Below are 51,215 nucleotides of genomic sequence, written 5' to 3'. Positions count from 1 at the left end.
CACACTCGAGCTAGTTGTTATAAGGGTTTTGAATTCCCTTTGCAGCGTTACTGCTGCCGCTGGCTCCGGAACAGCTGATCCGCAGGGGACCGGGAGAATGGAGACTTGGTCAATGTATTCACCTGAGAAGCATGCGCAGTGGAGGTGGCAGGTTGGAGCGTCAGCGGAGAAACGCGTGCCAGCGGACCGAAGTGTGAGCATGCGCAGCCTGGGGGGTTTAGACGTGGAGAGTGATGTGAGCATGCGCAGCTGTGTAGGCGCAGGGGAGGGTGGAGGGCTGTGAGAATACGCACGCGTAACTGTGGGGAAAAAAAAGCCGTGATAACGCATGCGTAGCGAGGTGGGCTTATTCTGTACATGCGTGGCCCTGTGGTGAGCATGCGCATTTAGGATCGGGTGGCTCTGGGTTTCTGAAAGCGCCGGGTGGTGAAAGCGGAGAGCGCGGCTCTGAGCACAAGATACCCGGTAAGTCAGGGCAGGTTTGTCCGTCTAAATACGCCGAGGCAGAATCGAATATAATCGTCGTGAGGGTGGAAGCTGAATCATATTCAAAAATAAAACACCCAGTGCTGTTTAATTGAATGGTGTGAGGTGTTAAAATTCCGGCAAAGGCCTAAAGAGGGTGGAAGCCCCGGGATTGCCATTAGTGTAAACTGATTAAATATCCCGTCAGGGCGGCTCCTATCTTAGATTTTCCAGATTATTTTGTTGAAGAGGCTTGGGAGTGTCAGAATTTAGGTCTTTATCCTGGAAGAGGTATTTTCTTTTAGTAATTTTGACTTAGCCCATTTGTACCCGATAAATGTGATTTAAATATATTTCTATTCGGTTTTCTCGCTAAACTTCATTTATAACATTTGTTATGGCATTGGTTATGTTTAATATGCAATGTGATTACAGCTAAAAGTAGTTTTATAATACTTCCCTCTAATTGATGTGGGATACTACCTTCAATATGTGTGTGATTCTGTGAAGATAGTGGGCCATCCAGATGGGTTTCACTACGCACTGTTGTAGCATGGTTATAGCATACAACGTTATTTGATGCTATTACAGGAAGTAGAATAGTATAAAATAGTTTCCATGCCAGTCGACACAACAATATTTACCTAGCAATGAGTTGATTTGCTGATGGCTACTGGAAGCCGAATGGATTCCAATTTCTTTGTTTTGTTAGCTGAGATGAGGTGACTGACTGCCTGATTGTGATAAAAGCTTCAGAGTCAAAAGGTCAAATCTTCTATTGTAGCAGTATAAATATTTTTCTAATCAGAATTCTTTTTAAAAGAATTTGAAAAAGGTGAGAATATGTATATTTTCTATTACTCAATGTTCTAATTTTAAAGTTGAAAGTATGAACTTTGTCTAGTAAGAATGTGCCAGTGTATTTGTTGCATTTAAAAATTCAGATACCTGTTTTTAGGATCAGTAAGAAGAGCCTCAATGCCAGGCTAAAGTCCAGCAGGTTTATTTTGCAATCAAGAGCTTTCAGAGCAGCTGACTTGCCTGATGAAGGAGCAGCGCTCTGAAAGCTTGTGATTCCAAATAAACCCGTTGGACTTTAGCCTGGTATCGAGAGACTACTTACTGTGTCCACCTCAGTCTATCGCTGGCATCTCCATCATGCTTTTAGGATGATTGTGGGCGTACTGCTAAAGATACTGTGGCACCATGGGTTTCCTAAGTAGAAAGCATGAAACTCATTTATCAAAAATACTGACAACTTGGTCCCATGATTCACACTAAGCCTGGCCTCAAAGTAAGACTTTCATTCACATAGCACCTTTTCATGACTTCACGTGATGCTTTACAGGCAGCAAAAGACTTTGGTCACTTCTGTAAAGCAGGAAATGCAGCAGCCAATTTGCATGTAGTAATGATTCAAATAGCAATGTGGTGATGAGCACAATTTGTTTTAATGTTGGTTGAAAGACATTTGTTCAGGCACCCAGAAGAACTTAATTGCTCTATTTTGCAAAGATGCCATATAATCTTTCACATTAACATGAGTTGGACCTGGCGCTGCAAAATGTGATTAGACTAGATCAGCGCTTGGTCGCTGGCACAGACATGATGGGCCAAAGGGCCTCTTTCTATCCAGCAAAACTGACTATAATGGGTGTGGCTGTAGTTTAACATCTCATCCGTTTATTGACAAATGATTCAGGTTAGAAGAAAATGTAACCTTTAAATCTTTCTAATAAGAATTAGATTGACTTACAATAGAGGAAAATCAACTAAAGTCAAAATTTTAAAGTTGAGCTTCTTGAACCATTGTTTCCAACTGAAGTTTGAAAGTTTCTGTTCATTTGGAGCATAAGCTTAATATGTCGAAGTGCAAACTTAAAGTCTATTAATGTCACAAGTAGGATTACATTGCAATGAAGTTGCTATGAAAATCCTTTAGTCGCCACACTGGCGCTTTTTCGGATACTCTGAAGGAGAATTTAGCATGGCCATTGTACCTAACCAGCATGTCTCGGCCTGTGGGAGGAAACCAGAGCACCTGGAGAAAACTCATGCAAATGTGCAGACTCTGATTTCCAAGGTTGGAATTAAATCTGGGTCACTGACACAGGCAGTATTTCTAGCCACTGCCACCCTTAATGAGCCCTACTTGCTGAAAAGTGTCCCCTGCTCCTATTGGAAATGCTCTTGCTCTCATTTTCTCAGCACTACCCCACCCCCATCATATTCTCCCCTTTTCCCTCTTCCCCTGGACTCAAACCCAGATCCCTACTCTCCTCGCTGTGATTTGCCAGTAGACTTAGCTGGATTCTCGTCCTCATCTCCCCCTCCCCCCAGTGGGTGGCTAAGGTCTCGCTTGAGTAAATTACCACTCCATCAGTGTAGGGCAGCCAGCCTTTTAATGGGTGGACTGCTGATCAGCATTGCTGGGGGAGGGGGTATACACTCACAACCAGCCCATGACTGACTGGGTCAGCATTGGGTGACTAATATTAACCTCATCATTCCTGATCATATTGATTTGCATTTTGATAAATGAATCTTGATCAGATTTTTTGCCTCCTGTTTGCATGTGATCAGTTTCATAAACGCGCAAACATTTTCTGGGCTGCCTATCAATGTTGTGATTGACATTTAAGATGAGTGTCTAATTTCATGGTGATATCATCTTGATGTAGAGATTCTGACATTAGACTGATATATGCCCTGTTTGTGAGCAGAATTCCCACTCACCTGATGAAGGAGCAGTGCTCTGAAAGCTTGTGGCTTGTGCTACCAAATAAACCTGTTGGTCTTTAACTTTGTGTTGTGAGACTTCTTACTGTGCATATCAACTTGTACAGAGGGGAATATGGTGCTTCTCAATGAGCAAAATTTTTAAGGGTGCCTTTGTCTTCTGTCCTCAGAAATGCTGTGCATTTTGCCTGTGGTGGCTCGAGATTAGTGAACAGAGCTTCTATATTTGTGTAATTGGCCAGCCAAGGCAGGTGATATCATTTTTTTTTTGCTCACCTGAAAAACCAGAAAAGGTGGCATTTTGAGCTCTTATCCAAAAAGATGTAATCCCAGTATTTTTGAGGAGTAACAAGCCTCAATCTAACCATACTCCTGGGAGGAACAGGGATTTGGCTGGACCTATGCTCTGATCTTTGCAGCAGCACTAGGCTGTTTTGAAGTGAGTAAAGGGACAGTATTGGCACACTTGTTATAAAGGCTATGGGAGAATAATTATGTAGAAAGGAATAGAATCTGAGGCCTTTCATTTTATATAGCATGTTTTTGAAACATCTTAATGTGCTTCACAGCTAGTGACTTTTTTTTTTGGAGTGTTTGGCCCTGCTGTAGAGCAGTATATATTTGCAGTCAGTGACAATGCCAGTTAATCTATTGCCTGTGCTTCATGGAACCATGTTGTTTTATAGGCACAGTAGCCAGATAGGCCACTCTGTGCACAATCAAGCAGCAAATGAGTAATTAATTGCAAATTTCTGTGGTGGTGTTTGAGGGTTGAACATTGACCAGGACATTGGGGAACTCCTTCTCTTCAAATAGTGACTTGTGATCTTTTGCATCATTTATTTAATGAGAAAAGCAATGTGATAACTAACCTATTTGTGGCAGGAAGGTTCAATCCTTGGCCTGAGTAATATGAACTTGCCATTATTTCCATTATGAGTATAGTATTGACCCCATTCCTCCAGAACTATCTAAGGCAACAAAAACTTTCAATCCTTCATTCTTGCTTAGTGACTATGCTATAAGTGTTTGACTATAGTTTTTGAGAACAATTTTTAGTTCAGTTGTGATGTTCTCCAGAATGGGAAAAATGTCTTGCTGCACGTTTATTACAGCTTGTGTTCACGCATGACAAATGGGCGCTTGAATATAGGATTCAGAGATATGTCATTGATCATAGAATTATATTTTGACACAAGTTTTTGTAAAAAGACAAATGTAATGAAGCCTGATAATGCCACATTTTTACCTATTTTGTCTTTGTACAGGCAGTTAAACCATTGGTTGTTTAATTGTGAACGTTGACTTGTGATCTATCCTAGCTTTTAACACACTTTGGTTCTAGTGGCACTATTAACACCCCATTTGTCCCATGTCCATGACATCTTTGTCAATCTCTCCTTAGCTCTAACCTATCCCTGGCCACCCATTCTGCGTCATCTGCTTAACCCACCTCCAACTATATATTACTTTTCTATTCAGTTCTGTAGAAGGGTCATATGGATTCAAAACATTTAACTGTTTTTCTCTCTCTACAGATTCAGTCAGACCTGCTGATTAATCCAGCATTTTCTGTTTTTATTTCAGATCTGTCTGTTTTTTTTTTCCCCCTCTTCAATTTTCAGTCTTTTAAAGCAACTTGTGCCTAACCTAGCTAGTTTTGACAAAGGATGTTATCTGAAATGTTAAACTTGTCTTCACTTGAAGATGTTAAACGTCCTCTTCATTTCTGATGCCTTTTTATTTCAGATTGTTCAAAGAAATAGAAGGAATTCTGCAATGCTTTTAAAAAATATACATCTTTGACCTTGGGATATTGGCACATTTATTGCATGGTGAAGTTGTATTTCTTTTGCAATCTGTTTTAGTGATGGCTCTTCCACAGTAGTATACAGATAGCAAATTCTAGTTTACTGACCCTATAACAATGAAAACAGTGATTATATCTGTTCAGGTCCTAATATTGTGTGATTTGGAGGTGAACTCCCATGTCACTGTTTCTGTTCTCAACAGTAGTCACATGGAAGTTGATATGAAGAAATAAATGCTGTAATAAACCATTTAAGCTCATTCGTCCATTAAGAACCCAAAATCCCCAATGCTTGGCACAGCTTGTAGAGGCATGCTATATTATAGGAGTTGGTATTATGGACTTTCTGTAAACATCTTCCAGGGTTTTTTTCCTTTGTAGCTCAGTGACCATATTAGAAGCAGTACTCAATGTGGCCTGCGGTTTTGTGCAGGATAGATATCACTTTGTGACTAATACTCTAATGTTTTGGCTATATGTTAGAGCATGCTATTGATTGCTCCTCCACTGTTTGAATATGTTTTGTATTCATCTCTGCCTGTACTGCTGTAATAATTCCATTTTATAACATTCATTCAAAACCATTTGTCCAATGGATGCATACCTGTATAACATAGATGGAAAAGTAATGTCATATTATCTTTTATATTATCTTTTTAGGGGTAGCACAGTGGTTAGCACTGCTGCTTCACAGCTCCAGGGACCTCAGTTCGATTCCTGGCTTGGGTCACTCTGTGGAGTTTGCACATTCTCTCTCCTTGTGTCTGCGTGGGTTTCCTCCCATTGTCCAAAGATGTGCGGGTTAAGTTGATTGGTCATGCTAAAATTGCCCTTAGTGTGCTGAGATGTGAGGTTAGAGGGATTAGTTGGTAAATATGTAGGGATCTGGGGATAGGGCCTGGGTGGGATTGTGGTCGGTGCATTTTTGGATGGCTGAATGGCCTCTTCACTGTAGGATTTCTATGATTATGATTCTATGATCCATAAGTCACTAATGAATATGCAATCTTGAGTGTTTTGAATCCTATTTAGAATGTATGACCTGCAGAAAGTTGTACAATGTATATCATAGGCAACAGCATGTTATAGTTGACTGATGTTATACTTGAAATGTATTTAAAAATGCTATTTCCTTAATTTTTGTGGCTTAATAGAAAAAACATAATTTGAATCTACCTTTTGACATTCCATTTAGCACCGTGGTTTATCAGTATTGATGGGCCTTTTATTTCACAAGTTAGCAAAAAAGAATGTTTCACTGTCCATCAGCATTCCTTATCCTGGATTTCTTTTCCAAAACCGTTCAATTCTAACCTTGAATTGAGCACACACAACTTTGCTTTTAATAACAAAGCACAAATTCTGTTGGAAAGCAGGTATTGTTGAGTGAGTTTGCCATTTGAATCTAGCCAGAATTTTCATTGTTTATATTCAGACAGATCTTCTGTTCTGCCAACCTTGCTAAATTTCCAGGTTACAGCTGGCTGCACAACATCCTATTTATCGGGAGCTGGGACTGCAAGCAAAATATAACAGCAATTATAGTTTTCTTAATCATATGCAGTATCACTTATCAATGGGAAATATTCAGACTTTTACTTTGGTTTGCTGCACATGTCCCAATTTCACAACTAAAGGAATGGCATAAAGGACTAGGCAGCTGTTTGTGGTAGCATTGACCAATATGTCACTGCCACCTTCAGGGAAGTGGAATGATGGATTGGAAAACAACTAATGTATAATCTTGGCCATTGGACACAAATTTTATTTTATTAGGACGATTTAATTCAGGCACCTGTATACTCTCCTAGTCAAAGAATAGCATTCTCCCTTTTTCAGGTGGGTAAGGAGAATTTTTTTTTGCTGGTCTGTCAATCTTCCTCGCAAGTAGTGGAGGCTTTGTCATTGAATTTATTAAAATTAGGCAGGTTGTTGATAGGGGACTAAAGGATTGAGGGTAGAGAGGCAGAGAGGAAAGAGACAACAGTTAGATCAGCCATGATCTTATTGAATGGTGGAGAAAATTTGAAGGGCCAAAAGGCCTACACCTGTCCCATGTTCTCCAAGTAGCATGGATGAGAACATGTGCAAACTGAATGGAAGGCTGGGGCTGATGAAGGGAAAGATTAAGCTAAAGTCATCACGTTATGGAAATAAGAGTTTTGAGTTTCCATTGGCCTTTCAGGTGGAATGGCAATTGAGTCAGATTGCTACTCCCTTTGCAGTTACTTGCCTTGGTATCTAGTTGCCCCAAACTCGCCCAATCCGACTGGGCAAGGTCAGGGAGGTCGTGCATGAGTTGCTCAGAAGCTGAAAATGGTTTAAATTCTAACTTTTTCTGGGTAATTATGGCTGTATGGCAGTTGGAACCATCTAAAGTTTGTGATTTTTAAACTGCATTTTTGGATGGTTCCCAGTATAAGGCAAGACAAGGCCACTTGGTCTCAGCCTGACGCAGCCATTCAGTAAGATCATAGCTGATTGTAATCTCAACTCCACATTCCTGCATATTCCCAATAACCTTTCATCCCCTTGCTTATCAAGAATCTATCTACCTGTGCTTTAAAAATATTCAGATATTCTGGTTCCACTGCCTTTTAGTTCCAAAGACATTCAACCTTCATCTCAGTTTTAAATGGGTAAACCTTTATTTTTAAATATTGACCGCTAGTTCCAGATCCTTGAAATATCCTCTTCGTATTCGCCATGTTAAGACCATTCAACGTATTTTGTTTGTCATGTTGCTTCTTGCTCTTCAAGCCTACCCTGTCCAGCCTTTCCTCTATAGGACAACCCACACGTACAGATATTACATAGGTGTTCTTCAGCACCCCCACCACTACCATGCCATGGAGCTCAGAATTTATGGCCTATTATTTCTTGAATATTTCGTATTCTCCAGGAATGTCCCATATCACTAAAGGCAGCTATTTCTGTCACTGCAATCCCATATGGATTATAATTCAACAAAATTGTGTTTGTGGTGTCTTTACTGGAGTAGTGATTTCAGTGTCCTGTGATGTGTTCTTGTGCATTTATAGTAGGGATTAGAAAAAATAATGAAGTATAGCAACAGCAAAAAACTCATCCTGTCTAACAATCTACAGAGGGATCTTTAATCTGAAGCATTGACTTTTTTCTATTCAGTTCATACGGAGATGAACACAGTCCATTTAATTACATGTAACACTTCACAGGCAAATAACTAATCATTTCTGAAAGGCAAGTTATCTAGTAGTTGGTCTTCACAAGCTACAGTATTTAACTGTATTGTACAACTAACCTGCCCAAGTCCTAACATTAAAGGTCTAAAATTATTCATTTTTCATTAAATTCAAAATCATTACAATGGCATAATGTTGGTTTATTTAATGATCTCTCTTTATCAAGTTTTGTCACTTTAAATCTTCCTCCTCTGCAAGTATTTATTATTGCACATTAAGAAAATGGAGTGTATTAAAAGGTGTTTGAGTAATTACACTTTCCGGGATACAAATAAAGTTGGGTTTTTTAGTGATTGAATACCGTGTCACTTGGATTTGGAAACCAGGGAGTGTGAAAACTCTTTATAGGGATTTCATTCTCCACATTTGCACACACACTGTCTAATCATGTTGGAGTTTTGTAAGTTCTTATGAAATTCCCCGTCACTTTTCTAAACTCTAGTTAATATAATCCTAACCAACTTAGTCTCTCCTCATATGACAGACCTGCCATCCTAGGAATCAAGTTGGCAAACCTTTGCTGCACTCCCTCTATAGCAAGGACATCCTCAAGGATCAGATAAGGACACTAAAACGGCGCACAATACTCCAGCAATAGCCTCACCAGCACCCTGTACAATTTCAGTAAAACATCCCTTTTCCTATATTCAAACCTGCTTCTATGTTGACGAACACACCATTTGCCTGAAATAATAGTAATTCTTTGATATGGGGAAAGGCAGGATCAGAATATTGAATTTGATGATCAGCCATGATCAAAATGAATAATAGGGCAGGCTGAAAAGGCCAAATAGTCTACTCCTGTTTCTATTTCTCTCAATATCCTCTCATTTTAAAAGTCAATGTTTATCCATTGATTTCCAACATGCAGACTCGCGCGCGCACACTAGATTTGAACTGAAACATGCTGCTGGCTTCCCTAAACACAGTTTCTCTTCCTTTGATTCAGAAGAGCATCTTGAAATTTAGTTATGCAGCAGACTCAGTTAGATTCTATAATACTGCATTCAGCTGTGGGAAGAAAATATCAACCTTGTGCTGCAGCACAAATTCACCAAAATTGTATCGGGACTAGAAATGTTAAATTTGAGGACAAGTGGTTAACAATAGGCTTCTAATCCCTTGATAATGGAAAACTTGAGGGTTGATCTAATTGCATATGTAAGATGATTTGAAGAATTTGATAGAATTTCTTGCTTTCCTCTGGCGGGAGAGCCCAAAACCTCAAGCAATTCAAAAGACATCAAAGTGCACAAAGGAGTGGAAATCTGAGCCACTGTCTCAAAGTTATTGAGGCCTGTTAATTGAACATTTCAAAACTGTGCTTGATATGTTTTTGTATTCTGGGTTACAGAACCAAAGCAGACAGATGGTGTTGGGGTACAGGCCATTGCCATGATCTAGCTGAATGATGGAACAGGTTTGCAGAGATGATTGGTCTCCCCTTGTACCTATTTCCTAGCCCCTGAGTCTGACTGGAAGAGAGGATAGATTCTTGTAGAGCAGGTTAAATTGGAGAATAACTTCCTAACTAGTGGTATGCTAAACTGAATGTTCAGGCTGAGCATAGAGCAATCAAAATTCTCGAGCATGAGGAGCAGAACATATATTATGAATGAATTTGTATAATGGGGTTTGCTAGATTGCCTTTGTTTCCAGGTACTGGCTCTGCCAACAATTTGGAAAGCATTTTCCTACTGATGCCTTTATACCTGGCCAAAAATGGAGTGTGTGGAATTTTATGCTTAATTAATCTTATTTTCACCATCATATTATTGTGAATGTATTTTGCCTCTGATAATTTTGAGAATTCAGTTCTGCTTTGTAGATACATTTTGTTCCTGTAATCTGAAAATAGTGAATGAGAAAGCAGTTGCATTGATGACATGATGTCACTTGGTCCAGCATTGGAGTAAATGCCGTTAGATAATGTTTTCTTATTAGTTAAACTGTTTACCAAAAAACCATCTCAATGATAGATGGATTTTGATGAAACCTGGTAGATGTAGTATGGCACAAGGAAGAACTGATGAGATTTTGGTGAGCATCTGAATCCAGGTCCTTGAAATTTTAAGAACCTCTTAACACTGAGATATAACAAATAAACTTTTTAGGATACTGAGTTTTATTTAGACTATTGTGTATTGTCTCAGCTCCTGTGGTGGAATTTATTAATGTGAGCAGAGTTTTCACAGCAGGCTTTTGGATACGATTAGTCAGAAGCTGCCTCAGTGAAATGAAAATTCTTTAATGAAAAGATTTCTCCCTTCCAGCTTTTATAGTTACAAAAAAAATCAACCAGGCAAGGTAAAGCCTCAAGAATAGTTGTGTAATTGTAATATGAGTTAACACAGCATGACAGGGATATCTTCTGAGTGCCCCCTTGTTCATTATTGATTCAGGTCTCATGCATGACAAAGTAGCCAAGCAAAGTAAATACACTGTCAAACCAAATTTCCTCTAAAATACACATCCAACTTTCTTTTGCATGCTCCTAAAAGTCTTATCCTTTCAGCTGGCTTTGGGCAAGTTAATGAATGAATGTGGCAAATTTCAAATGCCACTTCATCGTCTTAAGAGGGAGTGAGAAACCAAGTAACAGACGTGTCAGTTTAATATCAGTTGTGTAGAAGTTACTGGAATATATCATAGAATGCATGAGCAGTTGGAGAAGTATTAACTGATTAGAGAATAGCATGGATTTGTGAAACATAGGTCACGCCGAACTATTCTAGTCAGTTTTTTTCTAAGGAAGTCATTCCATGTTGGATAAGGATGCGTCTCTGGATTTTGGTGATGTTGTCTTCTGGGGGAATTTGACAAGAATCTGCACAAACATAGCATCTACTAAGTCACTTGTGTAATTGTAAGTTCAGACTTCAAGTGTGAAAGGTCTGAGCAAACTGACATTCTCAGAATGAAGCTGAAGTTTGTGGTTGAGCCTACTGGCAACTCCACAGAAGAGTAGAAATGTAGTCTGCCAACAAAGATTCCTCTAACATGAATTCTGCTCTGGTGTCGAGGCTTTACAGCTTTATTTAGCATGCACAGCACGGAAACAAGCTATTCAGCCCAATTGGTCCATATTGAATTGTATGCTCAAGTGAACCTGCTGCTACCCTCTCCCTCTGATTATTAGCAAAACCTTGCCTTTCTTATCTATTCAATTAGCTATCCCTTATCTCAGCACAGCCTCAGCTGAGTTGACAATCAGGATTATGGAATCAAAGCTCTCCTCCATGGATAGTTTGCCAGAAAAAGGTAGCTGTATTTGGAAATGCCTGCAACATTTTGCATAACTATTTGAATGCTGTCAGTATCTGACTGAAGTTTTACACATAGATAATTCTTTAGTGTCAGTGACATGGAGCTATTAAATCCTCATGAGGGCTTTGTAGTCATTGGAAGTAAGTGTTTATTTAGCCTCTTGTACATCTTTGACTTAAAGCGTTTTGCACAATATTTTGATGCACAATAACTTGTCAAGAAACCTAGCAGTAATTTTGTGCACAGTAGTAATATTAGCCAGAACAGTTTCCATTGCTATTTTGTACAGCTGATTGCTTTCACATTTCCAGTTTTTTAGGCTTGAATTTTTCTTGATTGGTGTTTTGTCACTTTGTTTTTTCAACTGCTATTGGGGGGGATGGGGATTTGGGCCTATAACAAGGGGTTACAACGTCAGGGTATATGACAGGCCATTTAGACTGAGATGAGAAGAAATTTCTTCACTGGTTAAACTGCGGAGGCCAAATCATTGAATATATTTAAGAAGAAATATGTTCCCAGACTGTAAATTTGTCAAGAGGTGTGAGGAGAGCATTGGAGCAGAATGAGATAGAGGATCATCCATGATCATATTGAATGGCAGCACAGGCTCAAAGGGCTGAATAGCCTACTCATGATCCTATTTTCAGTTTTATTTGGTGGCACTGAGCTTATTATCTTGGTAAGCAAAGTGGCCATACATAAGTGTAATTCTGTTTAATTTACTCATGCTAAAATTATCTCTTCACAGTTTTCCCAAAGCCATGTTAAGTGCAGGGAAGGAAAACTTTCGGCTGAAGAGCTACAAAAACAACTCCCTCAACCCTGATGAAATGAGAAGACGACGGGAAGAGGAAGGGCTACAACTACGGAAACAGAAACGTGAGGAACAGGTAGACTTGAAGCTTTTTGCTGTTGGCTAGATTTTAGGTAGGAGGGGTGAACTTTATTTCAGATAATCTGCCATACTGAAACTACGTCTGCATGTATGTTCATTTGTTTTCCATGTGCCACTTTAGTAAGAAGCCATTTTGTTTCTACTCATTCTTATTCCCACTTATTCTGGTGCTAGTATAAGATGTGTTGAACCTTTGATGTTAGAAACTTAGAGGAAATTTGGAGTCACAGTGACTCTTAATAGTTTGTCATAACCACCCAGGTCTTTTCTGAGTATCTCAAGTGTGAGTCCCATCTTTTGCTCCCTGATAATTCCTTTATCGTCCAAGTAGTCCCATGTCCTGTGTACACACAGCAGGACCAATCCAATCTGGCAAATTACCTGCCCCTCTGTCTACTCTCAATGATTGTTAAGCGATGAAAGAGATTATCAGCAGCACTTGCTTTGCAATAACCTGTTCATGGATGCTCAGTTTGAATTCTGCCAGGGTCGTTTAGCCTGAGTTCATTACAGCTTTGGTTAGGACATGGACGAAAAAGTTGAATTCCAGATATGAGCTGTGTGACTGTCTTTTTACATCAAAGCAGCATTTGACTGACCACGGCATCAGGGAGCCCAAGCAAAACTGCAATCAGTAGGAAATGGGGAGAAAACCATCTGGTTGAAGTTGTATCTAACTAACAAAAAGTAAGATTGTCAACTCCTGGACATCACTGCAGGTGTTCCTTGGGGTGGTGTCCTAGGCCCAATCAACTTCAGCTACTTCATAAATTCTCCTTCCATCATAATCGGGATATTTGCTAATGATTTGTGCAATGTTCAGCATCATTTGCGGTGACTCTCACTGAAGAAGTCCATACCCAAATGCAGCAAGATCTGGACGATGTTCAGGCTTGGGCTGACAGGTGGGAAGTAACATTCACACCATACAAGTGCTGGGCAATGACCACCTGCAACAAAAGAGAATCAAACCATCACCTCTTGGCATACAATGGCATAACCATCATTGAATCCTATACTGTTAACATCCTGGGCTTACCATTTGACTGGAAACGCAACTGAACTAGCCATATAAGTACTGCAACTATAAGAACGGGTCAGAAGCTAAGAATCCTGTGGTGAGTAATTCAGCAGCTAAGTCCCCAAAGTCTGTCCACCATCAAGACAAAAGTCAGGAGTGTGGTGGAATACTGTCTCCTTGCCTGGATGAATTAACCAGAACAAGCACTGGAGCGTGGCGACCGGAGGAATTTCAAGTAACTTCATTAGTGTTAATGTAAGCCTTATTTGTGACTAATAAAGAAACTTTAATGAGTACAGCTCTGACAACAATCAAAAAGCTCTACACCTTCCAGGACAAAGTCCATCTTGTTTTGGAACCCCTTCCACAAACATTCAGTCCCACCACTACTGACCCACAGTAACAGCAGTGGGTATCATCCACAAGATGCACTGTAGGAACTCGCCAAGATGCCTTAATACCTTCCAAGCTCATTACTACTATCTAAAAGAATGAGGGTAGCAGATACATGGGAACATTACCATTTGAAAGATTGCACCTAAACCACTCACCATCTGACTTGGGAATATATCGCTGTTCCTTTACTATTGGCCAAAATCCTGAATCTCCCATCCTAACAAAGTGGTGAGTGTACCTTTGCCTCACGGATTGCAGCAGTTCAAGAAAAAAGCTCCCTGCCACCTTCAAGGGAATTAAAGGCTGACCCTGCCAATGATGACCACATCCTGGAAATCAAATAAGCAAATAAAAGCAAAACACAAAACGTTGGATAAACTCAGCAGATCTGGCAGCAATGCTAACATTGAGTCTGTATGACTCTTTGACTTGAGCCTCTTAAGCTCCTTTTACTGTTTGTCCAGCATCTAGTGTCAGATAAGCCATAATTTCTACCAGTTAAGCATTTGGAAGACCAATGTCTTTGTCTTTATTATTTAGAGGATGTGTCTGACTCTTTCTCATTTTGATCACTGAATCTGGCCAAACCAGGCTGTTCACAAACTTGGTGACCTATGTGGCTCCACTCTGAATTTTTACTCAATGCTCTATGTATTAGTGACTGTTTTCTTCCCCCCAGGTGCCTTTGCCCCATCTCCGTTCTTTTGCTGACACCCTCATCCATGTCTTTATCACCTTATTAACTTTATTCCAATGCTGGCCTCCCATCTTTCACTGTCTGCAAGCTTCTAGTTAGTCGAAAATCTTTTACCCCTATACAGTTACATGCCAAGTCCTCATCTATCATTATGCCCATGCAGCCTGGCATTGGCCTCTAGTCCTCTAACACTTTCAAGTTTAGAATTCTCAACTTTGTATTTGAATCCTTCATGGCCTTGCTGTTCCTTGTTTCTGTAACCTCCTTGAATGCTGCAATCCCCACTTCCTTTGAGAATGGCCACGTGTTCTGAATCATGGACACTCTGGGAAGCATCTTTGCACCTTAGAGGAGGAAAGATGAGTTGGTCCTAGTCATGATCCTCTATGCAACTGTTGTAGTTTGATATTGCTTGAAGCTAATCACCTTCTAACACCTGGAACCTTGTTGAAAAATCTAGATACAAAGAATGGAAAGAGGTAAAAATGAAAATCATTTTGATTATATCAGCATGTGAGTTTGAATTGTTTGGATTTTCTATATTGTACTCTAAACAGTCCAGACAGAATTGAGCCTGGGTCCCTGGTGCTGTGACACAGCAATGCTAACCACTGTGCTGCCCAAAGTCTCTGGATAGATTTTTGGATGCAAGGGCTGTCATATGAGGAGCGAATGAACGCACTAGGCTTGTATTCCTTACAGTTTTGAAGAATGAGTATTGACCTCATTGAGGTAAGTGCTGGAAGGATGTTTCTCCTGTGTAGAACTAGGGGTCACTGCTTGAATAATCAGTCAGCCATTAGGACTAAGAGGAAAAGGAATTTCTTGACTTCAACGGATATGAATCTCATTTTCTAACCCGGGGAACTGTGGATTTTTAGTCTGAGTATATCGAAGGCAGAGATTTTTCTGTATTCTAAAGAATATGTGGAATAGGTTATAGAATAACCATGAGGATTTTAATTCCTGAGGAGGCTTGAAATGGCCTAATCTTTTATTGCAAATTATCCATGCATAGTTTTGAGAAAATTGTAAATACCATAATATAATTGAACTGTTATAGTTCTAAATATTTACCCTTTTGTACTCATTATTTGATTGCAGTTAATTGACTTACAATTTGCTCTTCAGTGCTAAAATATTGGATATCTCAAATACCATGACACATTAATTTATTCTCTTTTCCTCTATCAGTTGTGTATTTTAATGCTTGTTTTCGATTTTTCTAGCTATTCAAACGTAGAAATGTTGCAAATACAGAACAGGAAGAGGAGGAGGAAGAGGTAATGAGTGACAGTGGATTCCATGAATCACAAGTAAACATGGATATGGCCTTGGTAAGCAATATATCATGTATTGCTGCAATATAGTAAGTTATCGCCAACCAATAAGGCAAGTTGATATCGATTTCCACACTGTTCCCTCAGTAAATCTTGGAATAAATAAAAAGGGAGTGTCACGTCTTCCTGTAACAACTTGGTTGTTGAAGTAAGTTAGCAAAGTAGGTATTGAAGCACCAATGAAGGAGGCTTAGTAAATAATTGAAACCACTACTCCTCTATCACAGCTATTTTTAGAAATAATTTTATTAAGCTTGCTGCTCCATTAGATTATAAATACTGTATTTATTGAACAGGACTGAGGAATTGGATATGTTCTCGAACAATTAAAATAAAATTGTTTGCCCTTAATTTCACTCAACTGTGCGTGCTTTTAAAAGTACAATAATTTTTTTGGATATTTGAAACTTTATCTTTAGATACAGGTATGTAGTGTTATGCCACTGGAATTTCTGTACTGATCTTTATCAATGCTTATGCGTATTGGTTTGCAGCCACCCTTTCCATGTGAGCATACTATAAATTGATGCAAAGGGTTTATCCGTATGTAATTGTATGGTTTAGTAGAAATGATGGGCCAATTGATCTGTTCATTGAGACTTTTCTTGGGTTATATAGGTGCATTCTTGGAATTCAAGTCCATTAAATTACTTGTGCATAGCTTGTTAATGCTAATAGATTTGGATTATAATTCTCCCCACAAGGGAAATTTTCCGGAACCTCCAGGCTCATGAAATTCATACAGGGCAAACAAGCATAAGAAATAGAAGTGCAAATATGATTAAGTTTTCTGATCTTTGAATGCTATTTGTTGTTGGGTATCACATGACAAAGGTGCTACTGACTGGACACCTGTTAGTGTCTATCCCTGAGGATTCTAAATCCACATCCAGCGACAGTGATGTGAAAGTGAATTTTCACATGAAACTTTGATCCAAATTCTCTGCAGTCCTGCTTAATCACCAGCACTAGGGGAGGCCCACCAAAATATTAGATTTTGCTAGAAAGTTGTTATATCATTTTCCATCCAAGAGTATTCTTTGGTAAAGGTATGAGTCCTTTTGTGTTCTCACTCTTGAAAAGACAAGCAAGCAGATGAATTTCTTGAAGGCAGTTTCTGACATCACTCAGTTAATTGGTGTTCATTTTCTCTTAATGTGTGATATTCAGAATTCTGTAGCCTCGGAAATGGTCCCTCTCTCCCTACTACAGTGTTCCAGTACTTGAGTTACTACGTCACTCCAGTGAAATGTCTATTAAGATTCTGCAATTCATCTTAGTTCAGTTAATATTGCTGCCTTCGAGTTGAAACATTGAGTTCCAGTTCCTCTCTAAGCTGATTCTCCTGTATATTAGTAAGGGGACTGGGTTGTTAGGAATGTCAATTTTTCTCTCAGCCATCACCACTGGAACAAAATTAACTGGTTATTTACTCGTCTTTTTAAAATTGATGGAAATTTCAGCCACAACTGCAATCTATAGGTTCAATTATATAAGCAGTTGGCTGTACTTCAAAAGCAATCCATTTGGTCAGATGCAGATGGTTTGACATTGAGGTTCTATAGAAAGGCAAGTCCTTCTTTTATTTTGGTTTGAAAGCTCTTTTATATCTTCCAATAGTAGTAAATTAAAATGTCAGATTTATTCAGGATAACTCTGGTCCTAGAAATAGTTTACATATTGCTCACATAAGGAAAGAGCCCTGTCAATGCCAGTACTTTTTGTAATCATCAATTCTGATTTGCTGTCTTCTCCCTTGTGTATATACAGACTGGAGTAATCACCTCAGATATGGTACAGATGATTTTCTCTAATAATTCTGAACAGCAGCTGGCTGCTACCCAGAAATTTCGGAAACTCCTTTCCAAAGGTGAGAAAACAATTTGTGCAGTACTATCCTAGATTTTTTAGTGTGTTAAATGTTATTAACAGTGTTTGACCAGAGATGGTGAAATGGCAACCTCTGCTCTTGCTTATGCTAATACTGCATCAGGTTCAAAATGTACAAGTACAGCATGAGTACTCTAACATGTTGCCTTTTTAATAATACTTATTGATGTGTCAAACATTGATTCAAAGCTATTTGTGTCAGGAAAGGGTGTCATATTTATTGGAGATTTCATTGTTTATAATCCTGAGCATCTTAACATTGATTTTTTGCGTGAGTTATTTGTTGTACATGTTTAACTGAACTTTGGGTATTTCTCAGTCTGGAGAACAATTGAATGGTGTAACCCAGAGCTCAGTTCTGTGTTCAGTTATTACATAAAATGATTGGACTTTGATGTAGCGATAGAAATGTGCTGGGCATTGTGGTGAACAGAAACTTGGAGATTCAAATGTGTAATTCCCTGCATGTAAGTACAGATAGATATAACACTAAAACTGGCCAATAAAATATTTTTTTTAATGGATAAAGCTAAATAAATTGGTATAAAATGTCAGTGGTCACAGCAGAATAAATGTTTGCAGTTTTGGCATCTCATTAAGAAAAATCAGTAAAGCCATTGAATTTGGGGTGATCTGTTTAAAGTTTTGAAAGATTAGGACAAGGAAGGTGGACACTTTCCATTTTTTCTATATCAATATTACAACTGGCCCCGAGTAAGATTCCTCAATTTGTTGATCCAAGTGAGACCCCTCAATTTGCCACCATCTAGCTGGTTTACTCAAGTTCTTACAAACTTGGGTAAGAAGGGGTGACTGGCTTTGTCTTTATTCAGTTCGCCCTCTGCTGTTAGCAACAGTGTTTAATCTAACAGGGTTCCCCTTTCCTTGGATGTCTTTTCCAGATCCAAAAGTTGTATTTAAAAAGGAGCCAATTTGACCAGGCTTTCTTGAGTTAAGGTAATTTTATTAACTGCTAAAATGGCAAAATACATGCATCTACATGCATATGGATTAGTAATAAGTTCAATAGTAAGTAAATATTTTAAAAAATTATAGAACTACCTTGGTTACTCTTCAATCTAGCAAGTTTTCAGCTGCTTTTCTTACCTTGCACACAGTCACAGCTGCCACCTTGAATTACTGCAGTCCGTGTGGTGAAAATACACTGTTTTTGGAGAGATCCAGGCCTCTGTTCCTTTATCACTGGATTGGCGATATTTTGATGTCATAAGGTTATTGCCTGATAAGTGGCAAATAATATTGATGCCATGCATCAGCCAAAGCCTGAATGTTGCCTAGTTGTTGCTATGTGGATTGGTATGGGCAGCATGGTGGCAATCGTTAGTACTGCTGCCTCTCAGTGCTAGGGACTTGGATTCAATTCAGGCCTTGGATGACTGTGCAAGCTCCACAGACTTTCTCACCATGTCTGCATTGGTTTCTTCCCACACTGAAGATATGCAGGTTAAGTGGATTGGACATAATAAATTGCCCCTCAGTGTTCCAAATTGTGTAGATTAGGGGGAATTAGCAGAATAAATATGTGGGGATAGGATATGGTAAGGTACTCCAGAATGTTGGTGTAGACTAGATGGGCCCCTTCTACACTAGAGATTATGATTCCGTATTTGTAAAGTTGCTCAACCATCAGGCTGTGCAATCATCAGCTAACATCTGACCTAACCTGATGCCACAGGGAAGGTCTGGAGCAGCTGAAGATGGTCAGACCTGAGGAACCTTTGCAGGGATTGAGATACTCTCCAAAAACCAGAACCACCTTGTTTTGGCACTGGATATTGCTCTAGATATGATTCAGATCCCCCCTTCCCACCCTGTCTAGCTGTTTATGTTGAGAATAAACACCAATTTGCATTAACTGGAACAAATTGCTACTGTGCTGTTATTTCTATATATTCAAAATGATCAAGGATTGGAAACCAGACTTAAAGATACTTGTGGTACTGTGTCTATTGGAAAATGAAAGGCTGAATACTGTTCTTCATGTTGGTATTTCCATATTCATACTGTCAAAATACAATTTTCCTTTCGTTGGGAGTTAGTGACTAGAGATTAAAAATTTTAAATTGTTCCTGACAATGGGGAAGAGTGAGGTTAAGATTTTCTTTCACAAGTGTGTTGCAGTTTTGAAAAGATGAGAGTAAGCAGTGATTATTTCAGAAAATGCTGGAAAAACTCAGGTCTGGCAACATCCAAGAATAGAGAATTAACAATTAATATTTTGAGTCTGACCGGGAGCTAGAGGGAGAAATCTGATGGATTTTGTACAATTTGGGGTGGTGGAGCAAAGTAGAAGGGCAGCGCTAGGTGAGTGAGGAGAGATTGTACAAAGATGTTTGGACACAAGACAAAATGTCAATGGCACTGCTATGTACTTTAGAAAGTACTAATAGTAGCATAGAAGTAAGATAGCGGAATGTCTTAATAGAAGAACAAAAGTCAGTGTCACTCTAAAAGTTTTTAAGAATAAGTGACAGGTGGACGTTTGGGAGAGGGACTATATTAGGCAAAAATGTTAGATTAGAATAGGTGCTCAAGATGGAGGAGAAAGCTCAGTGTGAAGTTGTTCAACGCAACTGAGTCCAGAATGCTGTAACATGCCTAACCAAAATGAGGTGATGGTGTTTCAGTTTGCATTAGGCTTCACTGGAACATTGCAGCAGGCCAAGGGCACGAGTAAGATGGTGAGTTGAAATAGCAAGCGACCGGAAGGTTGGAGTTATGCTTGTGGACTGAGTGAAGGTGTTTTGCGATGCAGTCATCTACATTTAGTCTTTGAAATGTAGAGGAGATCACATTCGGAGCAGTGAATACGATAAAACAAATTGAAGGAGATGCAAGTAAAATACTACTTCGCCAGAAGTTGGGGTCTTGGATAATCAGAAAGGAGGTAAAGGAGCAGGTATTGCACCATCTGTGATTGCATGGCAAAGGACTGAGGGTTGGAGGTGATGGAAAAGTGGGACCTGGGTGTCATTAGGAGCACTCCCTGCGGAACGTTAAGGGTGGGATGAGGTGAAGATGTTTTGTGGTGACATCATGCTGGAGTTGGCAGAGAATGACCTTTTGAATATGGAAACTGTCTGCTGTTTATGCCACTTTAATCACCTTCTGGTCCTTGACACTGCCATTATCACTTCCTTTGTTGTATGCCCTAAATGTTGTGCAATCTCTCTCACTTATCACTGACCTAATATTTTGCTTTATCCCTCTTATATGGGCAGTACAGTGGTTCACTGCACCAGGGACCTGGGTTCAATTCCTGGCTTGGGTAACTGTCTGGAGATTGCATGTTCTGTGTCTGCGTGGATTTCCTTAGTGTGCTCCGGTTTCCTCCATGTTCTGAAAGACGTGCTGGTTAGGGTGCATTGACCTGAACAGGCACTGGAGTTGTTACTGTGAAATTTGATGGGGCAGTTTCACAGTAACTTCATTGCATTGTTAATGTAAATCTTACTTGTGACTACAACTTTATATTTCAAACAGCATAAAATCCATCACATTTCTCCTTCAAGTCACACAAACTTGACATTTTTCTCCTCGAAGATGCTGCCAAATCTGAATTTTTTTCCAACATTTTCTGTTTTCATTGCAAATTTCCAGCATCCGCAGTATTTTGTTTTATTGTGACTTTTTTCAGTTGGTTGAAAATTGGCAATGGTTGAATGTTATCACTCAAAGAACAAATGGGGTAATCAGAATTTTTTGAGATGGCTTTACCACATTGGTTAAACTTGGAACTATATCTCTGTTCCTTCATCCTTGCTGGATGAAAATTTTGTAACTCCTGTCCTAACCGCAATGTGGTTGTACTTGTGCTGCCAACTAATGGTCAAGAAGGCGGCATGCTTTTTCAAAGGCAATTGGGGTGGACAGAACAGCAGCGATGCTGAAATAAAAAGGAAGAATGAGGCAAAGGCAAGGAACTAGGTTTTGAAACGGGTCCAGTTGGCATTGGGGGAGGTGTAATGAGCTGAATGTAATTCTATGCTTGTCCACTACAGAATTCTATTGGGGAAAGAATTTTTAATATTGGTTGTGTCACCAGTGGCCCAAGTTTAAAAAATTTTGTCTGGCGTGAAGTGCATAAATATATTACTGTTGGTGTTCGTTAATTGTCAGATGGGATAAAGAATTCTTCTGAGATGAAGTTATTTTTGATCCATCTTAATACAATTTTCACTGAAGGAAGATCCACAACACAATTCTGTTTTACTTTGCCTACTAAACGGACAAAACTTTGATCAAAAGGTAACTGAACGTAACAAACCATTAATCCCAGTATTTATATCTTTGAACAGAACCAAATCCTCCAATTGATGAAGTGATCAACACACAAGGAGTAGTGGAAAGATTTGTAGAATTCCTCAAAAGAAGGGAAAATTGTACTTTGCAGGTAATCTCAGAACATCATGCAGTCTTTAATATAATCAACATTTTATATTGTACCAGAATACTACATGCACACTGAACCATGATTATTTCTTCAGTATATTTTTCTTCCAGGTACGTTCTATATTTTTACGCTGCATTCATGGCCTGTTAATGCACAAGAGACAATTATCCAGTTGATCTCCAGTCCAGCTAACTCAAAACATTAAATATTTTTCATAATGTGAAATTTTAAGTGTAAAACATCCTATTTTTCTTATAAAAATCAAATCTCTAAACAGTGTGGTGTGAGAAAATGCAAACTTAGTACTTCAGGAACCATGACTGTACCATTGTTCTACATTATCACTTTATTTCACCTGTGCAATAAATTCATTGAAATGTACTCGCTAGATATTTTTAAGACGCGGGTTGATGGGTTTTTGATAAGAGAGGGGATTAAGGGTTATTGGGAGAGGGCGGGAAAGTGGAACTGAGCCACGACAGATCAGCCATGATCTTATTGAATGGCGGGGCAGGCTTGAAGGGCTAGATGGCCTACTCCTGCTCCTATTTCTTATGTTCTTAGTAGTAAATAGCATGAACATAATAAACACCTTGCGCATATGAAACAGGGCGACAATTTGTACTACAGGCCTGTGTTGAGCGCCTCCGAGATTTTTTTGGACTTTGTTTTGTTCATTCCGGTATGTGGCAAGGCCAGTATTTATTGCCTAACCCTAACTGTAATTTTGTGGCTTTTCTAGTTGTTTGCATAGAATACCAGCATTAATTCTGGCTGAATTCTTCTGTGAAAGTTCTTTATATTTATGGTAAATTCTTAAAAATAATAATGTTTTATTTTGGAAACACTGCCATTTACAGCACAGCATTTCACTTTGTTACTTCAAATGCTAGGTTTAAAGTGGATAACTTACTAAACTACTCCTTCAGAAAAATCTGATTATTCATAAATATGGTGCAATTGCTTTGCTATTTTAGGTAAAATAAAATCACCAATAGTGAGCAAATATGCTCTTTACACGAGTGTGAACTAGGTCCAATCTGGAAGTTGAACTTAATCCGCAAATGAGACTTGACGCACAGTTTTCCAGCGAGCTTTCCTGATCTATCTTGTACATTTAAGTACTTAGCGTAAACATTGTCTATATTTTATATCTTTGGCTTGATATGATGAAAGATTAATTTAAACTTGTAGTTTAATTTTAGAAGAATTTCATAAAGGCCCATATATTTTGCTCTTGTACTTTTCCTAAAGCTGCTTCGTTTTATGGTTTGAAATCTTTGTAAATGGAAAAAGCTGCTTGATATCTGTTTTTCCTCTCTGGTACACGTAGAGGTTTAAAAGGGAGAAACTATGTACTTCTGTACAATTGTTTCGTACATAAAGATCCACCAATTTTCAAATTTTATCACTTGTCTGTCTTGAGTTCTAAACACAACGTGATTCCCCAATTTCTCAGCTTTCACTTTGAACATTGGCAGATATTGATATCACTGAGTCACCTCCATTGTTATTTTCTTTTTTGTTCAATATAGTTTGAAGCAGCATGGGTACTAACAAATATTGCGTCAGGAAGCTCATTACAGACTCGTGAGGTTATCAAGGCTGGTGCTGTGCCTGTCTTTATTGAACTGTTAACATCAGATTTTGAAGATGTACAAGAACAGGTAATTTACACCATGGATTTGCTCACTTCAAAATTAACAAGGTTATCAGTTTAAAAATAAGAGGAGCTAAATTGGGTTTGAGGCCTATGACTAATTGCTAATACCTTTAAAAGTAGGGACTATTAATTTTGTAATACTTCATTTCCAAAAATCTTCGTGCTACTGAGATTTCGGTAGTACAGTGCAAAGCAATAGATTTACATGCTTTGCTTTTATATTAACATTGATTACTGACTATCCTTTGTACAGGTACAGCATATGAACTTTTAATGCAGAAGCTATTTAGAGTATTTCTATATTTTACAGGATAAATATGAAATGGAAAGAAAGCTAATGTGACAGAGCAAGGATTATTTATTTCTCCAAGTGTTTGGTTGAGCTTATTAGTGTCACAAGTAGGCTTACATTAGCACTGCAGTGAAGTTACTGTGAAAATCCCCTAGTCACCACACTCCGGGACCGGTACGCCTGAGGGAGACTAGCACGGCCAGTGTTCTAACCAGCATGTCTTTCGGAGTGTGGGAGGGAATCGGAGCATTTGGAGGAAACTCTCACAGACACTGGGAGAACGTGTAGACTCTGCACAGACAGTGACCCAAGCCAGGAATTGAAGCTGGGCACTGTGAGGCAGTAGTGCTAACCATGGCCACTGTGCAGCTCATTTGATATTTTGAGTATCTTATAACAATTTCTACATTGTCGTGAGCTCATTTAGGTAATAATGACAAACTTATTTGATTACTGTTCTGAAAATATTGTAGCAGGTCAGTGTCTCATTAAATTTTCACTTTTAAAAAATTTACTGAGAATCATGGGGAAAGAACTGAATATTGTCGACAATCTCCTCACGATGGGTGTACTGCTAGATTTTTACAACACAAATGCACATTTTTAAAGGGCAGTCACAATTTGAGGTTAGTTTCCTTGGTTCTGAGTATGTAGAATCACCTAATGTCAGGAAGGAAGGTTCATGAAGCTGTTTTGTGCAAATACAAGGAAGGTTGTACATTATTTGGTGGTTAAGTGTAGTAATGGTTGAATGATTGTAGGATATTGGCAAATCTAGATACAGCTCTGTTAATTTGGTGATGTCCTTTTGAGGTGCAGGTAAGCACATTGATATTAATGACCTTGTCCTGAACAACAATATCCCCTCATCACTGACCAGTTGAATTGCCCTGTATTGCAAGGACGCTTGTACATGCTCCTCCAGTTGAATCTGATCAGCAATTTTGGTTAAGTGTTTATTCAAAACTGTTGTACCTGTTGTCTGAGAGTTGGATCAAATAATCTAAGTTTTTTTTGTCGCTCACTTTCTTTTTAATTGCAGGCAATCTGGGCTCTTGGCAACATTGCAGGGGATAGCACCATGTGCAGGGATTATGTGTTAGACTGTAACATACTGCCGCCTCTTGTTCAGTAAGTAATTTGCATTCAAATTTTTAAAGCTTTGTTTTAAGTACAGTATGCGAGGAAAAAGCAGGCACACCTTGGGATTAACAAAATACTTAGCAAGCTAGTCCTGTTTAGATTTTATTTTCTTTTTCAGTTTTCATTAAAACTTAAGTTGGCATTTGGTTGTAAGTTACCTATAAGAAATTTGTTCCAGTTTTTGTCCTTTTATCTCAAAGGCACTAATGTGTTATTTGAATTCAATTTCACAGATGTCAGTGGTTTTCTGGTACATTGACTAATTTCTATTTTTCAAGTTTTCTGTATATGCCCAGTCGGAAAATGCTAGCAAGCTATCTGACTACATAGTGTGTTACAACTGAGTTTAAGTAACTTTGTCTACCTCACATTATCCAAGTGTGCATTTTTTCCAGCAGGGGTCAGAGGGAAGAAATCCCAGTCAATTTTTCCCAACTACCAAGCCAATGAAGTTGAGGTCACTTATAGGAATTGGGTAGGGTATTCATCCATTAATTAGGTGATGTAAAGAGTTTCCAATAAGAATTACAACAAGCAATTTTGCTGTGCTGTATTCAGCGTGAAGCCTCACTAAATGGAGGTACTTGTCACAAAATTAGCTGTGATGTTACGACCAGTGTCCGGTTTTGGATAATGAAGCTCTGTCCAGAAGTGGAGACTTGACAGGTTCCCTTTGTTTTAAATTGCATCTTAATGAGAGCTGGTCAGACTGAAAATTTTGATTTGTCTATTGTAATTCTTAATCCGTTGGCCTTGGTAAATTGGTAGAGGGCAGCTTTTCTAGGAGTATTTAAATAAATAATGATCCCCATGTGTCTTGATTTTAAAAGTGCAGCAAGGCCAAACTTCTCCAAGTGTTTCTGTGCATCGCTTTGTTAACCTGACTTCTCTATTTTAAATATTCAGGCTGCTATCAAAACCTAACCGATTGACAATGACAAGGAATGCTGTTTGGGCACTGTCAAACCTGTGTAGAGGGAAGAATCCTGCTCCAGAATTTTCAAAGGTAGTATCCAATAATGGAGCTGTAGTTTAAATTTGTTCCTGGCTTGTTTAGAAGTAAAAATATACAATAGAAAACAATGTTTCCATTCCATAAACTAATTGCAGTATGTAAACTGTTTGAATCTGTTGGGTTTTTAAATTCGACTGATTACTCTCTTAATGCATTCTTAAAGAATTTTGCAAACGTGAAAGATGAGTACACAACACTCTTTAAAGAATGAAATATGAAGCATATCACTGACACAAAATGTTGGTATATATGCCTGCTGCTAAGAGAGATCACATGCCAGAGGCTGAATAGGTTGGACCTGTACTCATTGGAGTTTAGAAGAATGAGTGGTGACCTTATTGAGATACATTGAATTCTCAGGGGACCCTAAGTAGATGCTGAGAGGTTGTCTCCCCTTATGGGAGAGTTTAAGACCAGAGGGCATAATTTGAGTTGAGGAGGAATTTCTTCCCTCAGAGGGTAACGAATTTGTGGAATTCTTTACCGCAGAAAGCTGAAGAGGCTGGGTGGTTGAATAGGTTCAAGGCTGAGATAGACAGATATTGAATCGGGGTTCTGGAGATGTGGTAAGGAAGTGGGGTTGAGGATTATCACATCAGATCCATCATGATCTCATTGATGGCAGAACACACTTGATGGGCTAAATAACCTACTTCTGCTCCTATGTCTGTTGCCTTCATATACTCAGCTCACCATGTGGTGGAAAGTTGAACTTTAAGGGATTAGATTTCCCAAAGGGGAGCAAAGAGAATTCAGGAGTGAAAATAATGAATCTGAACAGTCAGTTACTGATGGCCATTGAATGTCAGCACGTACTTTCTAAGCCGCAAGACAGTAGGAGATTAGAATTTGAAATAACTTAATAGCGTGTAGATTTTGAGAGAGCTTGGTAAAGCTGAGCTCCAGCAGACATGATGTGGGTATGCCGGTGTTGGACTGGCGTAAACACAGTAAAAAGTCTGACAACACCAGGTTTTAGTCCAACCTATTTATTTGATAATATTCTCACTAGCTTTCGAGGGGACAGCCTCTTCGTCAGGTGAATGGAGAGTTCTGGCCTCAGACAGAGCATATAAAGCACAGACAGTTTAGAGATTACTGATTAAAATGCGAATCCTTACACCTAACCTGCTGTTCAAGACCTGAAGTGGCTGACAATGTGAGTGGTAGGAGCACTGATCACAGTTTAAAGAGATGTGTATTGTCTCCAGACAGTACAGTAAGTGAGGTTTTGCAAACCCAGGCAAGTCACGGGGGTTACAGATAGTGCGACATGAACCCAAGATCCCTGTTGAGACCGTCCTCATGTGTGCGGAACTTGGCTATCAGTCTCTGCTCAGCGACTCTGCGCTGTCGTGTGTCGTGAAGGCAGCCTTGGAGAATGCTTACCCGAAGGTCAGAGGCTGAATGCCCGTGACCACTGAAGTGTTCGCCAACAGGAAGGGAACAGTCTTGCCTGGTGACTGTCGAGCGATGTTCATTCATCCGATGTTCGTTCATCAGGTCTTGAACAGCAGGTTAGGTGTAAGGATTCACATTTTAATCAGTAATCTCTAAACTGTCTGTGCTTTATATGCTCTGTCTGAGGCCAGAACTCTCCATTCACCTGACGAAGAGGCTGTCCCCTCGAAAGCTAGTGAGAATATTATCAAATAAATAGGTTGGACTAAAACCTGGTGTTGTCAGACTTTTTACTCCAGCAGACAGTCAGAGAGTCAATATTGAAATCGGTTGACATACATTGATCCTACAATATCAAAAAGCAAAATCTGTCAATTACAGAAAATCTGAAATAACAAAACGTTGGAAATACTTAGCGCACTCCAAGCAGCACCTGTGCAGAGAGAAAAGAAATGTTTCAGATCGATTTATGTCAGATCCTGCCTCTCTTCTTCCCTGCTAATACCATGGTTTCAACTCCTGTATTGGAGGGGGTGCTGGATTAAAGCCATTCTTTCCCAATAAGGGAGGGAAAGTAAAGCAGTTAAATGTTCCACCCTTAACTGGTCAATTAGTGACATCAATGGAGGCTTAGGAATTGGATGTCTAATTCTCAAAATTAATGGTATCAGGGTGGAACTTGAAGCAAATAACCTTGAGCTCAGACATTTTAGGATGGGGAATCGATGCCTGGTGATGCTGCTATGGAATTGATTTAGGCAGTGATCAACAGTTACATCAAAATGCAACACAAAGGAAATTTTTGGTGCAGCTAAATTACTTTATATGTAACTAGGAAGCAGTGATTTTGTACATGCACACATTGCATTCTATCTCAAAGAATTTGTATTTACTCATTACCATATTTATCAAGAGATAAACAAGTACACCTAAACCTACTGTTGTTTCAGTAGAAATTTGCATACTTGAGTCATTGAAATAAGATTGTCAGCACAGGCAACTCTGTTTTATCCAGGAACATACAAGTTAGCCACAAGTTGTTGTATCCTATTGTTTCTTTTTCCCCAGGTTTCTCCCTGCCTCAGTGTTGTGTCCTGGCTGCTGTTTCTGAATGACATAGATGTTCTAGCTGATGCCTGCTGGGCTTTGTCATATTTATCAGATGGAACCAATGATAAAATCCAAGCAGTAATAGACTCGGGAGTTTGCAGAAGATTAGTGGAACTATTGATGCAAGTTACTTTCTAAATATTTCCATTTAAACTTTGACTTTATATGTTTGTGCTTCTTTGTGACAATTTAAACTGCCAAATTTATTTCAATATTTCAGTTCTGAGAACAGTTGCATTTTGTTAAAACTGTTTCTTTACCTCCCTTTTTACCTGAAGGTGGTGCCTGTTCTACTTTATAATTCTGCAGCAGTTGGTAGCCTTCTCATAGTGACTGTTTTTCACGTATGAGCATGGTGAGGTTTAACAAACTGTTTGCCCACTGGGCTTAAGAATCAAGGAAGTGTTGCACTTGGGCTGCTCAAATGAATTAGAGTACCTAGGCCTCAGTCACAAAGTACTTTACTTTTTAACATAAATCATTTCCAGTTACAGCATTGGGCCAGACCTGAGAACAGCACAAGTACCATGGGACCTTCCATAGATTCTTTGCCCATGCCAGTTCAACCCAGCATCCAGCTACATTTTGACCTTGACAGATTATTCCAAATGTCATCCACCCTTTTGTGTATTTGCTTCTTCCATCCAATACCCACTTCCTAAAAAGAATGAAAAGTAATTTGTGGCCTGTAGGCATAACTGGACTTCAAATCAATTTCTGACTTTATACGCTTTAATATTCCAGCTGAGTATTGTCTAGATTGCAGAGTTAAACTATATTGTAATTTGTGTTTTTCCACAAAACTTGTAACTGTCTACAGTTGAATAGTGTTCAGGAACAGATTTGAGTTCCCTTTTTTAATATTAGTCATACTCTTGTGGCAGTTTTGAACTGCTAAACTTATTTTAAGTATTTCAATTCTCAAAACATGTGCATTTTGTTAACCTGTTTCCTTACCTCCCTTTTACCTTTTGATGAAGCTGGTGGCTGTGCTGTTAGAATTCTGCAGCATTTGGTAGCTTTCTCATAGTGACTATTTTTCATGTCTGAGCATGGTGAGGTTTAACAAACCATTCGTCCACAGGGCTTAAGAATCAGAATTATAATTCATGACAGCCACCTCCTTTATAAAAGGTAAAGGGAGGTAAGGAAACTGGTTTCTACAACAAAACGCAAATGTTTTCCAAGAACTGAAATAAATTTAGTTCAAAATTGACACGAGTATTAAGAAAAGAACTCGAGTCTCTTCCTGAAAACTAGTCTGCTGTAGACACCGTTACACTTTGAGGGCGGGGGGGGAGGAGGGAAAGCACAAATTACAATACAGTTTAATTCTGCAATTTAGACAGAATACTCAGCTGGAGTATTAAATGGTGCATAAGGTAAAGTCAGAAATTGATCGAAAGGCACATCAATGCTGAAAAGGCTTTGGAGCCTGACAATATTCCGGCAATAGTTCTGAAGACTTGTGGCCCAGAACTTGCTGCACCTCTACTCAAACTGTTCCAGTACAGCGATGACACTTGAATCTGCCTGGCTATGTGAAAAGTTGCTGAGGTATGTCAGAAAACAGGACCGATCTAACCTTGCCAATTACTGTCCCATCAGCCTACACAATCAACAGTGAAGTGATGGGAGGGGTCATCCACGATGTTAAAAGCAGCATTTTTTTAACTCAGTAAAAACTTCACTGACACTCGATTTGGGTTCTATGAGGTTTACTCAGCTCCTGACCTCACTATAGCCTTCGTTCAGGCATGAACAAAAGATCTGAATGCTGGAGGTGAGAGTGACTACCCTTGACCTTGAGGCAGCATTTGACAGTGTAGCATCAAGGAACCCTTGCAAAATTGGAGTCAGTGGGAACTGGGGGGAAGAATTCTCTGCTTCGAGTCGTACCGAGCACAAAGATGGTTGTGGCTGCTAGAGGTCAGCCATCTGAGCTCCAGGTCATTATTGCAAGTGTTTGTCAGGATAGTGCCCCCGGTCCAACCATCTGCAGCTGTTCCTTCATAAGGTCAGAAGTGGAAATGTTCCCTGACTGTAAAATGTTCAATACAACTCGCAATAACTCAAATACTGAAGCAGTCCGTGCCCAAATGCACTAAGACCTGGATAGTATCCAGACTTGGGCTGACAAGTGGCAAGTAGTATTTGTGCCATACAAATATCAGGCAATGACCATCTCCAGCAAGAGAGGATCTAACTATCACCCTTTGACATTTCAGTGGTGTTGCCATTGCTGACCCCGCCCTCGCCCTTGCAGCGAGTAACTTGCGTCTTGATTCCACAAAGCCTGTCCCTGGGGCACAATAAAAAGTCTGACAACACCAGGTTTTAGTCCAACCTATTTATTTGATAATATTCTCACTAGCTTTCGAGGGGACAGCCTCTTCGTCAGGTGAATGGAGAGTTCTGGCCTCAGACAGAGCATATAAAGCACAGACAGTTTAGAGATTACTGATTAAAATGCGAATCCTTACACCTAACCTGCTGTTCAAGACCTGAAGTGGCTGACAATGTGAGTGGTAGGAGCACTGATCACAGTTTAAAGAGATGTGTATTGTCTCCAGACAGTACAGTAAGTGAGATTACATTGTCAGCCACTTCAGGTCTTGAACAGCAGGTTAGGTGTAAGGATTCGCATTTTAATCAGTAATCTCTAAACTGTCTGTGCTTTATATGCTCTGTCTGAGGCCAGAACTCTCCATTCACCTGACGAAGAGGCTGTCCCCTCGAAAGCTAGTGAGAATATTATCAAATAAATAGGTTGGACTAAAACCTGGTGTTGTCAGACTTTTTACTGTGTTTACGCCAGTCCAACGCCGGCATACCCACATCCTGGGGCACAAGTCAGGAGTGTGATAGAATATGCTCCACTTGTCTGGATGAGTGCAGCTCCAACAAAAAATACTTGACACCATCCAGGACAAAGCAGCTCATTTGATTCTTTACGGATACAGTGCCATTCAGAGAATCCCTACACTACAGAAGGAGGCCATTTGGCTCATCAAGTCTGTACTGACCACAATCCCTCCCAGACCCTATTCCCGTAGCCCCACACACTTTGCTAATTCCCCTGACATTGGTCATCATAAATTGGCCCTAATCAACCTAACTCGCACATCTTTGGATGTGGGAGGAAACCGGAGCACTTGAAGGGAACCCATACAGAAACATGGAGAAAGTGCGAACTCCACACTTCACTCCCTCCACCATCAATGCACAGTAGCAACAGTATGTACCATCTACAAGATGCACTGCAGGAACTCAAGGCTCCTTTTAGTATCTTCCAAATCCATCTTAATTTAGAAATAAACTTGAGCGCTTCAGTCAAAAATCCTCAAAGATACAGCCCAAAATGAATTAAGGCCAGTGACACAGTGGAACATATCATTCCATGGCATGAGAAATGGATTTTTTTAATGTTATCTATTTGTTAACCTGTTGATGCATAAACCACTGGGACAATCCCTCTTCTATAAATTGATGTGCATATGGGTCAAAATAGCCTTGCCTGTCTCAGATTACTGGACCCCAGTATTAATTTTGAAATTTGGTCTAAAGCCCCATTTTTAATTCTGCCCATTTTATAAAAAATTTTTGAACTCCAATTTAACAAATATCCCAACTTTACACCATTTTTTGCCACCACCTGTTTTGAGGTTCTTATTTCTGTTTGACTGCTGTCTTGTTGAAGCAGCTCCATTTTACCCAGAAACCTGTGTCCTCAGCTGATGGTTCCCTGCATTCATCGCTAGAGAAGGCAAGATAAGCAAGCAAGTCATAATATTTGGACAGTGAATCAGCATGTTCCTTGGTGACTAGAAACATAATCATTATATAGTTCTGCTTTCCCTTAATTTATTGCATGACTTTTATTGAGTTCTAAGTTCCTTTTTAACCATTCTATTGTATTGGAGATGTTCCAGTATTGTGTGTGTCCATTTCCAGGACTCTCTGCCTCATAACATTTAAATTCCAATATTTTCCTATACTATGTTCCCTCAATAGTGTACTCAAAAGAACCAGTACCAACTTTCTGCAGGCATAGTACACAGCTTTGGTGCTTTGGGGGACAGTTGCTCATCCAATCAGTGTCTCAGTAAAGCCTCAGAACACCAGGTTAAAGTCCAACAGGTTTATTTGTAATTTGGATTCTTACCTAGTGTTGAGACTACTGACGGTGTTCATCCCAGTCTAATGCCAGCAAGTCCAAATCATTGTCTCAATATGCAAATAGAACTTTGGATGTAAAGTTATTTTTGTTAGTAATGTTTCTTTTTTTTCTTTTGACAGGCACTGTGACTATAAAGTGATTTCACCAGCTTTACGTGCAGTAGGAAACATTGTAACAGGTGATGATATACAGACTCAGGTAAGTGGAGGTAAAATTAATAAACTTTGAAGCATGTTATGTCTAAAAAGGAAAGCAGCATGAGCAAGCTAACAATCATAGTAAATATAATTTCACTTTTTCTAATAAAATGTTAACTTTTAACATTTGTGCAGTACCTCAGTACTTCACAAGGTGTATAGAAAAGATGGGTGTGATAATTTGTAAATTTTTGAATTCTTGAGTAACTTTCAAGGTTTATCGCTAAGCAATCAATTAATCAGAATTCAAGTACTGCCAGAAAACAGGAAAATCTCATCGCTTGGATCCAGCATGCTTTGGATTAAGATCAACATCCAGTTCCCAAATTTACTGCTTCAACTAATGTGTATATAGACACCTAAAACCACTTAAATAACTCAACTGGCATTGTAATTGTGTACTTAATTGATTTTTTTTCACCTCTAGGTAATTTTAAATTGCTCTGCTTTGCAGAGTTTATTGCACTTATTGAGCAGCCCAAAAGAGTCAATCAAAAAGGAAGCATGTTGGACCATCTCAAATATTACAGCAGGCAATAGAGCACAGATACAGGTATGCTTCAACTTGTGGTAGATGTATCAGTTAGTACTGGCATTGTTTTACTTCCACACATGCTTGTGTCCTGGTGTGAACTGCATACCATGTTAAAATGAACATAAGAAATAGGAGCAGGAGTAGGCCATCTAGCCCTTCGAGCCTGCCCCGCCATTCAATAAGATCATGGCTGATCTGTCGTGGCTCAGTTCCACTTTCCTGCCCTCTCCCCATAACCCTTAATCCCCTCGCTTATCAAAGACCCATCAACCGCGTCTTAAAAATATTTAGCGAGGCAGCCTCCACCACTTCAACGGGCAGAGAATTCCAGAGATTCACCACCCTTTGAGTGAAGAAGTTCCTCCTCAACTCCGTTCTAAACTGCCCCCCCTTTTATCTTGAGGCTGTGCCCCCTAGTCCTACTGTCTTTTTTGAGCGGGAAGAGTCTCTCCACCTCTATCCTATCCATCCCATTCATCATCTTATACGTCTCAATGAGATCTCCCCTCATTCTTCTAAACTCTAACGAGTACAAGCCTAGTTTATTCAGCCTCTCCTCATAGCTCAACACCCTCAACTCCAGTATCAGCCTAGTAAACCTCCTCTGCACTCCCTCCAAGGCCAAAATATCTTCGCGCAGGTGCGGTGCCCAAAACTGCACACAGTACTCCAGCTGCGGCCTCACCAATGCCCTATACAGCTGCAGCAAGACCTCCCTACTTTATATTCAATCCCCCTCGCTATGAAGGCCAGCATCCCATTCGCCTTCCTGACCACCTGCTGCACCTGCAAGCTGGGTTTTTGCGACTCATGCACAAGGACCCCGAGGTCCCTCTGCACCGTCGCCTGCTGCAGTTTTTCGCCACGTAAGTAATAGTCCTTCCTACCATTCTTCCTACCAAAGTGGACCACCTCACACTTGCCAACATTAAATTCCATTTGCCATTTCCTGGCCCATTCACCCAGCCTATCTAGATCCTTCTGCAGACTCTCCACACCCTCCACACAATTTGCCGTTCCCCCAATCTTGGTGTCATCAGCAAATTTCGACACCATACACTCGGTTCCCTCCTCCAGATCATCTATATAAATGGTAAAAAGCTGAGGTCCCAGCACCGACCCCTGGGGCACTCCACTAGTCACCATCCGCCAATCCAAATAGTACCCGTTGACCCCCACTCTCTGCCTCCTATTTGACAACCAATCCTCTATCCACGCTAACACCCTACCCCCAACTCCATGTCCCTCGACCTTCTGCAATAACCTCTTGTGAGGTACTTTGTCAAACGCCTTCTGAAAATCCAGAAAGACCAGAAAAAATGGTGGATTCTCTGGTGAATTGTGGTAAAGTGGTGAATTTCCATGGAAGAGCAAAACTTATAATTTTACTGATTACTAGTTGAATGATACTTAAGATTTTAAAAACACTTTGTGTAATGTTTGCAGGCTGTGATAGATGCCGACATCTTCCCTGTCCTAATAACTATTCTACAGACAGCAGAATTCCGGACAAGGAAGGAAGCTGCTTGGGCCATTACTAATGCAACATCTGGTGGAACTCCTGAACAGATCAAGTATGACTTCTTCTGCATTGAATATTTGGCTTTGTTCATGAAAAGACAGTCTAATATTTAAAGTGCCTGCTCCTTATATGTTTTCTATTGATTCATTTCGGCTACCTGCTTAATTTTTACGTGGTCCATTCTTGTAGTGGTTCCTTCTGTTTGTTGTGGGTCTTTTTAATGTTTTTCCCTACATATCTGCCAATTTCCAATTTGTTCCTCTATTACTGCTGTGCAAAGCTTCTTCAGGTGCAAGTTTCTCTTTCACCTGCTCAGGAGGTCTTCGTGCATTTAAGGCTCAACTGGGACTCCAGGGCAAAATTTGTTACTAGATGCCCTGGTTCCATGCCACTTTTGTAAATGCCTGGTCTCTCAGATTTGAGAGGGAGGGACAGGCAAACATTAAGATAAATACTGTGGTTACAAGAGCAGGTCAATGACTGGGCATTCTGCCATGTGCAGCCCACTCCCTAACTTGCCACCAGCTACAAGCCCAAGTCGGGAATGTGATAAAATAGTCTCTGTTTCCCTGGAGGGGTATAGCTCCAACAGCACTCGAACGCCACACCATTTTTTTTACATCCACAGATGATTCGGTCTGCCTTGTTGGCCGACCAGGGGCATACACGCGGTGGGTCGTGCGAGGGCTGCTCTTGGATGTTGCTTCGAGAGCTGCCTAGTGCTTCACGTCGTTAGTGTACACTTAAACTGGACCAACTGATGGGAAACACGACAGCCCAGTGACTATCACTGTTTGCTGTGCAGATACGTGGACCTGGGTCGGATCTCTGACTTGGGTCAGTGTCTGTAGGAATTTGCACATTCTCCCCATGCTTGGGTTTTCCTCAGGTGTTCCAGTTTCCTCCCACACCCCAAAAACGTGCTTTTAGGCTGATTGGTGTGAACAAATGGTCCCTAAATTAGACCTCCCCAAATCTGGCATAGAGAAAAGTCATAAGTAGAAGAAGGTAGATGAGGCATTCACTGAATGTTAAAATGGCAGCGTGGGCTTGTTGGGCTGAAGGGCCTGTTTCCTGTGCTGTGTTGTTCTTTGTTCTTCTATCCAGATCAACATAGCCCACTGAATTGACAATCCATTCACTGCCTCCACAAGTGGTGCACAATGGCAGTAGTTTGCTCCATCTATAAGATGCAGAGCAGCAACTCGCCTACCCTCTTGCAACAGTACCTTCTAAACCTATGACTTGTACCATCTAGGACAAAGACAGCAGATGCATAGAAACATCACCGTTTGCAAGTTTCACTCCAAGTGACACACCATCAATTAACAGCAGTTCCTTTACGGTTGCTGGGTCAAAATCTTAATGTTCCGTCCCTAACAACACAGTAGGTGTACCTACACTAAAAGGACCACAGCAGTTCAAGATGATGACTTGCCACTATCATAGGTAATTTGAAATGAGCAATGAATTCTGCCCTTACCAGTGATGCCCTCATACCATGAATGAATAACATCCTAAAGTTTCACACACCAATAAAAGTGCAATCATTATTGCTATAGAGACATATGCCCCAGCCAGTTTGCACCCAGCAAGATACCTAAAACAACAGATGTATAACCAGTTAATCTGTTTTTCATATCGTTTAAAGATGGTTATAATTCAGATTAAACTAATATCCTGAAGTCCACCTGGATCATAAGTTTTTTGCATTTGAATTTGGCTAGGGTGAGCATGAAATGCTTCACTTCAGGTATGATTCAAATGCAAAACTTATGATCCAGGTGGACTTCAGAAAATTATTTTTTCCAAGATACACAAATGTCACAAAGAATATTATTCCCTGACTGAGTATATTTAATAGTTAACTTGCTAAACTACAGTCCTGTTAGGTGACAAGTAATGTGAAACTCTGGACAGTTTATGGGACCATAACTGACTTAATGGATTTCATCCATAAATATCTTCAAAACTCAGTAGTCTAAAACCTAGTTAGAAATGCTGTTTTATTAGGTTGAAGTAGAGTCTGTACTCTTGTTTTAATGAGGCTAAATTATAAATTGGAATTCATGGTTTACGTTTATTTGGGGTGATCAGGGTGGTGATTAGTGAATAGAAGAGGAATCTTCTTTGAGTCTCCAGCTATTCTCTCAGGAAATGGCATGCACTCTGATTTAAATATGAAAGCACAAGTGTTCTGTGGGCATTTGATAAACCATATTTATGAATGAAATGTTTTACTGACCGCAACTCTGTTGCTCTGGACCAGGAAATCAATAACCAATACTGAATTTGTACTAATATTTCATGTGCGCCAGCCTGGGATTGAGATTTGATTGTGTCCTTTCTATAATCATTCTCAGATATATAGTGGAATTGGGCTGCATCAAACCATTGTGTGACTTGCTGACTGTTATGGATGCAAAGATCGTTCAAGTGTCACTGAATGGTTTGGAGAATATCCTTAGACTGGGTGAGCAGGAAGCAAAACAAAATGGAACCGGAATAAATCCGTACTGTGCATTAATAGAGGAAGCCTATGGTGAGTTGATGAGAATGAAGGTTGTTTTATGTACAATTAACAGATAAATAAACAAATTGCTTGAGGCTTAAGTTGTGCAATTGAGGAAAGTATATTATGGAAATGGTACTTTTAAAATAATTGCTAATGTTTTTAGCTTATTTTCTGTATTCTTTGTTCAATCGTGCAGGAGTAATTCTATTAAAGGAAATATTTTGTAAATAAATACTATTTAACACTGCTTTAACTGTTTAATTTGTCTATGGCCCAGTCTTGAAGTTGAACTGTAATAGGAGGAGACAGAAGTTAACCATTCCCTGAACATTTGTGGTTTTTTTGAGCTACTACAAAATATTTTTAACCATTTGAAAAAAAAGCTTGTGAACAAAGCATAAATCTGAAAATTGTCCAGCAACTTTGAAGAGCAGAATGTGAATTATAAATCACTGACTAATTTATGCTGTTGTGCCAATAGCTTTGCAAAAACTGAACCTCATCATGATTTCAATGAGGTTATTGCATTTGCACATTACCCATTAAACAAGCAATATAAAATCTAGTAATTGGCATTGTGCTTTTAACAATGTGGCAATCATTGACTGCAATCAACCTCTTTTGCCCCAAAACTGAGACTCTCACTTGAATTGAGTTGTTGGAAATGTTAAAAATTTAATGCTTTTTTCCTTTCAATCGTTTTCCCTCAATCCAATGTTCTTTAACTTTCTTTCTATACCGGTTTTGACATTGAATTCATTCATTTAAATTCACCTTTCTCAGTCCTTGTTTTTATAATTCTTTTATCTTATTAATTTTGGCAATACAGTTGTATGTTCTGTTTGTCAAGGTTCCAGATCCACTTTTTGCTCAATCTTGTTAATGGCTTACAAATCCAGCATTTTGGTGAAGGTTTTTAAAACCTAAACATGTACCTAAACAAGTGCAGCTAATAGGATATGCTATTTTATGTGGTAGTCCAAAATCTGGACTATATGATTTTAATTCTAAATTACAGTACAGGAGGCGTAGAACCAAACAAACTGCCCATACTTCCTACAGTTTTTTCCTTCTAACCACTTTTAAATCTACTTTGCTATTATAATTTTGTACCCTTAATCTAGTCCAATAGTCAAGTTAAAGATGCTTTAAAAGCATGTGCGTGCACACACCCACTATATTTCCCATCTACCATATCTGTAACTTCCTCAAACATGGTACTTTTCATTCTTTATGAAATTCATGTTGGTTGCTCCTCTCAATTTAAATGTTTGAACTCAACTTTTTGCTACCATGGATGTTAACTGATTGTTATTTCCCAGATTAACATTTCTTTAGTGAAAATGGGTATTTGGCTAATCTGCAGTCATCTGGCACATTTCCACTTAAAACCAGAAATGTAATTGTTAGGATTTTTGCTATTTTCCCCTGATTTCCTTCATAATATAAGAGCATTACAGCTAGGAGCAAGAGTAGGCAATTTAGCGCCTCGAACCTACTCAGCCGTTTCATATGACCATGACTGATCTAATCTTGGCCTCAACTCCCCTTTCCTACCTGTTACTGTAGCCCTTCAAACACTTCATTAAAAATCTATCCACTTCCTTAATGTCCTAGCATCCACTGCGCTCTGGAGTAGTGAATTCCACACACCACACCCCTTTGAGAGAAGTAATTTCTCCTTCTCCGTTTTAAATTTGCCACCCCTTTATCCTAAAACTGCAACTTCTTGTTCCAGATTCCTACAAGAGAGAACTTCCTCCCATGAATAATTTGCCAGTCCACCTCATCATCATCACCTCAATTAAGCCTTCTCCTATGTAAGAGGACCAAAACTATGCAGTATTCTAAGTGTGATCTCACTACTGCTTTGTACAGTAGCTACAACACTTTATTACTTTTATATTCTATTCCTTTAACAATAAATGCCAAGATTCCATTTGCCTTTCTTATTACCTGATTACTAGTTTTCTGCAGTTCATGTATGAGGACACCCAGATCCCCCTGCAGTAAAGCACTCTGAAGTTTCTCTCCATTTAGATCATTTGCCTTTTGTACTTTTCCTACCAAAATGGATAACCTCTCACTTATCCACATTAAACTTGCCTCTGTCAAATTTTGTTCCATTCACTTAACCTATGGCACTTTCCCACCTGTTTGTGTAATCTGTAAATTTGATGATGGTACCTACTATCTCTGTATCTAAGTCATTGATATAGATTGGTCATCAGACCCCAGCTATTTACAAACCCTGTCAAACTTCTGTGTCCCACCAGATCCTGGCACATTTTGCTTCCTTTAGTTTATCATTTCTAACATTTTACTTTTGATTTAAGATATCTCTCATCTCATGTAATAAACCACTAAGTGACCCAAAACTGGTTTCTCCCTCTGATCAGAATAAGGAAACTGGTGAATTTTAGCTGATTGCAGCTCTTTGAGGAGGCTTTTTAAAACCTATACAGGCTGAAGTTGAAATTGTGGAATAAACCAATGAAACTAGTAATGGCTCAATATAGTCTTTTTAAAAGTGAACTTCAGTGATTTTAAATTCTGGTTACTTACAGGTGGATAACTAGAGAAAATACATCCATGATAAACCAATTTTCAGTTACTTTTAATAAAATTGCACGATATTGAACCTAAATACAGCAATGAATATTTAAATTAAAGTAATGTTCTATTATGCTGACCCAAAAGACTGGTTCATTAAAGATTTTACATTTGTAATTATGCAAAGTGTATGTGGATGTCTGAACCATAACTTCACTTTGGGTGCAACTGGGAACTTGCAATTTTTACAAAGTAAAAACTCTGTCCAAAGTATCTAAAAGAGAAATCTCTTTCCTTTTGTTTAAATCTTCTGTAGGTTTGGATAAGATTGAGTTCCTGCAAAGCCATGAAAACCAAGATGTTTATCAAAAAGCATTTGATCTAATAGAGCATTATTTTGGTACAGAAGAGGAGGAAGATGCCAATATTGTTCCACAAGTCGATCTTAATCAGCAGCAATACATCTTTCAGCCGCATGAAGCTCAGATGGAAGGCTTTCAGCTGTAAGCACGATCAGAGGACTACTGACTCCACTTGAGACATACATACACACACACACTTCTGCCAGCGCTGTTGGGACTGACAAGTTTGTGGGAGGGGAAAGAAGGAACTGCACCTGGACACAATTATTATACACCTATACAGGTGAACGATGCTAGTAAGAACTTGCTCAAAGCTGAATGGTTCTTATTAACAAAAGGTTGTATGTAGGTGTATAGAAAAGCACGTATTTACATACAGCACACTCTACAAAGCTACATTTGGGAACCACACAAAGTATGCTATATATGAAGGTTGTATTCTTGTGTGTATAATAATATATGTATATAAACATTCAAATAGGGGTTAGGGAAAACTCAGCAAATTTGCACCACCTGACTCTTCCATCTTAAATACTTGTATCCTTTGCTGTGGCTCTGTTCTTTCTGTTGTGATGTTTAATATTGCTGATTTTTTTGTTTAAAAATCAAACTGGTGCAATATCAATGTAGGTAAACTGATGGACTGTGTACCCAGTAATGCCCTGCATCTAATAACTTTTCACTTGCATTTTATATAATTAATGACAAATCTATTAGAATGAGAATTGTGATCATTCCTTACTGTGGTTTAATTGAGAGATGGCTGGTTTGATGTTATGGACATTACTTCCTCCTGCTCAGTTGTATCAATCTGGCCCATCACACCAGTGAGATGGGATTTACTGAACTACTTAACCTTTACTTTGTGGAAACTCTAAACATAATGTAAAAAAAAATTTTTTCTAGCTCCATATTTTAAAACGCTCTTGTGAAAATTAGACAAGATTTCTGCGGAATTGTGAAGCAGAGACGTTTAAGTTAATGCACATAAGGGTCTGTGATTGGTAGTGAATTATATTGCATCTGAGAAAAATCAGCAATTCAGCAGTAGGAAATGTTGGAACTACACTGGCAACAACTGAAATGACTAGTATACAGTAAATGCACTGGAACGTCATGGAGTAGAGGTTTATTCTAGAACCCATTCTGATATCTGTATGCATTTAAGATGTGTTTAGCGCACTTTGTACATTAGAACCGGAAATCATTTTGCTTGTTAGTTCACGTTTAATTAAAATCCTCTTGCCACTTAGGAGTGGTGTTTTGGGCAATGTAACTGCCATTCTTTTCAGAAAAAGAATAAAAATAAGGAGCCCGCCCCAGCTTTCCTTACCTCTGATATTGTGCAATGTAGTCCCAGTGGTTTAGTGAGTGCAAACTGGAAAGAAGTGTGATGGAAGAAATGGCTTGCACTGAAAAGTCATGAAGAACAAATCATAGCAAAATCTGAACAAGAGGTTCAATCAATTATTTGTCAAGTGTATTTTTGAAGACTGTCACTTTACAAATCTTTCATTGATGCAAATCAATGGCAATTATCCTGTTCAGCTGACCTCATCTTCTAATGACCTACCAGTGTTCACTCAGATGTTCAAATTCCTGGTATATAAGAGAAGAACTACTAGTTTAGGCTAGAGTCCCAAAAGCTGAAATTGTCTGTAAAGAGATCATGAATATTAACAGTCATGGTGGGTATGCAGTTAGTACAGTTTTGTGACCATATTTGTGATACCATGACTATGCATATTTCTTATACTTCATTGGTACTTGCTACCATTTGTCAGAGTATGAGTTGCACTGGTCAAGTTCCAGTTGTATAAAGGAGTGGCTGTGTGCTTTCTAAAATAACTTTTTAACATGCCATTCTTTCTCTATTGATTTAGATGAATCCAATTAATATACTTTCCCCTTGATGTTGCTCTTTTGCATATTTTTTAGAAACATTGACAACTTGTTATCCAGGCCTCTGCCAGTCAGCTGCTCTAGAGGCACAGAAGGTTGTTCCACACTCCCTTTTTTGGACCAAGATTTGGGAGCAGGTCACATGCCACCATAACCATATTGTCACAAGATAGTTGGAGTCAACAGCTGACCAAAGCAAGCAGAGTGAATCATCTGTACATTTCATGACAATTCACTGGATTCTCTGCTACTCCATACAATTTTAGAATTAGTTTGATCTATTAATCTAACTGACCTCTCTTCCCTCTTTTCCCCTTTAGCAAATTGGCATCTACCATACCAGCCCTATTTTTTTTTCTTCTGCCATTTTGCCACATGCTACCTAGTGAATTGGATCAGGGTGGAGGTGACCAGTTGTACACATCTACAGTTGACTTTGATTTATTATGTAAAATGAGCTGAAATTGGGGTAGTAAATTAATATCTGAAAATAAAGGGTAATAAAGTTTAATTAATGGCAGAATCTCAGTAGATAAGAATTCTACAAGCAATATTACAGTACAGGCAGCAGCTCTTTAAAATCAGCTACACGTTGCCAGTGCATTCTTGAAGAGTAACCTCAAGTGAAACATGTTAAACAAATCTGAATTTCATCAGAATTCATGTATAATCTGGAGTTGGGTTCTTGACATTTTGCATCAAAAAATTGCAATACTGTACCTGTGCAGTACATTGCTAACTTAAATGACTTAAAATAAAAATGTAAATTTAAATACAATGCTACTCACTAGTGATGGTTGTAGAAGGTGGGATAGAGTAAAGGAACAAGTTGTGGAGTTAATGGGGTAGAGGGGCAGGATCATCAACGAGCTTGAAAGATTTACCCAAAGGCCGTTGGATGATTTTTCTTTTGGTAAAGCTCCTTTGTAACAGTGAATTTCATTATTGCCTAATTCACTTTGGAACTGCGTTCTTTGTTTAGATCGCTTTTGTGAAGATTTCCATTGCTTCTTCAATAAGTTAGAAGTTTGACAATCATTTTGTTGTTGACATTCAAGGGGCTGGTGTTTCAACAGTTTGCTTCAGTTCATTGTATTTCTAGTTGCATTAAATCTTCATTCAACAATTCTTTTCCGTGGGACTCAAGTAATTGCACCACGTCTGCCTCCTTCACTTCTTCAGAACCAACTTGTGTGGCTAAATTAGCGATTTTTAAATTGAACTTTGGGAGACAATGAAACTCATTTTGGACTGGTTTTCAACACACCATTCATGCACACTACCCTAACTTCATCCCATGAATCATCAATATTGTTGATACCCTTCAATATTGTCATCGCACCAAAATACCCTGATTGGCTTATTTTCACCAATTGTTTTAATGAGCTGGAAGAAGGTACAGCATAAATAATTTAAGTTGCTATTGCCCTTTGACTCAGGCTATAGCAATGAAGTTGGGTGATGGAAACAACCGTAACATTTTCCAGTAAGTCATCAAAGTTAATGGATGACCTGAGACATTATCTCAAGACAATTAATATCATGAAGTCAATATTTTCTTTGGCACAATATTCCTTCCAAGCAGGAATCGAGTATGGAGAAAACCATTCTTGAAAAAATGTCCCAGTTATCCAGGCTTTCTTATTTGATCAGCAAATGACATTCAGATGTGCTTTCAAATGCCAGTAGCTCTTCAAGATGCTTGGTATGAGTGGTACATCATTAAGGGCTTAAACTTGTACCCTTGCAGTGTTCCCACAGTAATAGTTAAGCAATCTTTGAGGTAAAATCCTGGTGCTGGCTTTTCCTCTTGAAAAATAAATGTTCTTTGTGGCATTGTTTCCAATAATGCCTCATCTCAGTGACTTGTTTTGATAAGTAGTTACCTTTTGATAATTTTTCTTCAAATGGATCAGCCACATCAGTATTGGGACTAGCTGTTTCTCCTGTCACTTGTTATGCAAATTGCAGCGCCTCTTAAAACATTTCAATCAACCACACCAAATACTCAAACTTTCTGACTGAACTTTCACCCTGTTGATTTGTTTAAATCATTATATACAAGCTTTTGCTTAAATGACCCTCATACTAAAGCACGTTGCGTTGGTTTTGGTTTTTGATGCAGATGGCCGAGAGCCTTTCCATGTTTTGAATGATGTAAGACTTGCTAACACTTAAAGGAACACTACCATGGATTGTTCTCATGGCAGGAGATAATCCAAGCACCCTCCAGATACCTGCTTACCCTCCAGCTGCAAAATGCTTTAAAACCTCTAACCTTTCACTTCTAAAATAACCTGTTTTCTTACTACCAGACTCGTTGCCATCAGTTATTCAGCGTTTTGACTCTTTATAAAGAATTGCATCACTAAAGTACAATAAATAAATACAAATCACACACTTCCAAATATGTCAAAGGCATAGCATGAATAATACTTGATGGAAAATGCTAGGAATGCTGTGTGTTGATGCAACTGGTCAGTGCCTACAAACACATGTTTAGTGACACAAAGTTCATGGCCTGCTGTGAACAGCATATGTTCCATTTGTATCCGTGATGGTTTAACAAAACTGGCCAAATCGATGTTAATTAAGGACTTGCAATATCCAGTCTTTGACACTGAGCTTGGAAGAAGGTTGGAACAATTTGGCCCTGAGCAAACATTGCATATCTTATCCAGTTCACATTTATGTTTATCTTTTGAACGTGTTATCCCCAGTATCGTCCAGCTTTAGGATCACTTACCAGTAGGAGTTCTGGGGGGGAGAAGATCCACAGGGAATGTTGTTCAAATTAGCCTTTGCCAAGATTCATTGATGTCACCAAATAGCATTTCTGCAATTTTCAAGAAAAAATTTAGGTACTAATTTTCTATTCTAAAAATATATATATATATGAATTTATTTTGTAAATCTGTTTTGAAATCTATCTTATCCTTATTTTTTAAATGTTGCACTCTTTGGAATCATAGATTTCCAAAGATAGGACCAGTCTTAATGTTACAAATAAGTGATGATTTAGGAAGGGGTGGGGGGAGAATCTGACATATTTTGTCCAAATAATAGTTTTGATTTTTGTTTCATTCTTATAATGTGAAATGTCAGACTTCTGTGGCAGGGAATTCAGAGTTTGTGATGATTTATTTTCATGCGTTGCACACCCCATATTAAGATGACAATGATCCCTGGTATAAATTAATGTATCCCATAGATGTAGCAAATTGAATTTCAGCAGTGTCCTTTTAGGTTATCCATGGAATCATAGGACAAAAAAGAACTACATTTGATGAAGGCTGACAATCCAGTGCCGTACTGAAGGAGTGCTGCACTGCCAGAGGTAACGGCTTTCAGGTCAGGCGTTAAACTGAGGCCTTGTCTACCCTTTCTGCTGAACATAAAATATCTCAAAGCACTACTTGGAAGAAGAAAAGTTGTTGTTCCTGGTGCCCTGGCCAATATTTATCCTTCAGTGAAAATTTCAAAAACAGGTCAGCTGATCATTATGACACTATTGGTTGGAGAAATTGGCTGCTGTGATTCCTACATTACAACAGTGATGTTTCAAAAATTCTAGTGAAGAATGATGGTCATAAAAGGTGCTTCATAAATGCAAGTTTTTTAAAGTCTTTTACATTTTGAGCATTTTATAAGGAACCAATTAGCTACCATGTTTGAAAGGTGTTAGCTAGAAGATTCACCTTGATGTTAAGGATTCAGCAGCAATGACAATATTTTCTTAATGTACAATTCATTTTTGTTTACAGGTATGCATTTGTGTTCTTTTGTCACTTGGACTTTCTCCTTGCCAAATTTGATAGCTTTTTAAAATGTTAGCACAAGTGTCAACCACTTTAGTCCATTTGCTCTAACTGATTACATAAAACAACATAATTTGCCGTAAGACAAGCCATGAAAATTTAATAAAAATATTTCCAGATGATGTATGAAATTTAGTAGTGTGAATTATTGACCTACTGTGAATTTCATTCTGATCATCTGTTCTGTATAACCCAAGTAAAATCCAAAGAGGGTTTGGGTAGGCTGGAAGAAAGGACAGACGAGTGGCAGATGGACTTTAACACAGATGTGTGAAGTAATACATTTTGATAGGAAGATTGAGGAGTGGCAACATAAAATAAAGGGTACAATTCTAAAATGGGTGTAGGAACCTGGGGGGCTACATCTGTACAAATCATTGAAAGTGATGGGGCAAATTAACATGGTAGTTAAGCATATATATGAGATCTTTGGCTTTACAGTTGGGCATAAAGTACAAAAACAAGGAAGTTATCAATCTGCATTAAACCCAAATTTGTTCTTTTAGCTGGAGTATTGTGTCCATTTCTGGTCAGACCTTAGGAAGGATGTGAAGGCATTAGAAGCTACAGAAAAGATTTCATGAGAATGGTTCTCTAAAGTATGAGGAATTAAGCAATGTGGGCAGACTGGAGAAGCTGGGCTGTTAGTGTAAAAGACAACTAAGGAATTTTGATAGAGGGTCTGTGCGGCTAGATGGGAAGAAACTATTAGCAAAAATGTTGAGAACCTGAAAACAAAACTCAGTGATCAGTATTAGAAACAACAATGATGAGGAATGCCTTTTTGTATTCTGTTCACCTCTGGACCCAACTGCGTTACAATTTGTGGCATACTAGATGCAGTATGACTAATGGTTTGTATGTTAGCAAAATCAGCACGTGGTTAGGATTTGGAATGCTCTACCTGTTAAATGTGGTGGAGATGGGTCTGTAAAAGATAAATGGATAGTTATCTGAAGTGAAAAGAAATAAGGCTACAAGAAAAAAATTTGGGAGTGGAACTCTAATTGCTCTTCCTGAAAGCTGGCACTGACACAACAAATTTGAATCATGTACGATTAGATCTTGGCAGTTTGAAATTGTTAATGTTGGAGTCTGTACAATTGTGTCAATCATTTGAGAGGCTTTCACACTATGAACTTTGCTTGGATTATGTTTAAAATTATTTACAATGGCAGTGATTTAAGATATTCAAACATTGGTAACTTTTTCAACTTCATGTTCCCAGTGCTGCCCCTTTCTGCTGGAAGCACATAAGTAATTCACTTATTCTACAAGGGTTGTCACAGTGGAGGATTCTAGTGGGTTAGTAGAATCAAATTCAAAAGGCTTAAATAAGCTAGAAAAATGCTATTTGGGTAAATGTAGTGGTATGCACGTTGGCAGGGCTAATGCATGTACAATATGCAGGGAACAATATTGAAAAAGTTGACAAGTTCCAGAGGTCACTGAAGGTTCACAAACAACATGGAAAAATTGTGGCTAATGTTAACAGGATGTTGGATTGTAGTAATACAAGCATTCAGTACAAATAAAAAACATGATTTTGCTAATATACAAACTATTAATCATACTGCATCTGGTATATTGTGCGCAGTTTTGATCTATCCACAAACATCATGTAGTTGGGTCGAAAGATGAGCTACAATAATTATTCCCAGCTTGAGACCGGGTGCTATGGACAACTTGAAAGAGCTCGTGAAGGGCTTAATAAGGGCCTTGACCAATTTAGAGCAGCATAGGCTTATAGGTGATCGAATGGTGATCTTTATCTTTAAAGGGCTGGATAGTATGGCTATTGATCCTGTGTAACAGCCAGGGAGACTTGAGTTCATTGTAGACCTAAATAAACAAAAGGGATAGATGGACCATAATAGGCAGAAGTAGGTCATGCGGCCTGTTGAGTTTGCTCTGCCATTCAATGAGATCATGACTGATCTAAGTGATCCTCAATTCCAATATCCCATTTTCCCCATAATCTGTGTGGAGTTTGCACATTCTCCTCATGTCTGTGTGGGTTTCCTCCTCGTGTTCTGGTTTCTCCCACAGTCCAAAGATGTCCGGGTTAGGTTGATTGGCCATGCTAAAAAATTGCCCCTTAGTGTCTTGAGCTGTGTAGGTTAAAGGTATTAGTGGGTAAATATGTAGGGGTATGGGGGTAGGGCCTGGATGGGATCGTGGTTGGTGCAGACTCTGAGCCAAATGGCCTCTTTCTTCACTCACGTTTCCATGGTTAACCCTTTTTATTTCCTTCTAATTTAAAAGTCTATTGATTTTCCTTCTGTTTCTCCTCTCCCCTGCCTGCCCACTATCCCCCCCCCCCCACCCCCCAAAATAGTGACCCTTTAAAACACATTACCAACTGATGAAGGTACTGCCTCTCTTTCTCTACAAGAGGCTGGATGAATTCTTGCTTGGAAAAGAACACACCATAACGATATGTAATGGCTGCAGGATGACTAAGGCTGGGAAGATATTCAATGTTTAGCAAGGACAGACCAAAAGGGAAAGGAGGTGCTTCCAGTGGTGTTAAGGATGAAATCAGTGCAGTAGTATGAGGAGGAAATTGGATCAGAAAATCTAGATGGAGAATCATTCTAGTGGAGCCAAGAAGCAGCAGGGAGGAAAACATTAGAGGCCTATAGACATTACCACTACTGTTTAATGGCAATGTAGGAGATGGCATTAAACAGAAAATGTGAGATGCATGCAATAGTCATGGATGATTTCAATCTACTTATAGATTGGGCAAATCACATGAGCAACAATACTGTGACAGATGAATGCCTGAGATGTACATGAGATGATTGTTGACTGGTATGTTAAAGGACCAACTGGGCACCATACTACCCTAGATTTGGTATTATGCAATGAGAAGAGGTTAATTAATCGTCTTGCATAGAGTCCTTTACAGAACAGTGATCATAACATTGTAGAATTCTCCATTAGGATGGAAAGTGAAGAAGTCTGACTTAAACTGGCACCCTAAATCTGAACAAAGGAAATTGAGGTGCGGGTTAGCTAAGATAGATTGGGGAACTTCATTAAAAGCATGATGGTGAAGGCTAATATTTAAAGAATGTATGCATGCCGTACAACAATTGCATATTCCTTCCTGGCACAAAAAAACACCAGAAAGAGGGGGAAAATGATTGAGTAAACTTGCAGGTAACAAAAGCGGACTTGAAGCTCCTACAAGTATACAAAAAGAAAACGCTTAGCGAAGGTAAATGCAGGTCTCACAGTTCAAAATGGAAACATTTGTAATGGAGAACATGGAAATACAATATGCTGCTGTAGGATGGCATGGTGGCACAGTGGTTAGCACTGCTGCCTCAGTGCCAGGGACCTGGATTTGATTCAAAGGAGAGTGCTGGAGCCCAAGTCACTGAATATATCTAAGAAGGAACTAGATTTCTTGACTCAGTGTCAGTGTGTATGGAGAAGATAATCAGTCATGGTCACATTGAATGGTGGCGTAGGTTTGAAGGACTGAATAGCCTACTCCTGTTTTCTATATTACAGATAAACCTTTGGTCCATGTGATCTCCTGGATTGCTTTTAACTGAGGAATTTTTCAGTGTACTGTTTAATTTTTAGATCATGTTGTTTTGCTTTTCTAGATTATTTGGCTACAATCTTTTTTTCACAAATGTTTTTGATTTGATTTTATTATTGTCACATTAGTATGTTTCCTAAAGTCCATGATAATCTCTCCCTCAAAATCAATAAAATGAAGGAGATAATTTTCATCACATCAATTCACCAGATTCCCTACCTCTTTCTTGTACTCCTAATCATTCTATGAGATCTGACCCATAGTGGTGTCATTAGCAAACTTGAAAATCGAGTTGGAGGGTAATTTAACCACACGGTTGTAGGTCTAGAAGGAATATAGTGAGGGGCTGAGGCGACAGCCTTGCAGAGCACTGGTGGAGAGAATAATTGTGGACAAGGTGTTTGTTTATCCTTGCTGAATGTGGTCTGTGGGTTAGGAAGTCTAGGATCCAGTTGCAGAGGGAGGAGCTGAGCCCTAGGCCACGAAGTTTGGAGATGAGTTTTTATAGGAATAATGGTGTTGAAGGAGGAGTCATAATAAATGGGAGTCTGACATTAGTTTTTTTCCAGGTATTCCAGGATTTACTGCAGGAGTGGGGGGATAGTAGCTGCTGCAGATCTGTTGCGGCAATAGGCAATCTGTAGTGGATCCAGGCAATCTGGGAGGGGAATTGATCTGTGCCATCACTACCTTTTTAAAAGCACATCATGATGATGGATGTCAGAGCCATCGGGCAATAATCTGGGACTATAAACATAGGACTATCTCACTTTGGCATATTCAATATGCTTGGAAATGAACATTGGTGCAACTTGGACCTGATGCACACAGAAATTCAACACATTACAAGTGGCATTTTCCACTAACAGGATGCTGCTGTCAAGTCAAAAATGCATTCTGCTTACCACAAATAAGTAACATGATATATGAATTTTAGTGCAGTTGTGATGCCAGGTACTTGGTGAATACCTCACTATAATTGGCTCGATTGTAGCAAACAGGTCCCTTAAACGAGAACAGAAAATGCTGGTAAAACTCAACCAATCTGACAGCATCTGTGGAAATTGGAGCCAACCTTTCAAGTCAGGATGACTTTTTGTCAGTGGGGCGGCATGGTAGCACAGTGGTTAGCACTGCTGCTTCACAGCTCTAGGCTCCTGGGTTCGATTCCTGGCTCGGGTCACTGTCTGTGTGGAGTTTGCACATTCTCCTCATGTCTGTGTGGGCTTCCTCCGGGTGCTCCGGTTTCCTCCCACAGTCCAAAGATGTGTGGGTTAGGTTGATTGG

General features: G+C 39.1%; 1 protein-coding gene across 1 annotated transcript; it reads left to right on the top strand.

The window, feature by feature from the left end:
- Positions 1-393: 393 nt before the first annotated feature.
- On the top strand, positions 394-43,677 carry LOC145353213 (importin subunit alpha-5). Its single transcript, XM_080203738.1, has 14 exons — positions 394-465; positions 12,257-12,398; positions 15,747-15,854; positions 17,628-17,727; positions 22,067-22,161; positions 23,697-23,828; positions 25,159-25,247; positions 26,166-26,265; positions 28,744-28,907; positions 33,085-33,163; positions 33,590-33,715; positions 35,144-35,271; positions 37,583-37,761; positions 40,604-43,677. The coding sequence occupies exons 2-14, from the start codon at positions 12,270-12,272 to the stop codon at positions 40,792-40,794; spliced, it is 1,620 nt and encodes a 539-aa protein (XP_080059864.1). The 5' UTR covers positions 394-465; positions 12,257-12,269; the 3' UTR covers positions 40,795-43,677.
- The last annotated feature ends 7,538 nt before the right edge of the window (positions 43,678-51,215 follow it).

The sequence above is a fragment of the Carcharhinus amblyrhynchos genome, chromosome 15 (assembly GCF_965287045.1).
Source record: "Carcharhinus amblyrhynchos chromosome 15, sCarAmb.v2.hapA, whole genome shotgun sequence".
Classification (NCBI taxonomy): Eukaryota; Metazoa; Chordata; class Chondrichthyes; order Carcharhiniformes; family Carcharhinidae; genus Carcharhinus; species Carcharhinus amblyrhynchos.
The sequence above is the reverse complement of the archived record's forward strand: the minus strand, read 5'-3'. Positions and strand labels throughout refer to the sequence as shown.

What these genes read in the sequence shown, in the direction of transcription:
- LOC145353213 (XM_080203738.1), top strand. Translation starts at nt 12,270, where the DNA reads ATGTTAAGTGCAGGGAAGGAAAACTTTCGGCTGAAGAGCTACAAAAAC. An exon ending in GGGAAAATTGTACTTTGCAG is followed by an intron (nt 22,162 to 23,696) that starts GTAATCTCAGAA and finishes TGTTCAATATAG; the next exon opens with TTTGAAGCAGCATGGGTACT. An exon ending in AGATTAGTGGAACTATTGAT is followed by an intron (nt 28,908 to 33,084) that starts GCAAGTTACTTT and finishes TTCTTTTGACAG; the next exon opens with GCACTGTGACTATAAAGTGA.